The sequence below is a fragment of the Lupinus angustifolius genome, chromosome LG09 (assembly GCF_001865875.1).
Source record: "Lupinus angustifolius cultivar Tanjil chromosome LG09, LupAngTanjil_v1.0, whole genome shotgun sequence".
NCBI classification, from domain to species: Eukaryota; Viridiplantae; Streptophyta; class Magnoliopsida; order Fabales; family Fabaceae; genus Lupinus; species Lupinus angustifolius.
In genome coordinates, this window is record NC_032017.1 from 5,433,531 (window position 1) to 5,505,395 (window position 71,865).

The 71,865-nt window shown below is 31.0% G+C and overlaps 7 protein-coding genes and 1 pseudogene across 10 annotated transcripts in view; 5 read left to right on the forward strand and 3 right to left on the reverse strand.

Annotated features, from left to right (window-relative positions):
- Positions 1-9,824, reverse strand: part of LOC109356556 (trafficking protein particle complex subunit 8-like) — a 21,096-nt gene extending 11,272 nt beyond the window's left edge. For both annotated transcript variants that reach the window (XM_019599935.1, XM_019599934.1), the window contains exons 1-17: positions 9,523-9,824; positions 9,331-9,425; positions 9,141-9,246; positions 7,415-7,519; positions 6,960-7,122; positions 4,853-4,973; positions 4,604-4,666; positions 4,437-4,517; positions 4,216-4,310; positions 3,936-4,086; positions 3,453-3,539; positions 3,212-3,331; positions 3,003-3,131; positions 2,809-2,906; positions 2,578-2,701; positions 2,291-2,398; positions 873-1,014 (exon numbers count right to left, since the gene is read on the reverse strand). In XM_019599935.1, coding sequence (XP_019455480.1) covers positions 873-1,014; positions 2,291-2,398; positions 2,578-2,701; positions 2,809-2,906; positions 3,003-3,131; positions 3,212-3,331; positions 3,453-3,539; positions 3,936-4,086; positions 4,216-4,310; positions 4,437-4,517; positions 4,604-4,666; positions 4,853-4,973; positions 6,960-7,122; positions 7,415-7,519; positions 9,141-9,246; positions 9,331-9,425; positions 9,523-9,691 — 1,957 coding nt within the window. In that variant the 5' untranslated portion in view covers positions 9,692-9,824. The remainder of the gene's footprint in view (positions 1-872; positions 1,015-2,290; positions 2,399-2,577; positions 2,702-2,808; positions 2,907-3,002; positions 3,132-3,211; positions 3,332-3,452; positions 3,540-3,935; positions 4,087-4,215; positions 4,311-4,436; positions 4,518-4,603; positions 4,667-4,852; positions 4,974-6,959; positions 7,123-7,414; positions 7,520-9,140; positions 9,247-9,330; positions 9,426-9,522) is intronic.
- LOC109356559 (E3 ubiquitin-protein ligase PUB22-like) lies at positions 12,801-14,677 on the reverse strand. Its single transcript, XM_019599939.1, has one exon. It carries the CDS (start codon positions 14,413-14,415, stop codon positions 13,180-13,182), a length of 1,236 nt encoding a protein of 411 aa, XP_019455484.1. The 5' UTR covers positions 14,416-14,677; the 3' UTR covers positions 12,801-13,179.
- LOC109356557 (BTB/POZ domain-containing protein At3g05675) lies at positions 20,812-23,337 on the forward strand. Of its 3 annotated transcripts, XM_019599937.1 has the most exons (4): positions 20,847-20,976; positions 21,226-21,295; positions 21,853-23,185; positions 23,219-23,337. In XM_019599937.1, the coding sequence occupies exons 2-3, from the start codon at positions 21,293-21,295 to the stop codon at positions 23,161-23,163; spliced, it is 1,314 nt and encodes a 437-aa protein (XP_019455482.1). In that variant the 5' UTR covers positions 20,847-20,976; positions 21,226-21,292; the 3' UTR covers positions 23,164-23,185; positions 23,219-23,337. The 3 variants fall into 3 exon arrangements, with proteins under 3 accessions (XP_019455483.1, XP_019455482.1, XP_019455481.1); XM_019599938.1 differs by having other exon boundaries at positions 20,812-20,942; positions 21,853-23,337; XM_019599936.1 differs by having other exon boundaries at positions 21,853-23,337.
- LOC109356476 lies at positions 24,114-24,818 on the reverse strand (annotated as a pseudogene).
- On the forward strand, positions 27,951-29,139 carry LOC109355965. Its single transcript, XM_019599270.1, has one exon. It carries the CDS (start codon positions 28,134-28,136, stop codon positions 28,824-28,826), a length of 693 nt encoding a protein of 230 aa, XP_019454815.1. The 5' UTR covers positions 27,951-28,133; the 3' UTR covers positions 28,827-29,139.
- LOC109356173 lies at positions 33,737-34,525 on the forward strand. Its single transcript, XM_019599510.1, has one exon. It carries the CDS (start codon positions 33,737-33,739, stop codon positions 34,523-34,525), a length of 789 nt encoding a protein of 262 aa, XP_019455055.1.
- Positions 37,438-38,226, forward strand: LOC109356174. The gene has a single exon (XM_019599511.1). It carries the CDS (start codon positions 37,438-37,440, stop codon positions 38,224-38,226), a length of 789 nt encoding a protein of 262 aa, XP_019455056.1.
- On the forward strand, positions 50,683-51,712 carry LOC109355939 (NDR1/HIN1-like protein 12). Its single transcript, XM_019599230.1, has one exon. The coding sequence runs from the start codon at positions 50,857-50,859 to the stop codon at positions 51,484-51,486; it is 630 nt and encodes a 209-aa protein (XP_019454775.1). The 5' UTR covers positions 50,683-50,856; the 3' UTR covers positions 51,487-51,712.

A 71,865-nucleotide genomic window follows, 5' to 3' on the forward strand; every position in this document is an offset into this window, starting at 1 on the left:
GGGAGTTAAGCCTCTTACCAATTTTGTGCACCAATTTATTTTGAAATTGAAAATTAATATTACAATGAATCCAATCCTGGCAAGGTGAAAATTTTAATATTTTACAAACACAACATCAACAGAATTTGCACAAGACAGTCAAAAAGTATCAAATTTCTAATGTCATTAATTTCAACTTAAAATCTGTCCTAAATGAATTCCATCAATGATTCGGCTCAAATCCATCCCTCTTCAACCATGCTTGGAGCTCAGTCATAGGATAGTAAAATATGTGAACTATTTTTAACACACTAACATCCCAAAAGTTCTAAATATATTTCCACTGGTTAAATTAGGAAGAGAGAAAATGTTAGAGATGACTCTCTTGTTCCACTCCAGAAGTACACTCATGGTGGTCTAATGCTGATCACAAGATTTCTAAAAATTACCATGTGTCTACATCATAACAGGATAAAATCCTGGGATATGCATTCCTTATCAGTGGAACTCACTGAATGCCTACCCATAAATCTGTCAAGAATGCAGAGAGAATAGATACTTTTGAGCACAAAAGAAAATCAAATATAAGACACTCGCTTCTTCAAATGGATAATGGTTGCTTATTCAAACAACACGATTAGATGATAGCTCAGTCTGTATAAGAGTTAAACAATGGTCAGACATATTTCTTGATAAGAAAACAGAAACACGATAAGTTTCGCAGTAACTCATCACATCTACAGTCTCTAGTCTCTACACATAAATTTACAAATTATTAGCATTCTTCAGAAAACCAACTTTCAACAATTTTACTCTCAAGTCTTTTGTAAGAAAATATGTAATCTATCTGTTTCAGTACAATTATCAATTTCAGATGACATTGTAACACATACCCCCTGCAACACAAACATTTGATTGACTGTGCTTCCTTGAGACAAGCTTTGATTGCAACTCCAACCAGTTTGTCTTGGCAGCAGAGAATGATTGAATCATTTCTTCCTCCAAAGAACGCCACAAGCCTTCACTAGTATTAGCCTGAAAAGTTAGTCACTGGTGACATGTCAAGCTATCAAACAACATCTGTAAATTTAGTTGTAATTTATGTGCAACAAAATCCATGAAACAGGTGCTTCCCTCAAAAATATGAAAGTACTAACAGATATTAAGATAAAAACCCATGATATAAGGGTTATAGCAAAATATGTGTGGATAACAAAAAGAAGAAACATCCCACAAGTTCCCTCACAAATAAGGATAAGCATAATTTCTATTGTTTTCTAGTAATGAGCTTGCCAAGGGTTCACAAACAAAAACTAATCACCATCTCCTCTGAATGAATTGATGTGTGCCACAAGCGGGTGCTCTAACTGTCCACATTGTATTAAATTGTATTGTCTGGGTAACATTGATGTTATTAATTTTTTAATGATCAATTATATTTTACCCAATCAGTAGTTTAGACTACTGGTTCAAAGCAAACCTGAGCTCACCTCACAGTGAAACGAACGAAAGCCATAATAAGCAGCAAAGGTTGCCAAGAGACCTAGGAGACAGTTTAATAGATGATTCTTTCCGCAAGGGACTAAAAACCAAGTGACTCAGTTCCTAATAATCAGCTAAAGTCCCTTAAAATAAAAATCAGCAAGAGGGAGATTAACCTGTCCACACTTTCAAGCACAATGGGCTTGAATCTAAAGGGACATGTTAAACAATCAAAACACGTACTTTGACCTTCATGCTACAGCTTAAGCGTTCAAGTTGAGTTGCTTTGTGGTTCTTAAACACAGAAATATATACAAATAAGCAACTGACTACATGGAACACAACTTGCACTTAACAGGGGAAATAAAAAAGTATGTCACTCAGGACAAGGAACACAGGATTCACAATATCTGAAAAATAAACAGAATGTACAAAATGAGGAATTCTTGGCATAAATTTCCCACTAAAGTGCCTAATTATATGAACAAATGGTTACTCATCAACAACTTTCGGAACATCGTTAACTAGTTGAGTGGGTGATAGCTCCTAAACTGGAAATGATTTTATGAAGAATTTATTTCTTGTAACAAATCCTAATGACATTTTATAAAGAATTACTGTGATTGCCAGAGGGGGGAAATCTTATTAACTGATAGATAATACAACAAATATATACCCATTTATCATAAAAGCATAATCCCCATATTCTAGCAAATACCCAGTCTGCTAAAGAGTAACAATTGCTACTTAAATAGCAGCGGGCTACCTGAGAATTAAAATCTCACAAGACCCAGAAGAAAGGAAGAGCAGGGAATTTGATTGAACTTACAGACGAAGGGGATCCAAAAGTCCGGTAATCTTCAAAGATGACCTTGAGTGAAGGGATGTTGATCACAGGCAATTGAAGCTTTGTTACCTCAAATGTCTGTCCTGTTTTCTATGGTATACAAGAAAAATTGAGACAACTGTTAGATTATTTAGTTTCTCCTACTCAGCCTCAACAAACATATTACACACAAATTACACCATCATGCAATGTACACTATTTAAGGAATTACAATATATCAAATTAAATCCTAAACATGACATCTGGAAAGGAAGTAGAAGCACTCTCACCTCAACAATTTGAAGAAAGTCACCCAGGAATAATTCCTGAGTTGACTTGGACTGGTGACTACAGGCCAAGATCTCCATCATATGCTTGACAGCCACATCATACATCCCAAGAGAAGCATACCACCTAAAACAATCATCTCAATTAAGAAAGTTCAAAGAATGTACATGTACATATTATACATTGTGGTTAAAAAACTGCAAAATACTATCTTGAAACAAAGACTAACTTACTGTCCTATATGGAAATGAACATGATCACCAATATAACTCCAAGTAGTTTCTTTAAAAATAGAAAGAGCACTTCTGTATGTTCGAATTGCATGTTTGACCTAAACATGACATGGAAAAGGACAGAAAATAGTCAGAAAAAGGCAGCACATTATTAAATAGGAGGAAAAACCTGCATATTGCTGACAGCCAAATACCTGATCACACTTTTTATACTGCTCGCCAGAGAGCACTAGATGAAATCCATATTTGCGCAACATGGAGGGTTTAGATAGCAAGTAGCAGTATGATGCTTGTTCAAGCATAACAGCAGAATGTAAAATATCCTAAGATGAAAATAATGTCAACAGCAGAAAACGTACCTAAATTACTTCCTCTAATTTTATTTAAGAAAAAAAAGTACTACCTCACCACAAATACGAAAATAAACAGTAGCTGCCTCTTTATATTGATCTCGTGCCTTCAACATTTCTATCCACCATAAACCACATCGTGTTGCATTTTGCTGACCCAGAGATCCTAGTTTCTGGATGCATTAAATTTATTAATAAAAAAGAGAAAGTAAAAGAAACATAGCAATAATAGAGCAGCGTCTAGAAAAACATATTACTTAATCTTTCTCATACTAAAAGTTAAATCATACATACTAAGTATGTGTTAAAAGCATGTTCCATGCAATACTCAGCTTCCTTTCTTGATTGATCCGACATGAAGTACGTAAGTCCCATCATTTCCTGAAAAATAAAGTAGGCAAACCAATAGTGATGCATCTTGAGAATATCTTACAAGCAGATAACATATAATGTGAGCCTTGGAAAATACAAAAGAACTACACCACTGTGAAAAAGAACACTCCAGACAAAATGGGTCGCTCAGATGACAAGCAGAGAGCTATGTAAAGAATCTCATACATTAAGAAAATAAATGGGTCACTCAGTAAAGAAGGGGCAACAGAGATTCCACTGGTGTGGAAATGAATGATAGACTTAAATTCTTCTGAAATAGCTCAATGTTATCAGGGAAGTTATTCCTTATTTTGGCAAAAGAAATTGAATTGGATGTTTAACTTTAAATCTTAATCTAGCTTAAACATGTAACAACCATGTAATATCTGAAGGCCCCTTCCATACCTGTACACCAGCATAACGTTTCCAGGCTTTATCAATCTTGTAATCTGTGGAAATTAGGCGATAATTTGACAAGGCAAGTTCATAATCTCGTAGCATGAAAGCATAATCACCCAAAACTCTAATCTGGGATTCAATGGAGTTATAGTTGTACCTTTCATAACAGAAACAAAAAACCATATTAGAAAGTTGCAAGATATTGAATGATATGTGGATAGAATACATGAATATTCTATTATAAGACAAATGAATATTCTTATACAGACACACACAGCATACATACATAGGACCATTGAGAGAATCTGCACCATCCTCTTTTCCTTTTCTCCACCATAAGTTTTTTATTTGGTTTCTAAAACCTTTTCGTGTTGCAGAAACCTAAACGAAGGATATTTCCGAAACAAGGACAAGGACAATCAGAATATGGGTTAAAATAAGAAATATTGGGTCTGGCATAACAAATTCAAAGCACCAAATTAAAAGAAAGGGTTAAACATAAATGACCTGTTGATTGAGCACACGTATCTTTTGCTCCATGTTTGGAATGATATGCTTAGATGATAAATTTTGCATTAGATCTTTGATCTGTATTCAGCACATAAAAATGAGTAGCAAAATACAATCATATATAGTGAATCAAAGAACTGTTGGTGGTGGCAAAAGTGAAATACCTCATTGATATCATCAATGTTAAGAAGGCAACCATGATCTTGACTAGGTGAGGCATCAGATATCTATCACAAATTTCAGGAATAGACTAAATTGCATATTTTCACTTTATTGAAACCAAAATTTTGTATTACTTTTTACATAGGTTCCAAAAGACAAGAAAAAAGAAATGCATGCAGCTAAGAAGATGAAGTACTTAATAAAAAAAACTAAAAACAAAAGGAAGCCACTAGTCAACCAAACAAACTTACATATGAAGCCCAAGGATTTTCTTCATGTTTGATTGGAGCATCTGGTGAAGAATTAATGCAAAGCAACAAACAGTTACTTGTACCAAATGCACTCCTCATTTCTGTCAATATTCTACTTGCTCTGTTAAAAAAGAAGAGAAAGGAACTCAAACAAGTCTAATGCTGCATATAACTAATAATCTATCAGCACATAAAATAACGAGTTGTGAGTACCTACAGGTGCATTATTAGATTCCAGAAAACAACTATCAAGTGTCAAATCTTCATTCTTATTTTTCTAGAAGACAAAAATCACATTCAACCTTCAATCTCAGAGAGTTAAGACTGGTTTTCAAGTTTGAAATTATTTTCTTTTGAAGTATACATCATTTTAAGATTCCCAAAAGGATGAAATGCCAGTAGCATTAGACAACAAACCAAACCTCTAAATCTGCAGTAGTGAGGTAAGTAGACAGTGAGGGGTCGACAAAGACATGGGCGATCAAGGAAAAGAAACATGGACTTGGAGTAAGAAAGGGGCAGCAGTTTACACTGGCGATGGGTAGGCTGATGTAACAAGGGAATTTTCTAGTATTATTTATGTTTCAGGGGAATTATTAAAAACAATTTATTTTTCATTTTTCATTTTACACTGATTTGTTTTATTTCTGCCTCCCTTGTATTTATTCTTCGTTCTTAATACAAAAATCTCCCTAAGAAACTTGAAAAATGCACCTCTAATTTTTATATGAATTTTCACAAACCTCCATCCTCAAAGGATGATATGTAGACCTTCAAAATAGAATGTTAAGGACAAAATAGAGTAAAAGTAAGAATATTTAATTAATCGCACAAAACCACTCTTCCGTGTTCAACAAAACATATTGCCTGATCCATTGATCTATTTTGGATCAAATGAAATCAGGAAACAGTCAAACCAACTGCATCCTTCATACCGTAGAAAAAACAAAAAACAAACTAACAGTTTTAGTTTTCCATGTCAATGTGGAGTTCTTTTTTATCAGAAATGCAGCAAAGCTGCCATATAAACAAGTCTGAAATGTCAACTCCTTCCAAGTAACCAGTGGCATACAGCAAAGGTAAGCCATATACATACTCCTAATACATAGTAGCAAGGCTCTCACACGTATTACACTCGAACTAAATAGGAAATACACTACAGAACCGTAAAATTTGTACAATGCTAGTATGCTACAAATCTTTTCCATCCTTACTGCCAAAAGCTTAAAACCTTTAAATATAAGAAGCAGAAAATATTTTAAAGTGGGACACACCCACTTTCTCCGAGAACACCACAATCAAATTGTTCGTTTAAAATTAAAAATTGGCTGCCTTGCAGGGCAATAACAAGTGCCCAATTGACTCTGGGCTAGAACATCACAGAACACACATATCGAGGGCAGAACAGTTTGAAGCCTGTGAACTTGCAACTTGTATTAATCTATTAACTATTAATACTAATTCCCAGACAAAAAATTGACTTTAGAGGGCACTAGGAGCCTAGCATTTCCAAATCTATTTATCTAAACAACTCTACCATGATTATGAGAATGAGTAAGGATATAGATGAAATATTTCCACAAGTAACTTCGCATAGTATCTAAATTCCAAACTTCAGTATTCAAATACTCATCTACACAGACACCAAAGAATGCTCCAAGTGCTCCTATTGAGATATGCCCACCCGTTTCCAAATAAATGGTCTTTTCCAAAAGCATGCTATAAGCCATCTTCACCAAAACATCTCCCACCGCAACATGTATGACATACATCTCAAAGAATGGTAAAAAAGGTGGCACGGCACACGAGACTCATACCTAGTGGAGTCTGGGGAGAGTAGATGTATGCAGTCTTACCCTCACAAGGGAGGAGGTTGTTTCTAGGATTTGAATTCATGACCTCCATGTCACAAGGCAAGCAATCTTACTGTTACACCAAGGCTCACGCTCTATCTCAAATAATGGTATAACCAAAAAAGTAATAACATCCAAAATATTTCTTGAGTTATAAAGGAAGAAGTTGAACTTCCATCTTCCGTGTGCAAACATTCATGGCAAATCTAATTATACCTAGCTTCTCAAACACAAGAGCAAAGGAACATCCATACCTGTCTACAGACCCATCTTGATTATCATGCACTAACAAGTAAAGCTTCAAAATCTTTGGATCCATTGCACCATCATTAAGAAGGGAAGGAAGATTGTTGCTATTAAAAAGATCAACAAATCTGTTAATAGGCTTTTCATCCTTTGAAGAGACAGCTAGAAGACCTGCAAGTTATTTTTAGGAAGAAAGACAATTAAATCCAATAAGACACTGGAGAAGGAAAGTAGACAACAGCAACAACCAATCCTTAATCCCATTAGGTGGGGTTGGCTACATGGATCGAACAACGTCATAATGCTCTCATAAATCATGTTCATTGGCAATTCATTGATCTCTAAATCTTTCATAATCGTTTTGCCTATGATTTTTCTTGGTATGGATACTACTGCGTGTAATAGAAAATCAAAAGTAAAGGAAAGACAAAAAAGAAGAACAAAATTTCTAACTACATCTTACATGCCACAGGATGGTCAAAAGCTTCATGGTCTGAAAAGGAAGCCACACGGACAAGCTCTTTATTGAGAAATTGAAACCATGATGGTGTATTTATGTATTCAGAACCTAGAAAAGCAATTGTTAATCAAACCAAGTCTTAGACAATGAGAGAATTTCAAAACCCTTTACATCATACTAACAAAAAATGAACAAATCATCCAAGTGTTGTAAACAAGTGGAGTCTAGCAAAGCAAGAGTATGCTGAAGCTTGTTCAATTAAAATACACCAAGCTCGAGGTTTAATCAAACTAAAAATTTGTGCTCAAGGGCAGCTCAATTACAGGGCTGAGAAATTCACAAAAAGTATATTATATATATAATGTACAGTCATACATGCATATAAAAATTAATGCAACATCACAAACTATTTCACAAGAAAGGCATGCCTATGGTTTTTAACAAAAAAACATATATTACAATCCTAAATTACTCACAAACTATTTCAAAAGAAACGCATGCCTATGGTTTTTAACAAAACACATATATTACAATCCTAAATTACTCACAAACTACATTATATTTTCACTCATCTTTGACTTCGGATTAAAAAGAATGATAACCAAATCTTTTCCTACCAGGTCAGTTCGGCTACATGAATCAAATAAAATTATAATGTCCTATCATAAAGTAGATATATAGACAAACCATTTACCTCTAAAACCTTCCTCATAGTTTTTCTATAGTGTTTCTTTGTTACCAAGTCCACCTTCCTCAGGCAATTGGCTTATTCGACATTTGATCTACTCTCCTTAGTGAAGCTTCTATAGGTCTTCCCTGCACATGTGGAGCTGCCTAAGACGAGATTCTTCTATCTTTCTTACGATAGGTGTTACCTCAATTTTATCTTTTATACATTCGTTTTTAATCCTATCTTATCTAATGTGTCCACTCATCCAACACAACATTCTCATCTTTGCTACATTCGGTTTATTATCTAGTTGGCCTCCCAATATTCAGTCTCATACAACATCACAAGTCTTATAGTTGTTCTATAGAATTTTCCCTTGAACAACATTTTTTATCACATATAAGTATATAACACATGAAACAATCCTCCATTTCATCGGTCCCGCTTGAATCCTTTAATTTACAGCTCCCTTTATTTCCTCATTATTTTATATGGTGGACTCGGGATACTTGAACTGTATGATTTATGATATGACATAGTCTACAATTTTTACCTCTAATAGAGAACTAGTGTGTCTCTCATGTTTGAGTAAATAAAGGAAGGTCTAATGCATGATGCTCACACTTAGTGGGGTCTGGGGAGAGTAGATATATGTAACTTTATCCCTGGAATTGGAGAAGTAGTTTCCAGGATTTGAACTTCAGGTCTCATGAATCATGATCACTAAGCAAAAACCTTAATGTTGCATCAAACTCACTATCTTCATGTTTTACTGCTTGAATAAATAACTAAATCAAATACGTTTTTTTAAATAAGCTAAAAATAGCTTATTCTGTGAGCCAAGAGCTTATTCAAATAGTCTAAAAAGAACTTGCAGAAGGTCATTAGCTAAGCGTATTTTCACAAATTATTCTCCTAAGTCCAAATATCTACAAATTCTTCAAAAATACCACCTAAATCTTTTTTTGATTGCAGATATAACTATATCAAAATAAACACAAAAAAATCCAACACAAACAACTGTAAAAAAAACATAATGCAACAGTGAATTTGACTCACTGTCAAGTTTCTGATGTTGATCAATTTCTGGTGCATCTGAAGTGACCTCAGTGAACACTTTCTCCCCCGCTTCCGTAATAACTCGTTCCAAACGCTCTTTAGCTACCTAATAAACACAACCAGAAAACGATAACAAACAAAAGCAAAAACAGATTCATTAATTTTGAGATTCAATTAATCATCGAAATACCTTCAAATCAGGGTTCCTAACATCAGAACCATAAAATAACCGCAATTTGAACTTGTGAATCCGGTAAGGTTGATCACTAGCGGTTCTAACAGGAACTGCAACACACACACACACACAAAAATCGAAGTAAGAAAATGAGAGAATTGAAAAATGAGAGAATTGAAAAATGAGAAAGATATTTGATATAATAACCGTCGATGTTATTGAAGGAAGAGAAAGGAGATAGCATTTGAAGAAAGGTGAGGTTGTTTTTGAGGGAGGAATCTTCTACGGCGGGAGTAGAAAGGAGCATGATAACCGGAGAGATTTCGTCCAATAGCATTTGGCCAAGTGGCGTTCTAGAAGGATCCATCGTCGTCATGTTCTTCAAGGTTTGAGTTAGTGAAATGAATGGAAATTTGTTTCAGATCGGATCTCTGCCGTCAAAGTATGATTTTTATGATTTGGGAACCACAGTGTAGATACCAGTCGCCAGAAAGAGGGAACGTGTCACGACGTCGTTTCGGCTCCAAAATCAAGATTATAGGGGAATTTAATATAATCACAATTACACCAAAAATGTAAACTTTGAAGACAATTTGTAGTACATTTGGTATATTTCAACCATTTAAGGAAAAAAATGTATTATTATTATGGTGACTTTGTTTTGTCTATAGGAATAAAACATTTTTGACAACATTGTTAATTACATGATTGAGGTATAAGAAATATACATTAATATATCTATATCTATACTTCTATACTATATATAAAGCCAAAATATGGTGTAACCACCACCATGGCATAATTTATATATTCCTATTTTACCCTTCAAAAATTTAATTTAAAAAATCATATAATCCTATATAACCACCTCAAATACATTAACTATAAGTTGCATATCTATACTACTTAATAAAGGAAAAATCTAACCTAATTTTCATGAAGTTATTTTGGGTTTTCCTATTTCATATTTTCTAACTTCTAATTTTATTGTATAAGTTATACTTTCATCTTTATATATACTTATACTACTAAACATTTATTTCATATTTTATAACTTCTAATTTTATTTTATAACTTCTAATTTCATCTTTATATATTCTTATATTAATAAACATTTATTTCATATTTTATAACTTTCTAATTTTATTTTATAACTTCTAATTTCATCTTTATTTATACTTATACCAATAAACATTTATTTCATATTTTATAACTTCTAATTTTATCTTTACTAGCATGTTGAGAGACACTACCGTGCCTATCAACCCGCTTTCCTATTGTTTGTAACGTGTATTCTACATATTAAGTTGTATTATATATTGTAATTGGGTCTGTCAACCCAATTTCCTATCGTTTGTAATGTGTATTCTTCATATAAAAGTGAATTTTTATCTAATTAATTAAAATCTATTGAATAAATCTATTGCATTGGTCACAATGTATATCCATTAAATTAAAAAATAGGAATGCATGAAATATATTGCATTGGTCATAATGTATGCAATTGAGTAAAGAGTATGTGAATATTTGACATTTAGAACATCCAGACTACACGTTACAAACAATATGAAAGCGGTTGACGGACAAAGTAGTACATGTCAACACGCTAGAAAATAAAATTAAGTGAAGATATCAAGACTCTATTCTTGATGAACACAATTGTATATGCGTCATTTCTTTAAGATTGAACAATTACCTCAAACGAATATATATTCAACTGCAAATTACAATAATTAATACAACTTAATATGTAGAATACACATTACAAACAATAGGAAAACGGGTTGACAGGCACACGCTAGTATGTATAAGATTTATACACAGTCAATATATTACTTATTGTTCATTTACATTACTTCTATTTAAAAAATTAATGATAATTAAATTTTGAAGTAAATGATACAATAATATTATAAAAAAGTTTTACATTTTCATTGTATATTTTCCCCCAAGGAAATAAAGATTAATATGCAACAAAAACATTCTTATCATTATACCCGTCATTGCTATAATTGTTTTAAGTAAGTTTTTGAGTTGAAGTGTTTTGAATATAAAATGTGCATTCTTTTAAAATTTATTCTATTAAATTTTGGATAAGAACGAATGAAAATGGAAGGTTTGAAATACATATTTCAAAGCCTTTCATTTCATTTTTTTTTCCTCTAAAATTTAACTCAGAAAAAAATTTAATCTACCTACAAGTAAGGATAATTTACACCTATCTATGGTGATGAAAAACTATTGTGCAATGATTAAGATGGATTCACCAAAAACAAATAATTTTAGAATGTACATTATATGTGATAAATCATACATACATGTTGTAAACTAAGGTATTTATCAAAGGAAAGACTAACGATATATATATTTACACCTAATTAATTATTTCATATTAGGGTTGAGTCTAGTTGGGTGAGGTGTGTCTCTTACCCTCAACCTTAAATATTGGTCGAATTATTATTTTTAAACTCGAACTCGACTCTATATTTGAAGCTAACCCGATCATAAATATCGATTAGATCAACCTTTGAACTTGAACACAACCTTAAATATTGACTAAATCAACCTTTAAACCTGATCTCGACTCCTAAACTCAACAAACTATCATCTTTAGTATCGCCAATGAAAAAGAGTCATATCCGATACTAGAGAAACGAATTATTAGTTTTGCATTTGAACTTAAAAATAAAATACCTTAAAAATAAAAGTGTTAGATCACATTATTTTTCTGTATTATTTTAGTTTTACTAGTACTTGTGTGAAAGAGTTGTAACACATCCCCACCTCTAACCCCCACAACTTTGTTATCGGTACCACCACCATTGTTGTAGTCATTCCTTCTTCTATTATCAAACCATGTGATCGTTGTCATCATTACTACAACTATTTTCACTCATTATTATTGTCACCACAAATCATCTCCACCTTGCCACAACCATTATTGTTGCAAATACTAGGAATATTGATTTTTGTATTATAATTTTATGTAATGTATAATTGTTTTTATAAGCCAAATATATAATTTTAAACTAATTATAGTTCAAGCATAATTCAAATTAAAATTCTGAACTATAATTCCAACTCCATGTTGCAAATAGAACCTTAAATCTATTAGGATTAACTATTTCCAAAGGGGAAGTAATTGTTGAAAAAATAGAGGTTGCATTGATAATTTTGTTGTGAGTATACCAAAGGATGTTTTTGAACTAGAAACTAAACACTAAACTTTTTTTAAATATTGAGATCATTGAAATGAGTTTTTCCTAATGTAGCAATCATCTTTCATTCTGAATAAAGATGGAACATCTAACATCTCCACTATGGATATAAGAGATATCTCAAATTCTCAATAATAATTTTCATTTTTCATTTGGCAATTCCAATTCAAGTTAGGCCTCTAATAAAGCAATTGAATGTTAAATGAAAAGATAAAAAAAGAATAAAAATGAGAAAATAAGGAACAAAAGTAGTACGATTTATGGGTCACTAGTCAATTACAAAGAGAGTACTAAATTGTCACCAAACTCATATCAAAACCAAATTTGTTACCCAACCTATACCTTTTGTGGGCAATGGTTGATACTCATATCTAAATACCTATTCCCTAACTGTAATTTCCAAAATAATATACACTAATAAGTTAATTTGTCCAAAAGAATAATGTTTATCATTAATTAAAATATACAACAAGACGTTGGTTTAATGGTGTAAGACCTCATTAGATCCACAGAATTATCAAAAGGTCAGCGGTTGATTCCTAAGAACGAGACTTGTTAGGAGGGGCAATCATACACCCCGAAAGAGATTAGTTCGTTAACCAAAATATGAGGATATCGTTGATAGTACCAAAAAAAAATCATTAATTCAAACATAAGCTGGATATGAAGAAATCAAATTGTTGGGTATGCAAGGAGAATCCCTCCATACTCTACCATGAAGTTTGAGTATCTCCATTGCTTTCTCCTTGGCCTTGTTTCCACTATCCACTTGAAGCATCAAACAAAGTTTAGTCACTACACCTATTTTCAACATTTCTTGAACAACACTTGGAGTTGCAGAGAATCTAGAAACAGATAATAAAATCCTCACAGCCCTATCATTTGACATTGTAGAAACCCTAAGAATCTTTTTGGACACTATAGCTAACCCAGCACCATGGCTTAAAAGTTCAGCTCTTCCCTCAGCACATTGGCATAGCAACTCCAACAACACAAGCATCATTTCACAAGGCTTTCTTTCTTTGCAATCAAGAAGAAGCTCTATGAGAATAGAAACAGCACCTGATTCCACAGCTTTGATCCTGCTTCTACCCCAAGGACACAGTTCTATTAGTGTCTGAAGTGTTGCCTTTGAAACCTTATGTGAAATTTGATCTTTTAAGATATGTGCTAACTCCATGAATAACTCGGTTCTTATATGGAACAAGTGCACTGGTTCAGCTACTTCAGACATTGATTTCAGCAAGAACAATGCATAAACTCTTGACTCATAGATACTCTTTTGCATCACCCTTGTTAAGGATTCAATAAACTCACCGTTTTTGAACCCTAGCAGAATCTTCAAACCAGCTTCTGATACATGAAGATCATGGAGGATACTTAAAGCTTCATCTTCAGCACTTGTTGCAGAATCATTGTTGTGTATGTTGCTTATTACAACTGATGCTAAGAACTCAACAACACCTGCAGCTTCCATGCAACGTTTATTCGCTTCGCTACCAGAAGCGATGGATTTGAGCCTACTCAGAGATTTGATCAGCAAAAGAGGTGAATGATAAGCATCTTTGAGGATCTTTGTTATTTGTATTTTGTTGACTTGAGGTTTTGGAGTTGGAATTCTTTCTATGCCATGAGAAGCATTCATAGTACACCAAGTTTGTATAAGTCTTCTAAGGGTATGGTTTGGAGTGAGATCAATGGAATCTGAGAAGGGTTGTTTTGTTATAGGACATGTCTTGTTTTTTTCAGTGAAAAGCCATTTCTCAATGCTCTCTCGGTCATAGGTGATGCCTGTGGAGATAGTAACTGGGTCCTTCATGATTTCTAATGAGATAGGGCAAAGAAAGAAGGGTGGAACATCAATTTCATCACTCATGTTCATATCTAATGATGAAGATAATAGATTTTTTTGGTACTACCAAGGTCCTCCTTTTTGGATAAGTAACTAATCTCTTTAAACGTTCGTGGCTACCTCTCCCAACAATTGTTGCTCTTAGAAATCGAATCGTCGATCTTGAGATCTAGTAGGACCTTATATCACTAGGCCAACGCTTTATTAGTGAATATAATAACTTAAGGCTATGAGAAGAAGAGAGTGAGAAAGGTTAAGAATATTGAAGGAGGTTGTGTGATGATTTGATAATGTTTTCGGTAGTGTGATGAGAGTTGAAAGGAGAGGGTGCTTATTATATATATGCATATGCGTGTTCTAAATGTGGGAAAGTCAATAATAACATGCAGAAGTTTCGAGCCTCATTCAGAGACACAAGGTGATGACTTTTCTAAACACTATAGGGTTCACTACCTACTTGTCCAGACCAAGACAAAATAAGGAACATAATCGGATGTAATGGCACAAGTGAGATTTGTTTTTGCTATTATCTATGTATTTTCTCACTCTATTAGTAAGGAACTAATCTATTTGCGGTGCATGACTTCCTTCCAACAAGTATCGATTGGAGGAATCCAACTCGTGACCTTTAGCTCTTTTTGGGGTTTTAGCAAAGTCTTACACTATAAGACCAACGCCTCGAGGTCTTTTTGGAGATTTTCTTGGTACTATCAAGCACATCACTCATCTATTGTGTTAGGAACTAATGTCTTTCAGAGTGTGCGGTTGTCCTCTCAATAAGTGTCGCTCCTAACATCGAACTTTTAATCTTTTATTAGTATTTTTGGAATTTAGTAAAGCCTTACACTACTAAACTAAGATATGTTTCAGGAAAGTGGGACATCATGTGTGGCAGTCATGTTGCATGTAGTGCTAATCCTTAAAGCTCCATCACACTCTTCTACACCCTTCCACTTATTAGCTGTTACTGTCATTTGACCAAGTAACAATTTCTTCAATCAATTAACATGACCAAAACGAGTGCAAAAAAAAAACAGTGAAATATGAAAGGAGAAGAAAAGTAAGTATATAATATAAAAAAGAAAAGAGGGTACGTTGATGATGATGTAACCGATAATTATTGTCGGCTATGAAATGTGTATCTCACGTGTTGATGACCCTATTCAGTGAAGGTGCATTTAATTAATAGGACAGAAATATATATATATATATATATATATATATATATAAAAGTATATAGTTGATAATTAATTTAGTGGTATAAGTTCTTATTAGATTTTTTAATATAACAAAAAAATAGTTGATTCTAGTTGTGACACTTGTTGTAAAGTACTACTATGCCTTCTATAAATATTAGTTACTTACCTAAAAATGTGTGAGAATACCATTTATACTATCATAACAAAAAAGTTATTAGCATGTGGCCATTGTTCAAAGCCAAACGTAAACATCCACAGTGTGGTGCAAGAGCAACAATCACCTTCTAGGAAGTCAGACATTTTTTTAGCAGTAAGACCAAAAATACTGCAATTTATCATTTATTATTCATCTCCAAAGACTAATGTATAAAACTTGAGTCAAATGTTATAAGGTTTAATCGGTTTAAGTGATTAAACTGTCTGGTCGGGTGGAATGATTTCATATAATTAATAATTTTTATTAATAAATATATAATTATATTAAAATAACACCTCTCAATATTTTTATGGATTGGAGTAAAATAAAATATTAGAGTATTGTTTCGTTCTTTTTTAATTTAAGTAAAATATCAAGATTATTTTCCGGGTTGTTCCAGTTTAACCGAGTTTAACACTGTCAGACCAGAATTTTTTTGGTTCAAAGCGATCCAATTCTCATTCAATTAAGACTGCAAACTATAGTCGTTTTCAAGTCTGGTCAGTGACCAAATCGGTCAAACCACCTAGTATGGTCCAGTTCTCACAAGACTACCTTTCTGTAAATGAACATGAATGATAGAGTGTTCTTGTATAAAAAAATTATTTTAAACCCAAAATACTAATAAGATTAGATTTGTCATAATTGATATATGATTAAATTCGTTAAATATAATGTAAGAGGTTTGATATTTGTAGTGTATATAAAAATGGTTCTTTTTGTTTGATAGAGTTAAAAATTACTTTGATTATTACTATACCTCAAAAATATTATTAATTTTCAAAAATTGATTGAGTGATACTTCAATAGTTCAATGTAAAAAAAAAAGACAAACATTTATATGATTGCCAAAAAAGCCTCATCATACAAATATAAATATACAATACATAATGACAAATAATAAATATGATTAACTTTTTAATATTTATTTATATCTAATTATTTAATTTAAAGATTAGTTTCTGCAAAAAAACTTATTTAATCTATGTTAAGGTCAAAATATTGAATTAACCATAGCACGTGTGAAATGGGAATTTTAAAAACATTAATTTATTTAAAAAAATAATAATCACAATTTTGAAAATAAATAAACACATTTTTAAAATTCTTATAACTAAAATTTATGCATGGCTACCAAAAAACATGTAGTTGTGAGTTATTCAAGCTTAATTAGAGGCGTCAAATTAAAATCCCTAAACACACCTATAATGACTATAACTTGTTTGTATCCGATTGGTGGAGGATACATGTGGTTTCGATAAAAATAATTATGGATAAGTCAGAGTTGATTCAATATAATTACATCCGAATAAGGTTTTTCTTTGAATAAAATAAAAAGCAATATGTAAACACTCCTAATTGATCTATCATGCTTTTATGAAATAGAAGAGAAAATATATAATAACTTAGTTAAGAGAATAAATAGAGAATATCACTATCTATTAGAAAACCTGTATATTGCCCAATGTGTCCACAATAATGGGCTGTATATAAAATTCTTTATAGTGTTTATTGTAAAGCAATATTAATATTGATAAAGTTTTGGTATCCTTTTTATATCAGATATTTTTATGTAATATTTTATGTTTTTTTCTTATTTACTTTTTTCTTAAATACTCTTATTTAATTCGATTTAAAAATATTATTAGAAGAATAGGAGAGTATATTATATTTATATATTGTTGTATAAGTAAATTGTATCGACGCTCCTTAAGTGTACATGAATGTATATAAAGTATATATAATTCATGTAGGTGTAAAAAATAGGGTATTATATGTAATTTGATTAAAATTCGTCGAATGTTATTGTATTTTAGTCTAATATTTTTTGACAATAATATATATTAGGAGGTTTGATATAAGAGTAAATAATGATGTTGTATTATGCTTAAAGTTGTCAAACTCGCTAGTTTACCTAAACTTGTGCATTACGACTGATGATTTTGTTTAATTTGCAAATAAGTGGATGATGAAGATGAAAAAGGGGTTATCTAGATGGATTTGGGCTAGTTTACATTGGGTTTAAGCTAAACTAGGTCAGGCTAAAAGCCTGGATACAATTTATACATATCAATTTGTAGCCCAAGTCCGCCCTAAGCGGGTTGTGGGGGTCCGCCCGTATAAACTAAAAAATATTTTTTTGAAGTTTTTAACATATTTAATCTATTTAAAAATATATATATTATTTGATGTTAACATATAACTTTTTTAACACAATTGTTATGCCAAAAAATGCAACCAAACTTACAAATCTAATGCACTGTGTTTGAGTCAAGACGTGATGTTAAGTCCAAGTGTATTAATTTTAACATAACTCTTTTATTAAATCTCTCATTTCTATTGGACTCTCACTCTCTAACACAATATAATTTGTAACTTCACTTTAATATATAAACCTTTGGATACTATAAAAAATATTATATTTTGTATGTTCTTTATCAACACTTTCACCGTGAACTATTATATTGAATTTGGTTGTGTGTAATTCTTTATAGTAAACAATTATGTTGATTTTAGTTTTGTTGTAAACATTATTTTCTTTGTTAAATAAACAATAACATAATATTTATTATCTATTTTTTATTATAAGTTGTTTTGTAAATTTTTACCTAATGCTTATTACCAAGCCAAAAGTCTCAAAAAGTTAAAACAAATAAGTAAAATGGGTAGTCCGAATTCGCCTGGGTAAGCCCAGCCCGAGCCCGAATTTAAGATAGCTCAGTAAGGTTGGGCTAAACAGCCTTAATTCTATAAAAAAAAATACTCAATATGATACTCATGTCCTACAAATTTTTGGGCTTTGGCGAGCCAGGCCCGCCCGTTTTGACAGCTCTAGTGGTGACCACGTCGGCTTCGACTTTAAGGTTATGATGTGGGTGTAGTAGGTTAAGAATGGTAAGGTAAATTGAACTCTGAGTATCTGTCTGAATCCAACCCAAATTTAAGAGGGAGATACGAGGTGATTAGGTTCAGGTTTTACCCAAATTCAATTTTGGGGTTCGAGTTTGGTAGAGTTGATACCCTACCTCGAATCGGCCCAACCCAATTAATATATGTAAAAATTACAAAATTAAATATAAATACATATATATATATATATATATATAAATTGGACATAGATTTATAACCTATATATGTAAATATATGTTTCGGGTGGATTCACGTGGGGTTGGGTTACCCGAAATTCGACAGGTTCGAAGATTGTAGCATTTTTTCAACCCCAATTAATTTGTATTCGAATTTTGAATTTTGAGTTTATGATTGAGTAAGTATAAATCAGACCTGATCCGCCATGTTGCCATTTCGTGGCTTAAAACTCTTGTATTTGATCCAGCTACTAAATACATCATTTTTCATATTAAAAAATAAGATCGACAATTAAATAGGATACATAGGCTTTCTAAGAACATCCATAGTGGTTGTTCTTAACAGAATAAGAACATTCTTATTTTGTTCTCCACTGCGTTGTTCTTATTCCTTGTGTTTTGTTTTTAAATAAGAACTAAAATGACTAAATAAGAATATTCATTGTTAGGAGAGAATGACAATGAAAATACATAATCTATGAATAAATACAAGCACAAACATATCCAAAAACATCAAAATATCTAGAATCCTTACAAAAAATTAAATTTTGCAGAAACGAAAATTAAAAAAAAAATCGAAGAACCCAATTTGTCTTCCTTGAATGAAAATTCAACCGATTGCATATATATCAACAACAAAATTATATTTTATTTATAATTGATTTCTAATATTTATAACAAATTATAACAATTTTTAATTTATTAATAAATAAGTAATTATTCTTAATATTTTGCTATATTTATTGTGACATATAAAAGTTTAGGATAAGTTGTGGGATCCAAATAAGAATAAGAATAATGTTTTTCGTTAAGTGGAAAAAGTAGACGTTATTCTTATTTTATGGGAGTTGTAATAAATTATAAAATATTATATAAGACCCAAATAAGAATGAAAATATTATTCTCCATTGTAGATGCTCTTAAGTGTCACATAAAGTTGAATCAAAAAATGGTTGATGATACAAATGGGCCATTTTATCCAACGTCTATGAATATAATGAACTAATTTGAAAGTTTATTTTTCATAGACTAAAAATGACTCCCCAAAATATTCACAAAAGTTAAGCTACTTAGAACCTACAATGGTAATAAAAATCTGTTCACAGTTAAATAAGCATGTTCTTTGTCCAAGTTCACCGTTGGAGAGGAATTGTTCTTGTTCTTATTTTGCAATTGTAAGCTAAATAATCATCTTTCTTAAAGTTATAAGTCAACATTAAAAATGGAAAAAAATTGTTAGAAGAGAGAAATATAAATGTGAGATAGGTTTACGATGCTCATTTAAGAACATAAATAAAGTTCATTATTAAAAGTAATTTTGACTTGAGTTACTTAAGTTATTGGAAAGTGTAAACAAATATAAAATAATCAACGAGTCTTATTTAATTAAGAAAAAGATATTGCATTATGGTGGATGCTCTTACTCAATAACATGAATAATAGACATTATGGAAGAAACAATTACATAATTTGATAATTCCAAAAATACTAAAGTGAAATTAACATGTGAATTCAATACCAAAAAAGTGAAAGTAATAGTTAAGTGGGGCAAATTTTCTATCCAAAAAATGTGTCACATATATGTGATATTGGTTCACGAATTATAAGTAGTGACACATGAAGTAACACAACTTTTTAAGATTATGGACGATGATCATTTGTTTTTAAACGATGTCTCATTCTCTATTCCAAACCAGTTATATATTGACACATGAATAAAAAAAATATTTTTAAAAATAATAAATAATAAAAAATAAAATTTTGATTAACTTCAAGCAATGAATGAAACACAATTTAAGACAAATAATCTGTTGAGTTAACTACCTACACATAATAAGTATCCATGACAAGTTGGCAAGTTGTTGGGAGAGAAAGAAAACACTATTGCAACGATGCGTTTCAACTCTATAACCATAGCCAATAGGATATTACATTCATATGAATGTGTCACTTCACTTTCCTTCATCTTTGTTCTTCACCTCACCCTCAAGTTTTCACCTTTCTACACTCATAACCCTCTATCTATAAGAATTAACACACCACATTGAAACGGTGCCGTTTTAAGGATCCAAAGTGGTATCTTTAATTTCTCCGAACTTTTTTTGTTTTGGTACTATGTTTTTGTTCTTTTTGCTTCTACCCATTTACTTAAATGCTGTCTATTGTTTCAAAGTTTTGTTTTTTTATCATGGGTTCTTCCTCAAATCTACTTCTCATATATGGAATATGAAATTGACCATTTGCTTAATGTTTATTGTTAACTATTCCTGTGTTCTTTATAATTGCTGCAAGATCCAATTTCTGATTTGGGTTTAAGCTACTTTGGACCAAACTCTAATTGTTGTTTTTATAATTGCAGATACTATTATGTGTACAAATTTTGCTACTTTGTGATAGTGGTTTTGGTTTCAGTGGAGGCTCAGGTTATGGTAAGTTTGTTTTTCATCATTTTCCAAACCTTCTCTTTTACCTTGTCAATCAAATTTCAATTATATGATCTTATAAAGTTTTTATTAGCTTCTATATGCTTTTGTTACATTATTTATGTACAATGGCAGCAATGAGGTTTGAAACTATGATACCTCTCATCACTAGTCCAGGCTACTGTCTCATAGTAGTTTATGCTTTACTTTAGGGGCAAGTCTAGAAAATGTCGGGAGGAACGAAAATCTGTCTGAGAATTCATTGCTTCGACTCAGCGAATACATTGCCGACCCTAACTAGTGGGGTTAAGGCTTGGTTGTTGTTATTGTTTTTCTGAAATAATAATAGTTTACTCCAACTTCGGAAATCACTTGAATGTCATTAAGTTTCTTATATGACTACAAACCTATAAGTAAATGATTGTGATGCTAAACTATTTCAAGCTGGAGACAGAGTAGATTGCACGACACGGCAAGATTAATAATAGCAGACTTCAGCTCTTCCATATTTCAATTATTGAATCTTGAATGTGTGGTGTCTGAGCCTCTCCTTTTTCTTTCAGAATAAAGAAGAAAATACTACATGCGTGATTGGTGACCGATCGACTAGTGATGTTGTCGTCAGGCTACGCACACAGGAAGGTCGAGATGATTGGCTATACTGTCATTCAGAGATTTTGGTAAAAAAGTGCAAGTACTTTGCTGACAGGCTGTCTGAGAACTGGCCGACATGTCAAATCCTTGATTCGCGCAACTGTGTTGATGTTTATTGCCAAGAATTGGATTTTGATTACCATGTAAACCTTATACGCCTTCTCTACGTTGTCATAGATGGTTCAGTTGATGATTTGTGGCATGGTGTCAGGAATGCTCTTGGCATTCTCCAAGTGGCGGTTGAGCTAGGATGCCCACAAATTATTACTGCATGTGTGAACTACTTGGAAGCGGCCACATGGGAAGAGGCGGAGGAGGAGGAGATATTGAAAATTGTACCTCGGTTGGGATTACAAGCCGAGCCTGTCCTTGCTAGACTTCAACCAGTTAACCAGTCAGCTATCGTAAACATCTTTGTCTCGGCCATCCGGTTTGCTACATCATCCCCTCCAGCATCGATGAGTGATCTTAAGTCTTCGACACAGGAGCAACTTGAGTACATGATAACCGAAGATGATGATGCCCCTTTATTGACAGCCGATGACAACATAAAGCACGAGGTTAAAGAATGTGTGAACAGACTATTTTCCAGGTTTAACAACTCGTTAATAGTTTTGTCCTGTGATTCGACAGAACCACTTTCCGATGCTGAGAATATTCAGTTGTTTCGATCCTATTTGACTGACGTGTCATGGATTTGTCAGATATTGAGCAAGTTAGAAATAATGAGAGAACTTGTCGAGTACTGGTTCGATGCATCGGAAAAAATTGTCAAGGTGCTTGAGCAAGGAAGTTCTACAATTGAAGTCATTGAGATAAAGTTGCGAGCCATCGAGGTGTTCTCAAAGGTTTTAGAAGCAATTGGGTATGGTACTGTTATACTGCCAACCGCAAATCGGCTTCAGATTATGAAAGTGTGGCTTCCATTTGTGAGGGTTACAAAACCTTTGATTGATTCCGCTACATTCAACTCCGAGAATGCTATGACGCTTAAAATCGATGGCGAATTATGGCAATCCCTAGAGTCGAGTTTTGTTTCGATCATTCTTGCATTGCCATCTGGGGATCAGGCCGAGGTTTTAACTGAATGGTTAGGAAATGAGTATATTAAGTATCCAGACTTAACTGAAGCATTTGAAGTATGGTGTTATAGGTCTAAGGTTGCTAGAAGAAGATTATCATTGATAGAAGATGAACATGCTATGACAAACTCAATTTGATGCTTTCACAAATTCAGTTTCTCTCTATAAGATTGCTAATCCAAGATTCATATCCTAGTTAAGGCTGTTAGAAGAAAACAACTTCTCTCTTTTTTGCATGAAAATGGAAATTTTTGTAGCAGGGAACTAAATTTAATGATATCCATTCTCATCCATTTAGTGTAAATTGTGTTATAGAGATTGTAAAACATTGTATTTCTAACTTTAAACTGCAGAGAATGTAGTTTTGAAATGACTGATTTCAGAGTTAGCAAAATGGTGAATGATGATGCATAATTGATGTTATATATTAATGGTTTGTTTGCGAGTTGATTTTTAAAGGATAATGAAATAATTGGAAAGAATTGAGAATCGTGAAATATAGTTATGAAATGACTTTGACTTATTTCCTTTTGCTTGGTATTACTGATTATATATTGATTTAGCTGTTTGCCAATATGATTGAACAAAGCTACATATATATATATATATAGTTATTTTATAGTGAAATTTATTTCACAATTTGAAATAGATATAGATAGTGTTATACTAAATAAACATGCTAAAAGTACTAACTCTATAATCTTACACTACTTGGTATATGCATGCAAATACAAATATTCTATAACATCAAATAAGATGATTTATCTGATATTGGTATCTTATACCAAATTAAACTTTGACATTAACCCATGTATCCCACCTTCAGAATTTGCAAAAATAATATACAAGCTCAACCATATACTCTCAAATCCCCTAAGCTTTCTATCTAGGAACACAAATGGTTCCATGCATGGTATAAACACAAAAGTAAAATCCATTCTTTCTATACACTACATTTTCCATTACTCCCCAAAAAGTGTGTGCTAGTGTGCGGTTTGTTACAACATTTGAGAACATAGATCTGTTGTCTTGTGTTCTGGTTCATATATTAGTTCGCTCAATAATAATAAAGCAAAAACAACAGTATATGGGACAAGATCCGGGATAGCAGATCTGTGTTCCACCTTTCCCCACCCTACAATGTCTTATTTAGGCCACAAAATCTGGTAACAATTGTGCTGCAAACCTCTTTGGGTTTTAATGTTGATACTCTCATGAGAATGGGAAGTGTTTATGACACCAAACTCATTTTCTTCACTAATATCGATGCTTCTTCCAAGTTGAATGTTTTGGTTTTGGAGAAATGTTTGATATGTTCCTGGTATTGAGTCAAGACCAAGAAGTGAAACACCATTACTTTGAAACCTTGGTGTGAATTGTTCTTCATCAAACCTACCAATATCACCAATAGGGTATTCTCCAAAACCACCATTGTAGTTTGTTTTGTTTCTCATAAAAGAGTACTCATCACCAAATTTCATTGAGAGTTTTTCATTGGGCTTGATATCCATGTTTATAGAAGGAACATTATTTGGTGCATGCATAATTTCATGGTTGTTCCTTGGTTTCTTAGGACTTCCTTGTTGTTTAAGATTGAAGCTTTTAGGTTCAGTTTTAGTTGCATGACCTTTGTCTTGTAGGACTATCTTTTTCATATAAGGATCATCTTCATTGTTCTTGCTTGATTTGTCCTTAGAATCATTATGTTCATCTCTTTCATCTCTTCTATGTACATTTCTTCCACCATTGGCTTCCAAAGCCTAACTCTACCATTTATAAACCAATTTGAGACCTGTCACAATTTGGTAGAGAATTGGTTTAAATAAATAAGAGGATTACTTTATAACTAGTAAATACAAACATCCATAAACTATTTTCTCTTAAACAAATATGAATTAGTTGGAGAATTAAAGGGATATGACACACTACTTGAAACAAAAAAAATGGTGATTGTGGACCGGCTCTAATATCTTGTTATACATTTTTTTTTGTACTGTCAAGGATATCCCCTCACTTTTGAATAAAGAATTAATCCATTTCGGAGTACATGGTTGCTTTTCCTAAGTATCGCTATCATGAATCGAACATTTCATCTTTCAGTCATTCTGGGGATCGAGTGGTACCTTACATCATTAAACCAACGCTTTGTTGGTATCTCTTGTCACATGTGTCATAAGATAAAGATATCATTAGAAGCGGCACAAGTGCCCTCTCGTTACAAAGTGGCACCAAAACAGTAACCATTACAAAACCTAGTATAAAATGTCACTAGATCGATAGGATAATCAAAAGGTAAATTGTTTAATTTCTGTGAGTAATATTTGTTGAGAAACGCAGTCATACAACCCAAAAAAGGATTAACTCCTTGTCCATAGGATAAAGGGATACCCTTAGTAATATACAAAAAAAATCAACTCACTATATATGTTTCAAATAAATAAGATAGGTTGACTAACTCAAGTATAAGTTCGTTAGGAGATATTACTATATAGGCAAAGTCATTATAAGTGATGAGATAATAAGAAATTATAACAAAAGATAAAATAATAAGATAAACATAAATGAAGATAAATTCAAGTTCAATTATATGTAGAAATATAAAAATATCTTAATATGTTATGTTTTCTATGGTTTTTATAATACTTGCTTTAATAGAGAAAATCTCAACCCGTATAAATTATATCTTAAAGTTTATAATAATAACATAATGCTCAAACAAATTTAGCATAGTTAGATACTTATCTAAACTCAACCTCAATTTAGGAGTAAAGATTAGCTCCTATAGTATAGACCAAATAGCCGCAAACAAAATTCCACAGCATCACAAACAATTGTAGTGGCTCTTCTTGCACGGAAACATTAAAGTTTATTTTGACCCAACTAGTATAGGAGTTACCAATTTCTCTTTATTACCGGATAGGGAAGTGCATAAAAATAGAGGGGGAAAATTCTATGATGATGTAATATGATGATGTTTTTAATCTTAAATATAAAATCAAAATCAATAACTTGTTTCTCTATTATTGGAGAATATTATTTTCCTAGTTTATGAAGTCTACTTTGTCCACATCCCCAATAATTTTAGTGGTGAATTGAGTCACAATGAAATCACCCATTTGCATGATTGTTTAGAGCATTAGTAATGGTCTATTCCACAAATGAACATTCTGAAAACAAGGTACTATTAGGAGCTTCACCTTCTCCTTTCCACTCCCCTAATCCCAAAACAACTTCAAACTCAACCTTGAACCTCCTTCCCCTCTCTTATTCAATATCTATGCGTGATGATAAAAGATTTTTTACACTATAATAAGATTATGCTAGAATATACTATCATAATATTAATTTAAATATAATTATATAATACTAATATATAATTATTAGTATATTATATATAAATATTAAATTATTAATACATTTTAATGTATGTAACTATCAAGACTAAAACAGAACATATTTAAAAAGTTAATATTTATACAAGACAATATAAGAGTTTTGTAATTTTTTTGGTACTACCAATAATATTTTCTTATTTTTTGGTAAGAACTTAATATCTTTTGGGATTCGTGACTTTCTTTCACAAGAATCAAATCATTGACATTTTGATTGTTATATGATCTTAGTGTACCTTTCACCACTAGATCAACGTCTTATTCAATAATAGTTTCTTAATTATCAATACATCATTAATTAGTTTATCAACGACTTAGATAAAAGTAAACAAATAAATGATATAATCACATTGTAAAAAACATTTCATAAATATTAATTTTTTTAATATATGACGTTTTATTGTTTTAGTGTTGACATATAAATACATTATATATATATATATATTATAAATTAATATTATATAATTATATTTAAAATATCTAAATTGATATTATAGTAATATATTAAAGCATAATTTCATTATTATTAATGACGTTCATGAGCAATTGGTATTAGTGTGATGGTTAAGGGTGAGATTGATGGATCTATGCTTACTTCCTAATATTTTCATAAAGATATTCACCTTCAAATCTCAATTCTTAACACACCGACCAATACCGAAATTAAATCCAAAGGTATTATGTGTACATTTCTTGTGAACTATTTGGTGTTAGTGAGGAAAATGTTCAAGAGGTGATTATATGGAGTAAACATTGTTTTAGTTAGTTCATCAAATTGTAAGCACATAATATGTTGCTGACCTCTTCATTTTATTATGTTTGTTCTTGAGAATTATAAGTTCATTCCATTGGTGTTTTAAATTGCACTACCCAATTATGATTGTGGTCGGTAGCAATATTGCAGTTTTGGATTGTGGCCACAATTATTATTATATTGGCCGCATTTTCCTGTAAATGCAAAAATGCATCTTAAATGTAGCTGTGAGCACAATTTAAAATGTTGATGCTATTAACCGTTATTCAAGTGTGTTAGATAAGACAATTGTAACTTATAAGTTAATCAATTAATTTGTTTGATTAAAAATAAAATACATGTTGGTATATTGGTGTTTCGTCAATATTTTCGAGGGTATCTTGAAATATATTTTATTATTTTGAGTTAATATAACAAACCATTATTTTAAATTCAATTTTTATGATTAAATAAGAGCAAAATAGATCAGTCAATTAGGTTAGGTAAAGTTAAGTCTATTTTATTTTCTATTATATATATATATATATATTATATAATAGGTTGAATAATTTCTCTATAATTTACTTCGTATAATTCATTAAATGATTCATTCAATTAATAAATACATATTTCTTTTCTTACTCTTTGATTTAGAATAATATAACACATACTTGCTATGTTTCCTTTTAAGGAAAATAAAAGTATATGTCATAAAAAGGTCTCTACTCTACTCTTTTTAATTTTGTTATTATTATTAACACTAGCCTTCTCTTTCATGTTCCAAAACGACATTAACATGACTCGTTTGGCATACTTGAGTCCCAAGTGAACAAACTGATCCAGTTTCCATTAATACCCCTACCGCCTCATTCTAATTACCAAACTACCCCTAACACATCAATTCTTTATCTATATTTATTTACCAATTCATCCATAAAACCCTCTGTTCCTAATTCCCTAACTGATCTTCTCATCGGAGCAAAATGGTTGACGGCGGAGGCGCTACCTTCTCCGTCGTCTATTTCGACGGCGAAACGGAAACTAACGTCGGTGATATCACCGTCGATTCCTCCTTCAATTTCAACAATTTTCTTTCCTTCTTGAGCCACAAGATCGGTATCTCACCGCATCAGTTCTCTGTTTACTTAGCCTCCTTCGGTTCCAACCGGAAAATTCCAATCACCGCAAAAGTCAACTTCGCCGCCATAGTCCGCAACACCGCCGGCGCCACCGCCTCATCGTTCTTCTTCGTCAAGCGATCCAAACGCCCCAAGAGGAACAAGATTCGCAGCAACAAAGCTTCAACGAAACACGATAACATCAACAACCTCCACCCGCCGTCTAACGTCGTGCTACTGCGGCGGAACTCCGCCGTGCCTTTTGCAATGTCTCCGCTTCTGAGTCGCGCCGAGTACGAGAATCGCATGATGGATTTACATATGCAAACGGAACGGTACCTAACGACTATGCGAATCGGCAATTTACGCTTCGAAAGAGAAACACCGTACGCCGCCGCCGCCGCAGCCTCCGGCGAAGGCAGAGTTGTGACCTGCGAAGAGTGTTCAACGGCAACCGACGGTGGTTTTCATCAGTGCGTGTTTGACACGGTGACGTTTAATTTCAGGTCACCGGCTGGACCGGTAGCCCGTCCCGTCAAAGGAACCGGGTATGAGTAACGTTTTAAATTTTATCGGTTATCTTTGAAGGCTTTTCTAGAAACTGAAAAGGAAAATTGATTCGGTGTGGTGTGGTATACGATAACAATAGTATGGTATATCAAGTAATTTACCAATACCACTTTTTTGACATTAATAATTAATTCATTATTATTAGGTAACTATAGGGTATAGGTTATACATATTGCATAGTAATGGTGTTAAGACCATTTTGCCCCCTTTGGGGAATGGGGGTAGTTTAGGAAGTTTCTTTTTGTTGGAAAACTTGGTGGTGATTTTATTGTAGTTGAAAACAGAAAAGAAGGGTTTGTTTTATGAGGGATGTGAATAGAATTATAGGAGTGATGTTGAAAGTTGAAACTGTTTTGCTATCCAATAGTGCACTGTTTTTTTTATACAGTTTTTTCGGTCCACACTTCTTTGCACGTTTCATTGATTTTATTTTCTTGTTGAACTAGTCATGAATGCAATAAATTGTTATTTTTGTTAGTCTAATTCCTGTAATTCTGTATTGAATGAATGTCCAATGGTGACAAATGTCTAATTACATTATAAGCTACTTGTGCCAGACTCTGATATATATATAATGAGTATGGGTAAAAGTTTTTTACATTATTAGTGTATATCATTCATCATTCATATATATTTTGTGTTTATTCTTCTATAACCACTTAAAATCTGTCTTTCTCTATGTTTATGCATACATATTATTTTTATAAATAATATTGAATAGTAAAAAAATTGTTTTATATTACAGCTTACTTGAAGAAGTTTACCTACTCTAGTGGTAGTTTTATAGGTTTATAAGTTGGTAGTTTTAAAAAGTACATAGCTAGTAAGTTTAGAATCACGGAACTTTAGGAAAATTTATGATTTATTTTTATGTAGATTGATTATAGTTTAAATAATGTAATTAGAATTAAAAATTAGTTAGTTTAGTGTTAATTAGAATTTCTCTAAGTTAGAGAAATTAGTCTTATCCGGTGAGGATGTAGCACTTTGACTAGAGCTCATAAACCAGGTGACTTGTAGAAGTCTAAGATATATATTTTAGTACTTTGGGGAGTTATTTTCTTAGTTGGTACTTCTCATTAATAAGGGACAAAAAAAGATTCTATAGTCAGTTTGTTAGCTACATTACTTACAAGTCAATTGTTTGAGTGTTTAGATTATAATCTATGAATCAAGATCGTCTGTCTCATTTTATGTTCACATTTGTATTCTTATCCAATTAGAAATTGACACTTGATTAAAAAGAAAAGTTAAAAATACGTAAATTAATATTTTTATATTACTTGTTAGTATTTGATTAGTTAGGGACATGAATAGATGATTTTTCAGGGACATTAGATCTTTGATCATCATTTACACTCCCCAGTCCTCTATGTGTAGTGCATATTCGGATATCTTGCCAGGCAAGAAACCTATCCATGCACCATTCAAAAGCATGGAAGGTCAACACATATGTACATTGTAGTCTTCATCTAAAGTGCCTTTAGTCCTAAATTATCATTTGATATTGTAGTATGTTAATGAGTGAGTAGTGACAGAGAATGTTATGTGAGTAATTGAATCGTAATATCAAGATAAAAGACTTACTTTACTAGTTCAATTCTATTAGATTTCAACGAGTTTAGTTGATTTTTCTAAACCAGTGTCATTTATGAAAAAAATTAAAATTATAGCTTTTGAGGAGACTTTCATGATGATGGATTTGAGTAAATTTCCCTTTTCCTTGAATTTGTGTACCTTTTGGTTCATAATTTTACTATAGATTTGAATCTTTTTCTAAAGATAAACTTTCAGATAAAACATGATTTTGATAAAATGTCAAGACATAGAAATAATTATGTATTAGGCATCCCTATAGTTTCTAAAGTTCTAAAGATTGGGCATTTTGGAAACGCAAGAAATTGAATGTCACTAACTCAAGTGTCGATGAGTGCCAAGAGTTAAGCTTAGTTGATTGGCTTCGGTCCTGCTTACCCTTTTCACAAGTTTGTATGTCAATGTGAAGGATAGAAGTGAAACATGGAGATTATGATGTTGTTTTATGTTGAAATTATCTGATTCTTCACTTGGTTGGGAGAACATTATGGTTAAAGATGAAGTAGTTCTCCATGTCAATTGGAACTCTGTGTTAAACTGGGGTGATCTATGACGGGAGTACATTTGTTGTCCTAAATTATCATATCTGATTGTTTGAAAAAATTATTGAAGTTAAAATTCCAATTATTAAATATTTTTCTGATCAATCGTATCTCTTAGTACATGCAGAGCCATAAAACAGTTGGATAGTAGATATAGACCCATCTATGACACCCCTTGAAAATATCATGATTGGTGAGGGGATCATAACTAATCATAGAGATTGGAATTATTTGATAACGCGTGATGCCTAACATTTATTTGGAGAAAAGGCTTCTCACCCAACTATATGGTGGCCAACGTGAAAATAATTCAAATTAGGAAGTGTTAATTATTTAAAAATTAATATTGTACTTGTATCTATTCATTAAAGTTTTTATGAAATTAGAATATGTTCTAAAAACTAAGGTGACCTTACCCTTATAAAATAATTCAACTCATATTATATATTTTTGCTAATGAACTCTTATATTAAAAGAATTCAAGGAATCTCTCTTCCAATAGTTGTGAGCATGTAATGTCTCTAAAAAAAAAGTAAAATTTTATTTATAAGACAATAAGAAATTCTTTCAATGATATTAAATTGTTAAGTTTTTTTATAATAAATTGTATGATCTTTATATATATATATATTTAAGTTTAACGATCCTTTGAAATTAGTGATATTTTATAAAAACTTACAAAAATATTGAAAAATATAAACTAGCAACATGTCACAAGGAAAGCCGATACAAATTTTGGTAGGTCCAATTAGAGTATTTAGCAATAGTCATGAAAATTATTTCAAGCTTAAACTCTACGTAAGACTCATAGTCACATTACATTTAAGATCGAAGCTACGGATACCCTAATACCCCAAGTAAGCCCATATTCATTGCTATTCATTTCTTGGAAATACATGATAGATGTAGATGGTTAAACCGTATCTTGGGAGAGGAAACTCTACCAATTGGAAACTCTAATTTTCATTCAACTCAATATTACAATGACAAGATACATATCCTACTAAATAGAAAACATGTTCACTAAAATATTAAGTTTTGTTTGGGATTTGTGAGAAGAAAAAAAAAGGTATCAAAGGATCATGAATGGGAAGGAAGAGAAGAGGAAAGGAAGTCGAGAGTATGAAATTTAGATAATAAAGGTAAATTAATGATAATGTTAGAATGTTTTTTATTTTCTTTTAAAATGCTTAACAATGAGAAATAAATAATATATAATTATATAATATTACTAGAAATATTTAGGTATTTTACATCTTATCTATAAATAACCTAAAATTGAGGGACTATAAAAATAGATACATGACGGGATCGAAGGGTTGAGAAATCCTCCAAAACTTTTCCTTTTCTATTATCCAACTCCCAAATAAAAAGGTGGTTTTTCAAAGTCATCAATTCTTTTCTTCGTAAAACAAAGCCTAATATACTCTAGACTTTTTTTTCTACATATTCTTCAATCTGGATAAACTTCGTTAACTCGAATCTTGCTTTTTAATTTCTTTAGTCCACCAAATCTTAGCAATGTTTATTGGTTATGGGATCTCTTCTTAGAATCGATTCTCATCATGGAGTCTTGCCCCAAGCTTGGGGATGGAATCGTTCAAGTCCATGGATAGAATCATTGGAAGTTTATCTGTATAGAAGAAGTTTTTTCCTAGTGGTAAATTAGGACATAGAGTTAGAGCTAAGCTATCACAATATAGAATCACTATGGTGTTAAATTATTGAATATGCAACTTACAGCATTTTGTGACTGTTTCTATGAGAAAAATGATGAATTGCTTCTTTGTGTGTGTTGCTTGAGCGGGACCAATTTGTTCTTAAGTTTTGTTAAGGTGAATATGATTAGATTCGTGAAATTTTATGATTTTTTGATAATTAATAATCAATTAGAGACATATATCATTGTTATGTATAGTGTTGAATTTGTATCTTTAGATTGAATGAATAATCTTTTATAAAAATAGGCTGAAAGTGAGAAATACATTGTTTATCTATTAATTTATATTCTTTTAAAGTTAACGTAGTTTTTATTTATTCCCACAACAATTATAAAATGTGTTTTTTTGATATGAAGATTGTAAAAAATAGGGTATATAATCAAATGAGATACGCATGAATGGATGACAGCTTAATAACTTATATTGATATGGAAATGTTCAATAATATTGAAAATGAGTTTATTAGTCATGAATTTTAAAAGATGAACCTATATACTGTAAGTGAGTTATGAGTTATGAGTTTTGTATAGTTAAATTTTATGATTTTAACATATATATTTTCATATTTTTATATGACAAAATTTATTATTTTAATTTATAATTTATATTGCTCCTCATTCTCGGGTCTAGATTCGTCATATATCAAACATTCACTCTAATTTTTATAATTAGATACCAAGTCATAGTTTGAAAAGGAAATAGAAACATCACACCAGGATCATAATCTGTTCTCAAACAAACTGAAAAAGATTGTCAAAGAAATCCAATTCATTTCACTTTGACGTTCTTCATTTGTGTTGATTCAGTTAATTTGTTGTGGTAACAGAAAATACTTACATGTTTCCCTATTATCATGTAATTGTGTTTGTATCACCTACGATCTTCACGCATTGTTTCCCTATTATTATGTAATTGTGTTTGTATTTCATTGATCTCATCTATTAAAAAGGTCATCACATAATCAATTATTTTTCTCTTCTAAGAAATTAAGAATCTTGGAAGTAACCCTAATGTGGAAATAGACAAGAAATTAATCATCATGGATGCATCCTGCGACGAAAGTAGACAATCAAATTGGGATGTTCCCCCACCACGACAACCACCGCAGGCAGCGGGTTACCACCATCAAGGTTATCAAACAAAACCAGTACACGTCACTGCATTCTCGAACAAACATCACGAGGCTCTCGAATTCGATTATGTTTATCACGCTGCGATCCCTGAGAAGAGAAAAATCAACTTCATCATGAAGGTTTTGTATGTAGTTTCTGTTGGCTTCATCATTTTGTTTGTTATAGCAGCAATGACACTAAATCCCAAAACCCCTATTTATCACGTTAATGACCTTAGGGTTATGAACTTCAGCCTAAACCCAACCCTAAAAGGAAACTGGTACACCAATATCACAGTTTACAACCCTAACCCTGGAAGATTTGGTCATTTTCATGATTTCAAGCTTGATATAATGCACAATGATGAGGTAATAGCAGGGGTTTCTTCAGAAGGTTTTGAAGTTGAAAAGAATAAACATCAATTGCTTGAGGTGAACTTCACAACAGAAAGTGAAATTGTGAAAGCATTGAAGAACCCTAAGATGAAATTGGATGAACTAAAGAAAGAACATGAGAGTTTACATGTAATGGTGGATATAAAGATAACTCCTGTACCTGTGTTCATGTCTAACATGAAGACATATATAGAAGGTTTGGCAGTAGCTTATTGCCCAGGTTTGAGGATTGTGTTTCAAAAAAACAATATTAGTGAAGGTCATTTGAACATTGATTGCCAACCTAACTTTTGCAGAATAATGATTCTTAAACAAGAATAGTGTTGTTTACACTTTACACACTAATATTTTAGGTTAATTTATAGTTGCCAACACCTTTTATGTTAACCTTTCATAAAGGTTATATTTGGGTATATATTGCTGTCCCACAAATTGTGTTAATGCATATATTATCAATTATATATAATTGATTAAAAAATAATTAATTATTAATTTTTTTAATTTAAATATTTTTTTAACCAATCATGACGACTAGTATATATAATGGTACAACTTGTGGAAAAGTATATGTACTTCCCTATTTAGGTGCCGTAGCTTCTTTCCAATTTGTGTAATTTATTTAATTTAAATTCAATTTTCATTGTTTTGTAATATTTTAAATATTTTTATTACAATCATTTATTTAAATAGTTTTCAAGTAAATTCTCACTCTTAATAAGAAATAATTTGGCCTTATACAAAGCTGTTCCAAAACTGATAGTAGGATAAAGATGATCGGCCCAAATGATATCTTATTTCATATCTCGAACTAATTAGATTTTGACAAGTAATATAAAAATGTTAGATTTTGTTTTTAAAAGTTATCTATTTATTTATATAATAACATCTAATTGATTTAGGACAAGAAATAAGACACTCTTATGAATAATTGATTTCTATCCCTAATAGTGAGGACTAAGATCGTTACTAAAATTGGTTTTATTTTTTCCAACAAAGTTTTCTTCTAATACACACAAAAAATAGGGAACTTGTGACATAATGTTTAAGGAATCTTTTAATCTATTAAACGCTGATCGTGTACTCGGAATAATAAGAATTTGGTAAAGTATACAATCGGCTACTGTACATAACATATGCATAATTAATTATTTAGTTTCTAAGTATGGGAGATAGACGACCCACAAATCTAAAAGGGATTAGTTCATTGAATATATTGACCCGACCTTCTAATAGGTTTATTTATGATGTTGTTTGGCTCATACAGAAGAAACTAAGAATGCCTTATTGGAATCTAGATAATTTCTAACTTTTGTGGGAGTTTCATAAGAGAGAATGGAGTAGATAAAGAAAATATAAATGAATAAGCTCATAAACATAATATTATGATTCTACTTTTGACTTATTGGTTATAGATGGATACCCAAATGTGCTTCATCATGATACTTAGAAAGTAATGGAGACAATTTGTTATACAAATAATTTTTTTTTATTTCCCATAAGTATTCTTGTATTGGAGGCAATCACGTCATGTCTGAGACAGGAATATCTATAGGTATGTGGAGTTAACTCTCGCAGTGAATATTTTTTCTATCTACAAGACTCAAATCCAAGACTTTGCTTAAGGGGAATCAACCATGTACCACTAAACCAACACACGTTGGTGTTATAAAGATAACTGAATCCCAATGTCAAATTAATTACATTTAAATATGTTTTTGATTCTGAAAAATTACTAATTAATAATTTCCTATTTTTATGGTTTGGACGTTTATAACCTAAAATTTTGCCTTTAGTCTTAGTGATGATTGTTAAAGTCGTTAGCTGATTTCAGTTTGTTAGTTGTTAATATTGTTTTCGTTAATCGATTAAGAGTTTAATTAATAGATTAACTAGTTAGTTATCAATTATGCATTGGCGTATATAAATGGTGATTCCCTTATTCCTTGTGACCAAAATCTTGCTTTTTAATTTCTTTAGTCCACCAAATCTTAGCAATGTTTATTGGTTATGGGATCTCTTCTTAGAATCGATTCTCATCATGGAGTCTTGCCCCAAGCTTGGGGATGGAATCGTTCAAGTCCATGGATAGAATCATTGGAAGTTTATCTGTATAGAAGAAGTTTTTTCCTAGTGGTAAATTAGGACATAGAGTTAGAGCTAAGCTATCACAATATAGAATCACTATGGTGTTAAATTATTGAATATGCAACTTACAGCATTTTGTGACTGTTTCTATGAGAAAAATGATGAATTGCTTCTTTGTGTGTGTTGCTTGAGCGGGACCAATTTGTTCTTAAGTTTTGTTAAGGTGAATATGATTAGATTCGTGAAATTTTATGATTTTTTGATAATTAATAATCAATTAGAGACATATATCATTGTTATGTATAGTGTTGAATTTGTATCTTTAGATTGAATGAATAATCTTTTATAAAAATAGGCTGAAAGTGAGAAATACATTGTTTATCTATTAATTTATATTCTTTTAAAGTTAACGTAGTTTTTATTTATTCCCACAACAATTATAAAATGTGTTTTTTTGATATGAAGATTGTAAAAAATAGGGTATATAATCAAATGAGATACGCATGAATGGATGACAGCTTAATAACTTATATTGATATGGAAATGTTCAATAATATTGAAAATGAGTTTATTAGTCATGAATTTTAAAAGATGAACCTATATACTGTAAGTGAGTTATGAGTTATGAGTTTTGTATAGTTAAATTTTATGATTTTAACATATATATTTTCATATTTTTATATGACAAAATTTATTATTTTAATTTATAATTTATATTGCTCCTCATTCTCGGGTCTAGATTCGTCATATATCAAACATTCACTCTAATTTTTATAATTAGATACCAAGTCATAGTTTGAAAAGGAAATAGAAACATCACACCAGGATCATAATCTGTTCTCAAACAAACTGAAAAAGATTGTCAAAGAAATCCAATTCATTTCACTTTGACGTTCTTCATTTGTGTTGATTCAGTTAATTTGTTGTGGTAACAGAAAATACTTACATGTTTCCCTATTATCATGTAATTGTGTTTGTATCACCTACGATCTTCACGCATTGTTTCCCTATTATTATGTAATTGTGTTTGTATTTCATTGATCTCATCTATTAAAAAGGTCATCACATAATCAATTATTTTTCTCTTCTAAGAAATTAAGAATCTTGGAAGTAACCCTAATGTGGAAATAGACAAGAAATTAATCATCATGGATGCATCCTGCGACGAAAGTAGACAATCAAATTGGGATGTTCCCCCACCACGACAACCACCGCAGGCAGCGGGTTACCACCATCAAGGTTATCAAACAAAACCAGTACACGTCACTGCATTCTCGAACAAACATCACGAGGCTCTCGAATTCGATTATGTTTATCACGCTGCGATCCCTGAGAAGAGAAAAATCAACTTCATCATGAAGGTTTTGTATGTAGTTTCTGTTGGCTTCATCATTTTGTTTGTTATAGCAGCAATGACACTAAATCCCAAAACCCCTATTTATCACGTTAATGACCTTAGGGTTATGAACTTCAGCCTAAACCCAACCCTAAAAGGAAACTGGTACACCAATATCACAGTTTACAACCCTAACCCTGGAAGATTTGGTCATTTTCATGATTTCAAGCTTGATATAATGCACAATGATGAGGTAATAGCAGGGGTTTCTTCAGAAGGTTTTGAAGTTGAAAAGAATAAACATCAATTGCTTGAGGTGAACTTCACAACAGAAAGTGAAATTGTGAAAGCATTGAAGAACCCTAAGATGAAATTGGATGAACTAAAGAAAGAACATGAGAGTTTACATGTAATGGTGGATATAAAGATAACTCCTGTACCTGTGTTCATGTCTAACATGAAGACATATATAGAAGGTTTGGCAGTAGCTTATTGCCCAGGTTTGAGGATTGTGTTTCAAAAAAACAATATTAGTGAAGGTCATTTGAACATTGATTGCCAACCTAACTTTTGCAGAATAATGATTCTTAAACAAGAATAGTGTTGTTTACACTTTACACACTAATATTTTAGGTTAATTTATAGTTGCCAACACCTTTTATGTTAACCTTTCATAAAGGTTATATTTGGGTATATATTGCTGTCCCACAAATTGTGTTAATGCATATATTATCAATTATATATAATTGATTAAAAAATAATTAATTATTAATTTTTTTAATTTAAATATTTTTTTAACCAATCATGACGACTAGTATATATAATGGTACAACTTGTGGAAAAGTATATGTACTTCCCTATTTAGGTGCCGTAGCTTCTTTCCAATTTGTGTAATTTATTTAATTTAAATTCAATTTTCATTGTTTTGTAATATTTTAAATATTTTTATTACAATCATTTATTTAAATAGTTTTCAAGTAAATTCTCACTCTTAATAAGAAATAATTTGGCCTTATACAAAGCTGTTCCAAAACTGATAGTAGGATAAAGATGATCGGCCCAAATGATATCTTATTTCATATCTCGAACTAATTAGATTTTGACAAGTAATATAAAAATGTTAGATTTTGTTTTTAAAAGTTATCTATTTATTTATATAATAACATCTAATTGATTTAGGACAAGAAATAAGACACTCTTATGAATAATTGATTTCTATCCCTAATAGTGAGGACTAAGATCGTTACTAAAATTGGTTTTATTTTTTCCAACAAAGTTTTCTTCTAATACACACAAAAAATAGGGAACTTGTGACATAATGTTTAAGGAATCTTTTAATCTATTAAACGCTGATCGTGTACTCGGAATAATAAGAATTTGGTAAAGTATACAATCGGCTACTGTACATAACATATGCATAATTAATTATTTAGTTTCTAAGTATGGGAGATAGACGACCCACAAATCTAAAAGGGATTAGTTCATTGAATATATTGACCCGACCTTCTAATAGGTTTATTTATGATGTTGTTTGGCTCATACAGAAGAAACTAAGAATGCCTTATTGGAATCTAGATAATTTCTAACTTTTGTGGGAGTTTCATAAGAGAGAATGGAGTAGATAAAGAAAATATAAATGAATAAGCTCATAAACATAATATTATGATTCTACTTTTGACTTATTGGTTATAGATGGATACCCAAATGTGCTTCATCATGATACTTAGAAAGTAATGGAGACAATTTGTTATACAAATAATTTTTTTTTATTTCCCATAAGTATTCTTGTATTGGAGGCAATCACGTCATGTCTGAGACAGGAATATCTATAGGTATGTGGAGTTAACTCTCGCAGTGAATATTTTTTCTATCTACAAGACTCAAATCCAAGACTTTGCTTAAGGGGAATCAACCATGTACCACTAAACCAACACACGTTGGTGTTATAAAGATAACTGAATCCCAATGTCAAATTAATTACATTTAAATATGTTTTTGATTCTGAAAAATTACTAATTAATAATTTCCTATTTTTATGGTTTGGACGTTTATAACCTAAAATTTTGCCTTTAGTCTTAGTGATGATTGTTAAAGTCGTTAGCTGATTTCAGTTTGTTAGTTGTTAATATTGTTTTCGTTAATCGATTAAGAGTTTAATTAATAGATTAACTAGTTAGTTATCAATTATGCATTGGCGTATATAAATGGTGATTCCCTTATTCCTTGTGACCAAAATTCAATATAGAAAGTTTCTATTTTCTCATTTATGATTTTCTCTCATACTTCTTGATTCACCAAGAAGGCTTTTTCATATCTCCTGCTATTTTGAAGGCTTCAGCATATGTTTCTATTCATCTATTTTATCCATTAGTCAAAACTACTACACAAAATCTTCTTGCATCTCCGAGAGCTTGGAAGCAATCTTGCCAACCTTGATTGTGGTCATCATAAGAATGCAACTAATGGAATTTCCAAGAAGAATGCAACTAATGGAATTTCCAAGAAGAATGCAACTGCAATAGCAATATATGGAAATAATTAACAAACTCTATGGTGGTGTCCTAGAATTAAATTTACCTACATGCACTATTAGGAAGGCTTGTATGCTAAGAAATTTTCTAGCCCCAAAAGGAAGGGAACAATGCAAATCATCATGCATGCGCTGCTTGTAGGCATCAAAGGAGAAAGTGGAAAGAAGATTGTGTTCTTGCTCCTTATTTACCCATGGAAAAGACCCAATAGTGCCTTGCAGTGCACAAGGCTTTTGGGTTCAACAACATGACCAAGAATCCGAGATGCTTAGCAATCTTATTGAGCAAAAAGAAATGAAGCAGTTGAATCTTTCAAATGGGAAGCTATGATGTGGCAAGACTATCTTGATATCTTTGATTGATGATTATTCTTGAAGGAAATATGGACAGAACCCTATTAAACGTTCACCTCATCCAAGGGGTTACTACAAGTGCAATAGTGTTAAGGGTGTCCAGCACGAAAACATGTTCTACAATAAGCTGGCAAGATGCTTTCTTTTCTTATTCTTTATTATTTACCCTAAATTATTTCTCATTTTTTTATTACTATAGTTTATTTACCCCTCTCATTCATTAAACACACAACATAACATTATAGTGTGTAATTTTTCCTCATTGAAGCAACATATAAGGATCAAGATTAAGGATCATCTCATTTCTCTATTTCATCTGTTATGATTGGTGTGCTTCTGTCAAAAATATGAATAAGCTTTGGATGAAATTATTTTTGCCTATGGTGGTTAAGCGTCGTTGTTGCTTCTCATTATGATTTCAAGATTGGGAGATAAAGATCCCCTTACCAGCAAGAGGAGAGGAGGTAGTAGAGTATATCGTTGTATTCAACACAATCATTTCCAAGCTTGGACACATTCCAACTTGCGGGGTTGTTAAAACATTGTCGAGATAGTTAGTTGTTAGATAGTTGGTTGTTAGTTTTTCTGGTTTCATTATATAAATCATTGTATCCTTTTCTAATTTAATGAATGAGAAAGATTATACAAAAAATTTGATTCTCATTCTTTATTTTTCTCCTTCTTTCTCATTCATGCATTACTCTGCTATTTTAACAACGGTGCTACTAACACTCATATATGTGATCAGTATCGTATTAATTGATGATGTTGCCAATTTAAGACTGAAATTAAAATGATCAACTAAAGTTGAAACTAAAAACTAAGAGAATAAATAAGGGACTAAAATAAAAATTCCCAATAATTTTATTCAGGAAAATGAACTAATAATACGTGGATCATTCTAGCTTCTCTTTCATCTACGTTTTATCAAATATATATAATTCTATTGTTGAGGGAAAATAACAAAAGGAAACAACTAATAAAACAAATGCTCTTGAAACAAAAGTACTTTTCTTGTTGGTGCATATGTTCTAATTCTTTTTTTCAAATTGTAGATAAATATAAGTATTTATCTTCTATCAAGCTGGCCTCATCATTTTTTGTCTTCACTTAGAAGGTGTAGATGCTCTCAATGGATTGTTTACTAAGCATAATTTTCTCAAACTAAAAATCATTGGTTTTTGGACCCCAAAAAAATAAAATATTATTGTCCTTTTGACGAATTGAAAAGGTAATGTAAAAGCAAACGAAAGAAATCACGAGCTATTCATTTCATTATCCACTATTAGTTTCTTCCATTTTCTTTAGTTTGGAGTTTTCTCCCATTCAATGTTTTTTGCATATTACTCAACCTTCAAATTCAATACGTTACTCAATGCTTTTCTTTCTATTTTCTTATTTTCGTGTCTATTTTCACTTGGCATTAGATGCCAAGAAAAGTGAAGGTTAAAGGAAACCAATATATGAATATAACAAATTAGAAGGAAAAACTTGGGTACGTGACCTTTATGGGCAACTGGCAAATTCACTAATATGGTGCACGAAAATTTACGGTTTTAGTGTACATTTTTGAAAAATTATAAAACTAGTGTAATTTTTTTGAAATCGGTAATGATATTGCCGATTTCTATAATTTTTTTCTCTCACTCCCCCAAAAATCGGCACTAGGGGGAGTTTTATTAAAAAAAATTTTTTACATTCTCCCCCCTAAATCGTCAATGAGGAGATTTATATAAAATTTTTTTTGCTCCTCCCCCTCAACCGGCAATGGGGGGAGTATTTATTTTTTTTGTTTTTTATTTATTTATTTTCTCCTATCCCCTAAATTGACAATGGGGGAGTTTTTAATTTTTGCAACACTAATATTTTCAATTAAAATTTTAATGAAGAGCAAAAATATAATAATTTTTGCAACACTAACACTATTAAAATTTTAATTATTTAAAAATTTTAGTTGACAATATTAGTGTTGCAAAAATATTTCATTATTGTGTTCTGTTGTTAGAGTTAGGGTTGATAAAAATTATTATGTTGTGTGTTGTTAGGGTTAGTGTTTGAAAAAATAAACCCTACAACTAATAATACAACTCCCACAAATTAAAAAAAATCAAAAACTCCGCCATTGCTAATTTAGGGGATAGGAGAAAAAAAAAACAAAAACTCCCCCCTCATTGCCGATTTAGGGGGAGGAGCAAAAAAAAAATATATTATATAAATCCCCCCTTGACGCTTTAGGGGGGAGAATGTAAAAATAAATATTTTAATAAAATTCCTCCTAGTGCCGATTTTGGGGGGAGTGAGAGAAAAAAAAAGTATATAAATCGGCAATACCATTACTGATTTCAGAAAAATTACACTAGTTTTGTAATTTTTCAAAAAGGTGCACTAAAACCGTAAATTTTCGGTCAAAGTGTACCATATTGGTGAATTTGCCGGCAACAACTAGATAGGTGAGTTTTACCCGTTAATACATGCATATTATTATTCATTAAGATTATGTTTTCTAGTTGATTTTAGAATTTAATTGATAAAAAAGAAAGGCTAAGAACTATCAAGTGTACTTCTAAGATACTTTAAAAAATTTCAATTTTTCTTAATTTTTTTTGTGTTCAAAACTCAACTCATAAACATATCCTAAATAAGAAAAAAGAAAAAACTTTAGGATGTTGAGTTAAGTTAAAAACTTGCATCATTTCCGTAAAGATCTTTTAGGGCTATTTTTAAGTTCAAACTATCACCTAAACTAAATCTTCCTTTGGATTGAGAGAATATAGAGAGAAAGAAGATGAAGAGAGAGAATTATGAGAGAAAGTGGGGTTCCACAAAATTTATTTCTCTCCAAAGATGAAGAGAAAGATGAGAGAAAAATGTTATATTTTGTAAAATACCATAAAAAACCTTAACCTAAATTACTTGTCATACCTTATCATTGGTGGCAGTTTTTTCTTCTTCTCCTCCTCAGTGTTATCTCATTTATATTTCTGGATTTGGTACGTGGGATGCATAACTTTATTTCTTTCTTTCTTTGTTTGTGGATTTTCTTCTTCATTGTTATATATTACTGGATTTGCTACCTGATTATTTTTTCTTCTACATGGTAGTTGTTACTCATTATTATTTTTGTTGTGATATACTCACATTACAGAATGTATAATATTAATACATTACAACAATGAGTTAGTGGTTGGAGTACATTTTGGATCCACTTATGAAGACATTGTAGGTATTATATTATATACTACATTTTCTATATAAACTTGTAAAATGACTTTCTATGATATCATGAGAAGACTAAAAAATTATTAGCGGAGCAAAAATAATTTAATTATATATATATATATATATAATATGTTAAATAATTTTTAAATACAATTAAAGAAGTTTGAAAAATTATTAATGAAATCTAAAATAAATTTTGTATTATAATAGATACACTGGATTTTAGAATAATTAAAAATATAATAATATTTTTCCATTATTTTTTACTAAAGGGTACTTTTGTCTTTTACAACATAACACTATTTCTTATTCTCTTCTCTTTCTCTTTAATTTCTCTTCTACTAAACAATATGAAAATTCGCTCATTTTCTCATCTCTCTCTCTCTATTTTCACTCTCACATGTTTCTTTCTTCTCATTTTCTCTCCTAAACCAAACAAAGCATAAGAGTTCAAACCTAGGGTTGAGAACCAAATCCTGAATTTCAGTGCAAGTAGTACATGAATGCACACTTTTATGTTTTAAGATCACTACATCTCCTTTGACTATTATTTGTGGCCAATGGTTCTTTGTCCTGAAAAATATTGTCTTCCTATATCAAGCCAATCAAACTTCATAGAAAATAAACAATATTAATTTCTGTTATTATAATTTTTTTTTTACTTATTAAATGAAATCTTCTAATCAGGTGGGAACTCAAGTGAGATAGGAATGAGGATAAGTGATCCTCATCCTTATTCCCGACATTTTCTCTATTTCCCCTTTCAACTACATCTTCCATGATGGCATGTGATATGTACAAAGTAGAATCGTTATATATATATATCTACACCAGTAATGTAGATAAGTTGTTCCCAACAGTAAAAATAATTAGCATAACCTTGTTTTCTATTTCCCATTTCAACTACATCTTAATTCTGGTATAAGTAGCATAACCTTGTTAAAAAATGTTGGGTATTATTCTGAGTGTGAATAAAGAAATCTCACCTTAAGCAAAAATGGATGAGTTAAAGAGTATATAAGTAGATTAACTCATAGACCTAATGCCTTAAGGTTTTGGGTCAAGATATGGTGTCAAGTCCACTTCTATGCTTCTTTCACTTAGCCCATGGAGGAATGCTGTAACCCATGAATGAAGATCTCCCAACAAGTGGTATCAGAGCCGATGGTTCGACGGCTCAACGGAGTATTGAAGCGTAAGTGGTCGGTAGATCCATGAGGGATCCTTGTGTCGAAAGTCTTCCTGACGAGAGGTCAAAACGGCATGTTCTGTTGATGAAAGGATAAGCCAACAATGGTGCAAGTAAATAGAGAGCTGAGCTCTGGTGTATCTAATACTCGAAGAAGAACTCACACTTGAGGGGGAGATGTTGGGCATTCCAAGTGTGAATGAAGAAGTCCCACATTGAGCAAAAATGGATGAGTTAAAAAGCATATAAGTGGATGAACCCATAGACCTAATACCTTAAGGTTTTGGGTCAAGATGTGGTGTCAAGTCCACTTCTATGTTTCTTTCACTTAGCCCGTGGAGGAATATTGTAACCCATGGATGAAGATCTCCCAACAAGTGGTATCAGAGTCGATGGTTCGACGGCTCAATAGAGCATTGAAGCGTAAGTGGTCAGTAGATCCATTAGGGATCCTTGTGTCGAAAGTCATCCTGACGAGAGGTCAAAGCGGTGTGTTCCGTTGATGAAAGGATAAGCCAACGACAGGTAAATAGAGAGTTGAAGGAGAACTCACATTGAGTTGAATGAAGAAGTCTATACTTCTTTCACTTAGCCCATAAAAAAATATTGTAACTCATGGATAAGATCTCCTAACAAAAAAATTAGTAATAATCAAGTATTATGAACATTTTAAGTGGTTTCACGCGCACCCACCATGAAAAGGCTAATAAAAGTAAGATTGTGAGGCTTTTTTTGTTAATATGTGGTGACTAATAAATAACAAAATAAATAGTGAAAAATAATGTTACCTGAAAAGTAAAAACGAATGCAAAATTAAATTGAAAAGCTCACAGGTTTATAATTGAAATTCCGGGAGAAGATCTTTAATCTAGATTTAGGAGAAGAAGTGGTTGATACTGAAATTAATCACGGTGTCTAGTTTTTACACCAACCACATAGATTAATAATATAATATCAACCACATTTAACAAACATAAGTGTAAAAACTAAAACATCATCACAATTGGGTTTTGAGAAGCCCTTATGTAGTCACCTCAAAATGTTTTAATGCATTGATATCTATCTATCATCAAGATATAAAATTGACCGGGAAGAAGAGAGTACGTAAATTTTAGAGTTATAAACTAAGTGATTAATACAATAATATTGATATATGCACAAAAATAAAATAATAATGATCTCATATTCGATATTAACTAAATGCATGAACTTTAACTTTTCATTACTATTGATCTACCATTATCTTTATGCAATGGTCAATTTTACTAATATAAAATTGAAGGGTAATTGTAAAAAAAATACATGGTAATTACTTGTAAAAACATAAAATATAAAAAGTTTCCATGTACTTTCCCTTTTTTTATTTAGAAATCTTTCATCCATATCATCTTATCTATGCCAGTCGTTACACTTAATTATATGTAGTATACTCAATTATTTATGAGGAAAAATCTTTATACTTATAATGTATGAGTTTATATACTGTAACTATAATATATATATATATATTTAATTATTATTAATTTTTTTTAAAATAATCTAAATGAATAGTGATTAATATAGTAAGTGTTATAAATCTTTATATTAGTAATGTTTTGTATTGACATGTTATCAAATTACTAGTAATGTTTAATAATTGAAACAAAGTATTATATGCAACAAAATTAAACCTTGACTTAAAATGCTCACATCTACTCCTATATGTCTCTTTGTAATTATGATTTATGATTAATTTAGGAATATAACGCTACCTTTTGTTGACGTAACAATCATAAAAGTTAATGAAATGAATGTCATTATTAAAATAGTGTAATATTTATGTATTAATCTATATTATTTATTATTCATTTATATTATTTTTAACTAAAAAATTAATAATGATTAAAAATGAACAATAAAATATGTGGTATATAAAATTCTTATATCATCAGATACATTTAATCCAACTGGGACATGTACATTATTTTTAGGGATGACAACGGGCACGGGCAGACACGGGTAGTAGCTACCCGCTACCCATTTTAAAATAGAAGAGTAATACTCATACCTGCTCGTACCCGTACGTGTACCCGTGTGCGTGTATTCGCGGATATTTCTGGGTACTCTCGACTACAATGGATACCCACGGGTTTCCTCTATTATAAATAAATTTTTAGGGAATGCTGTAACCCATGAATGAAGATCTCCCAACAAGTGGTATCAGAGCCGATGGTTCGACGGCTCAACGGAGTATTGAAGCGTAAGTGGTCGGTAGATCCATGAGGGATCCTTGTGTCGAAAGTCTTCCTGACGAGAGGTCAAAACGGCATGTTCTGTTGATGAAAGGATAAGCCAACAATGGTGCAAGTAAATAGAGAGCTGAGCTCTGGTGTATCTAATACTCGAAGAAGAACTCACACTTGAGGGGGAGATGTTGGGCATTCCAAGTGTGAATGAAGAAGTCCCACATTGAGCAAAAATGGATGAGTTAAAAAGCATATAAGTGGATGAACCCATAGACCTAATACCTTAAGGTTTTGGGTCAAGATGTGGTGTCAAGTCCACTTCTATGTTTCTTTCACTTAGCCCGTGGAGGAATATTGTAACCCATGGATGAAGATCTCCCAACAAGTGGTATCAGAGTCGATGGTTCGACGGCTCAATAGAGCATTGAAGCGTAAGTGGTCAGTAGATCCATTAGGGATCCTTGTGTCGAAAGTCATCCTGACGAGAGGTCAAAGCGGTGTGTTCCGTTGATGAAAGGATAAGCCAACGACAGGTAAATAGAGAGTTGAAGGAGAACTCACATTGAGTTGAATGAAGAAGTCTATACTTCTTTCACTTAGCCCATAAAAAAATATTGTAACTCATGGATAAGATCTCCTAACAAAAAAATTAGTAATAATCAAGTATTATGAACATTTTAAGTGGTTTCACGCGCACCCACCATGAAAAGGCTAATAAAAGTAAGATTGTGAGGCTTTTTTTGTTAATATGTGGTGACTAATAAATAACAAAATAAATAGTGAAAAATAATGTTACCTGAAAAGTAAAAACGAATGCAAAATTAAATTGAAAAGCTCACAGGTTTATAATTGAAATTCCGGGAGAAGATCTTTAATCTAGATTTAGGAGAAGAAGTGGTTGATACTGAAATTAATCACGGTGTCTAGTTTTTACACCAACCACATAGATTAATAATATAATATCAACCACATTTAACAAACATAAGTGTAAAAACTAAAACATCATCACAATTGGGTTTTGAGAAGCCCTTATGTAGTCACCTCAAAATGTTTTAATGCATTGATATCTATCTATCATCAAGATATAAAATTGACCGGGAAGAAGAGAGTACGTAAATTTTAGAGTTATAAACTAAGTGATTAATACAATAATATTGATATATGCACAAAAATAAAATAATAATGATCTCATATTCGATATTAACTAAATGCATGAACTTTAACTTTTCATTACTATTGATCTACCATTATCTTTATGCAATGGTCAATTTTACTAATATAAAATTGAAGGGTAATTGTAAAAAAAATACATGGTAATTACTTGTAAAAACATAAAATATAAAAAGTTTCCATGTACTTTCCCTTTTTTTATTTAGAAATCTTTCATCCATATCATCTTATCTATGCCAGTCGTTACACTTAATTATATGTAGTATACTCAATTATTTATGAGGAAAAATCTTTATACTTATAATGTATGAGTTTATATACTGTAACTATAATATATATATATATATTTAATTATTATTAATTTTTTTTAAAATAATCTAAATGAATAGTGATTAATATAGTAAGTGTTATAAATCTTTATATTAGTAATGTTTTGTATTGACATGTTATCAAATTACTAGTAATGTTTAATAATTGAAACAAAGTATTATATGCAACAAAATTAAACCTTGACTTAAAATGCTCACATCTACTCCTATATGTCTCTTTGTAATTATGATTTATGATTAATTTAGGAATATAACGCTACCTTTTGTTGACGTAACAATCATAAAAGTTAATGAAATGAATGTCATTATTAAAATAGTGTAATATTTATGTATTAATCTATATTATTTATTATTCATTTATATTATTTTTAACTAAAAAATTAATAATGATTAAAAATGAACAATAAAATATGTGGTATATAAAATTCTTATATCATCAGATACATTTAATCCAACTGGGACATGTACATTATTTTTAGGGATGACAACGGGCACGGGCAGACACGGGTAGTAGCTACCCGCTACCCATTTTAAAATAGAAGAGTAATACTCATACCTGCTCGTACCCGTACGTGTACCCGTGTGCGTGTATTCGCGGATATTTCTGGGTACTCTCGACTACAATGGATACCCACGGGTTTCCTCTATTATAAATAAATTTTTAGATTTTTACTTCTATTGTGTTTCAAATAAGATGAAACTTAATTATTTTTGTACATTTTGATTGAATATTTGGCAAAAATGCTAAATTTATTAGTGTTTTCTATTTGTGTGATTTTTTGTTCTCATTTCTTTAACAAAAAGTATATATTTTCTTTGTAAAACATATGTGTTTCTACACATGTAATAATATTTGTAGAGTGTTTCACCACCAAACTCATTAAAATATGTAAACAAAGTAAAGGAAAAAATATACAGTGTAATAAATATTAGAATAATGTATTTTTATTTTAATTAAATATAATATATTAATCATATAAATAACGGGTACATGCAGGTACGTATACTATAATACTCGTACCCGCCCGTATGTACTATATGTATTTTTAAAAACTCGTTTATAATACTCGCGTGTACTCGTTTGTGACTCATACCCGTACCCGTACGAATTTTACCTACAAGTACGGATTTTTTTGCCATCCTTAATTATTCCCTACTTAACGAATTTGAGATAATGATTAACCAAATGACTTGTTTAAATATTCATCTCCACAACCAAATGATCACTCCTAGTTGATTATGGATAACATGTCTTGAATAATGTTATATTTCGAATCCCAAATCCATCAAAATATTATATTATATTTTTAAAAAAATTCTTTTATTTATATATTAATATGTGCTTAACTCGACACTAGCAATAAGATTCTATTGGGATAGGAGATCAACTGATTACATACAAATAATTAGCCTCCACCGTTTGTATTCTACGGATATAATATTATATTCCACTAAGTTATGTAACATGATCGTATCATTATAGAATCATTATACTAAATCTTATCTTATACGTTGTCTCATAGCAATAAAAATACATCATATCAACTAAAAAAATTAAATATTCATTTATTATTGTTTTTGTCTTATCATCACTAGTGTGTTGACAGCCACTATCGTGTCTGTCAACCTGTTTTCCTATCATTTATAATGTATAGTTTGTATGTCATAAATATCAAACATAATATTTTGTGTTAAATATTTGTAATCTGCAGTTGAATTTATTTGATTGGTGTAACGTTCTATATTAAAGACTGATAGTCATAATGTAAGAATAAAAAATAATTAACCAAATAATATGAGCATATATTAGGTGGAGAGAAACATTAGGTTATATATAATTTTGTTTGTAAAAATTAGAAATTAGTGAGGGCAAAATAGGGAGAATCACAAATTATATCATGGTGAATAATTATTTTGGGTTTTCCCTTTATAAGTAGTATAGATTAACAATTTCTTGAAAGTAATATAAGAATTTTTTTCATCTTATCATATCTTTTCCAACAAGCAACAACTTTAACAATTTATAAATTTTAAAGTGATCAATAAATAAAACACACAAGTGACACAACACAAACCAGTGTTCATATTTCCCACTTTTACTTTCTCACTTCCATTCTTAAACTCCATTCTTTCAAGACACACAAACCATCACTCTTCAACCAAAAAATACTATTACTACCATCATCACCACCACCACTACCTCCATCGCGCCACGATGTCGGTAAAGGAGTGTAACCACCACAAGGACGAGAAGAAGAAAATATTCCGGCGCATATTCTGGGGAATAGTAATATTCTTATTCATCTTTCTCCTCACTATCCTCATAGTTTGGGCCATCCTACGTCCCACAAAACCAACTTTCATTCTCCAAGACGTCACAGTTTACGCATTCAACGCTACCATACCGAACTTCCTCACCTCGAATTTCCAAGTCACACTCTCCTCCCGAAACCCTAACAATAAAATTGGCGTATACTACGACCGCCTCGACACCTACGTTGTCTACCGGAGCCAGCAAATTACCCTCCGGACCGCCATCCCTCCGTCCTACCAAGGCCACAAAGAGGTTGACGTTTGGTCGCCGTTTGTTTACGGAACTAACGTCCCTGTTGCTCCTTACAATTTTGTTGGGCTTAGTCAAGACCAAAGTAACGGTAACGTCCTTGTTGTCGTTAATATTGACGGTAGAGTTCGTTGGAAAGTTGGTACATTCATTTCAGGACGTTACCATATTTATATACGCTGCCCTGCTTATATCAACTTTGGTGTCCAAAGTAATGGAATTTCCGAAGGGAATAACGCCGTTAAGTATCAATTGGTCCAGCAATGCACTGTTAGTGTTTGATTCAAACGTTTTCTCTAGTTAACGCCGTTAAGTACCATGGTCTGGTTTATATTTAAAGTTTATTTATATTTTACTCTCTTTTTTTAGTTTCGTTTTTGTATACTTATACTTGCTCTTCTATTGTTTTATGTAAATCTGATTCTGCGTTCTCTATGAGGGTATTTGGAATTGTACATTTTGCTATAGAATAAAGATGCACGTGAGGAGGATGTGATAATGATTTGATTAATGTATTAAATGGAGTATAAGGAGTGTTTATCCAGGGTTGGTAGTTATTGCATACGAAACTCGAACTCTCGTAATCTTCTTCCCTCTGTTCATTCTCCCTAACCATAAAACTACATTATAATTTCTTTTTTATTTTACAAAAACTCAAATCCAGAATCTCATTCACTTCATTCTTTAAACCATTTATCTTAATTATTAAACCACTTATGATTCTCGATTAGTAATTTTTTAATAAGATTTGAGGTTCACAAAGATAAAGAAGTTGAAGTTACATATCTAGAAAACCAAATCTATGATTTAGTCGATGTCAAATCTATTAACAACACATAAGTCACTTATTTCTCTATAAAAATAGTTTTATTCATCATAATTTATATTGACCCCACCAGAACTAAGCTATGACAAAATTACAATTTGTACTAATTGGTGTTTGAAGTTAACTTTTGAAATTAAAGTATCCACAACAATATTATCACAATTCCCAACCTCAATTATAATTTAAAATTGATTTAATATGTATACATTGAAAGTGTAAATGTCTTTTACACTATCAGTCAATCATCCACCAATGATTTATTAACTATCATTATCTCTCAAACAAAAATAATACAAATTGATGGTGGATGATGTACTAACAATATAAAAAACTTTACACAATGAGTGCACAAATTTTAAACTCATTTAAAATACTACTCACTACTAATAACAAGCCAATACATTGAGTTAAATTAAAAGGGTAATAAATATATTGTTTCAATACGGGTAAGAAGATGGGTGGATCTTGAAGCTTCTGGTGTGGTGTTGCTTTCATCTATCTCCTTTTGGTTTCTTGGTTTCCTAAAAATTGCGATTTGTATATTCCCTTATCTGTATTCTCTGAAGCCTGTATATTATTATATTCTTGGACCACATTTTTCCTTACCTTTTTTTCATTCAGTGAACCCCCAGATTCACTCTATATGTATATCCCTTTAAAGTTAATTGATCTTAGTTTCTCTAATTTTTATTTTGGTTCTAAATTTTTAAACTTTATATATTCTAGCAATTTGATTTTAGTTTTTAATGCTAACATAATTAATACCTATATGTGACACATATCATATTAACTATTGATATCATTAATTATTGTGTTAAAATATCATGAACATTCACTAGAATCAAAATTTTCAAATATATAACTAGTAAAATGCGGAAAAAATTCTATGGACCAAAAATATATTTAAAGCTAATAAAAATACAAAAATAAACCATAAAAAATATGTATTTGATGGATTATTTAGAGTTTATTAATTGGACATGGCATGGGGTTAGTTGTGGAAGTCGTTTTCACTTTTCAGTCCCCCTCATTCAACTTGGAGGTTAATAATATGATGAAAGAAAGGGCTTTCATTACGTCATTCCTACAAATATGCCGTTAATCCATTATCCATATATATATCAAATCAAAGCATAGACAACCCAACAAAGCAAATGCATGTAATCCTAGGGGTTGCATAATATTTTATCAGAGAAAAAGATGAATCTATACAGGATGTAAGAATTTTTTAATTATTATTGTATCATTTATTGTTCACTTTCAATTGTTATTGACTCGTAATTAAAAGAAATACAAATAAATAATATATGATATACTAATTATTGATAAATCTTTATATTGTTAATGTGTAGATGTTATATTCATATTCTATTTTACAATAACATCGTGACAATTTTAAGATTTTTTTAGATGAGATTTTGAGATGCATTTAGAAATAAAAATATGAAAGCTAAGAAATATATATAAAGATAGTTTGATTTATTATAAGTGAAATTGTTAAATTTAATTTTTTGTGGTAGTATCAAGGGTATTCTTTCATTTTTTGGATAATGAATCAATTCCTTTTAGAGTATGTGGTTGTTTCTCCCAATAAATATCGCTCCTAAAAATCAAATTTTAGACATTTTAGTCATATTAGGAGTTAATATGATCTTACACGACTAGAGTAACATATTAGTAATTGTTTAATTTAAATTATTCAAATAATAATATTATCAAATTTAGGTGCAAGTTAAAGGAATCTTGTTTGATTTCTCAATTCTCAAAATAGGCCACACCATGCATATGTGCATGTGGTAGCATGTCACTTTCATGATGACTCAATATGCTTAATATGTATGAGATCATCTCAGCTTCATTATCTCCAATTTTGTCCATATATCTTATCTAAGGGTCATTATTATTATTTTTAAATTAATTCATTGTTTAATATTGGAATAAATTATTCAAGACTAAGGTTAAGTAAATGGATTAAGAAATTTGCATGTGTAGTGCATTTGTAATGATTAAGATATATGAAGGAAAAGTTCTATTCATTTTGTCAAATTATTATGACACTAGACCCAACTTCCTAATCTTTCTTGTTGTGTATTATTAGTTGTTAGGAATCATCATCAATGACAAACACCGTTACTTCCACTTTATCAATGATAAACCTCAAGTGATGTGAAAGTTTTTTAGCAAATTGAAAGACATAAGAAATAGGATTTAATAGGTGTACACTGATAATGTATGTAAGTTTTTTTATACTATCAGCAAATTATCTATTATTCATATATTAATTATTATTGACTCTCAAACAAAAGTAATATAAATTAATGATAAACAACATACTAACAGTATAAAAAACTTTAGATCAATAATGCATAGATTTTAAACTCTAAAAATATAGCTTTTCAAGACTTACAATATCCTTAGGGTAAAATCCGTAAGACTGAGATTGCAACTAAAAGAGAGGTGAATTAGTCGACTTAAAAATTATGACCATTTTTTCTGCAATATTAAGAGTTAAGAGCAGCGGAAATAGTTTGCAGAAAATAACAAGTAAATAATTGAAGAGATAAAGAGTGAAGAGAGTACACCAGAATTTTATACTTGTTCACCTTCTTGTCCACCGAAGGCTACGTCGAGTACTCTTGTAACATAAGAGATTTTCCACTAAATATTATGAGTTGTAATTACAATATTTCACCCCGATACTTCTATGTACATTACACACCCACTAATACTTATCACATTGGAAAACACCTTTCCAAGTAACTTTATTCCCTTTCTTATCACACCTCGTGAAAGAAAGTGTTTACCATGAATGAAGAATTACAACAGTGGCTTGGATTGTCTTTACAAGTATGAAATGTAATATCACTTGCAATCCAGTGACTCTCTTGTATACTAAGTAATATTGCTCAATAGGCTTATAAAACTTTGAAACAATTACTTCAAATATCTCAGAAAAAATCTCTTTTGAAAGTTTAAGAAGTGAGTGCAAAAGTGCAGAAAAATAGTGAGAGAATTTTTAAGAATTGTGTGAGAGTTGTATGAAAGTTGTGTGTTATGATTATGAGTTTCAGTGCCTTTATATAGGCTTTCCAACCAGCCAAAATGCATATTTGAAAAGGTAGAAATTGATTGGAATGAAACCATGTTTTTTGGGTTGAAACACATTCACTTTGAATTTGAAAATCTCATGCAACAACTCTGAGTAATCGGTTACAACATTGAGTAATCGGTTAGCCAAATGTTTTGTCCAACAGCGAATTTAAAATTCACTTAGAGTAATCGGTTACTCAAGAACGTTGAAGCTTGAGTAATCTGTTACCCAAAGTTCAATAATGGATTACTCAGTTCAGTTTTTGTTGGATAACTGGTTTCTCACTCATGTAACATATTACTCAGATTTCAGTAACTTGTTACATAGTATTTTGAAATTTGTTTTATTTAAACTTGAAGTGTTTCAATTTTCTTTGAAAATATTTTAAGCAATACTACTATTTTATATTCAAGAGTATATGATAGAAGTATCTATTTAGACTTAGGCTAAAAGTCTTGAATATCTTGAAGTTTGAATTTTCATTATCTTCATAAGTATTCTTCTTTTTCTTCTTTCTTTTTGGTGATGTTAGTGTTTTCATCAAAACCGTGTCAAAGTCAGGAACAAAGATCTTCTTCACAAAAGCTAAAAATATAGATTAGAATTATTATTGCCAAAGGTTTCCAAAAAAATGTATATTCCACCTCCTACAAATTCTCATAAATCATAAGGAAAGAATATGTTTAGGAAATTGACGATTTATTTATTAATGATTGACTTACTAGTAATATATCTCATAATATAAAATGATTTTCTAAGATTGTAAATTTGTGATATAAAATATGAGATTTTAAAGCACTCAACAAACTAGCAATCTTTTTAATTTATAGTAAATACTTATTTTAGTCTCTTAAAATTGTCATGTATACATCCCTAAAAAATTAAAAATTCAATATAGTCTCCAAATATATTAGATATGGGTTAAATTAATCATTTTTAGCATATTTTATTACAATTGATATGAACTATTTTGACTTACATTCATGATTGTTGAATATTAATTTAATTTTTTTGATCAAATTGGAACACACAAATTTTTTAAAAACTAAAGTGTGTATTTACTCTTTAATTTAACCAATTCTATAAAATATATGTCACATGACAGAAGGATTTTCATTTCCAATGAACAAACAAGTATGTTATATATAATAATGGGAAGTAAAATCTACTTACTCCAAGAATAAGTTTTTAAACTTACTTTACATCTTAGTCATTAATTTTAGGGAAATCCAATGCTTTGAATTAATGAGTAAATCTAAATCATTAAATATCTTTAGAATTGATGGTTAGGATAGGAGTAAAGAGTAACTAAATCTCTCCTCAATAATAAATGATCTGAAAGAGTTAATTAAATGCTCTTACAAAGAATACATGATAAAGTGCTAAGCATCGAAATTTTTTGGACTAATCATTCCATGATCATGATTCATGATGATAGGCAAATGATTCAATAATACTTCCTTTTTATATAACAAGTTAATTTGTTAGTATTAATAAATTAGTCAACAATTAGATATAGTTTTCCAACAATTTCTTTTATTAATGAGATCGGTTTATTTTCTCTTCTCACTCCATTAATTAATAATTTTCTCTTAATATAAAAGTATTATGGTAATAAAAGCAATTAGTATACATAAAATATTGAATATTTTCATGTAAAAATGACCAAAAGTAAAACCTAACAAGAATCTTATAAAAAAAAGATGAAATAGTTGTTATGAACTAATATTGGTTGAAGTATTTGGTCGCAATTGCTTAGCTAAGACACATCATATGAGAAAATGTAGTTGGAGGAGCGTTGGATAAACCAAGTTAGCCAATGTTATTGATTATGTTTTGAGTAAAACGAAGCCCAACACTTATAAGTACTTTAAGTTTGCCCATTTACCAAGCTATGAGCCATGATTGTTGGATATCAACAATGCTAGCCCAAGAGTAGAGTAGTTGAACAATTAGTAAGCAAACCAAGCTTTTTGGGAAGCCCCATAAATTACATTTTTTATAACTGAATGTAATAGAAAAGGACACAAGGGGTCAACCCAATTACAACTTTCAAAGAAGATCTATACAAGTATAAGGATCAATACATCATTTGACAAAAGTGTACAAACTAGATCTCATATTTTTTGAAACCCACAACCAAGATCTAATCTGAATCGAATCAATAATCTGAATAAAACTAATATTCTCCCCCTTAAAAATGATACCATTTCTCAACTTTCAAATATACTAAATAATAATAAATCACAACATTCTCCGCAAAGATTTCTCTTTACCAACTTTACAAAGGGAATCATGAGTCTTGAGCGATTCCACTATCGAATAAGGTATAATAATATGAATTTGAAGCCAAAAATAGAACTATTTCCACACATTAGAGACAAAAGGATAATAAAGGAAAAGATGCTCTAAATATTCATCATGCATCATACATAAATATACTTGAAGTCATTTACCCCATAATATTTCTCTTATGAAACTCTACTGTTGTTGCTACCCAAAATTATTGATCTTTGTAAATTGGTGTAATGATCCAAAAATTTGTATTTATTTAGGTTTTATACATATTAAGTTTTGATTTTTCTTTTGTATTGAGTTAGCATCCCCGTGGTAATTTAATACAATTTGCTTATATAAAAAAAGTAAGCAAATCAAGCTCTAATAAATAAACTAAAAGCATAGCTTTGTTACATGAATTCCTACAAGTTTAATAATTGAAGAGACAAAGTGTATGATGAGGTGAACTAGTTTGTGAGTCTCTTACAATAAATATATTTTATTTCTAAATCATATTTATTTTTTATTAATATACATATCCCAAAACTACCTCAAAAAAAATCAAAGTACTATAGACGCGTAGTACAATTTTAAAGTACATCCAAAAGAGGTTGAGAAAGATGACATAGCAATGCCTTAGAATGCAATAGTCAATGTCTTTGTAAGTTGGAACTATGAAGTTTCCACGAACTAGAACAAATTTAGATACATACACACAAACAACACTTAACATGTGTCAACTAATTAAAAAAATAGTAGAAATAGTAAATTATTTTTTATATTAATTGATGGAATATAATTTATTTAAGATATAGAGATATAAATTTATTGGGATATGTGATCATTGTTCAGAAAAACAAGCATGTTTTCTAATCAAGCTACTACACCAAGTACCAATTATTCTATACTAGTAGTCTAACAAGTATACATGCAATTAATTAGGTGCTACTCACATAAGAGAAAAAATATATATACTAATCATATAAATATTTTTTTATATTGTTATTCTATCATTTATTATTTATTTTTAATCATTATTGACTTTTCAAAAATAGTAATCTAATTAAATGAAGGATAAATGATACATTAACTATGTATAAATCTTTACACTGTTGGTTTATACACATTACACTCTTCTATTAAACTTATATGTATATATATTAAACCTAGATGTGTTAAACCTATATTAATTGGACAACACAATAATTCCTTCTACACCAACGTTTTAGTTCAATAATAGCAACTCCACAACCTTTCAAACTCCTTTCTTAAATTTTACCTCATTCTAATATTTCCTGGGCGGTATAATTTTGTGATTTTTCTTAGATTAGACGCCCTTTTCTAATTATGCTGGAGCACATTGACTCTAAATATTTAGAAAAATAATATATTCTCTTATAAATCATCTTACAAAAAAAGAAGTAATATATATACATTACAAAGTAATACTTTATTTTATTAATCATTGTTTTTATATATCATTAGTCTAATACTAATTATAAGAAAAAGAGATCTTTGATAAAGAAAAGAACAAGAATCCAGAATGATTCTTGCAACAGAAAAATGATGAAGTGAAATGAATGAGAAAGGATGGAAGTTATGATAAAAGAACTTGAGTTGACTATGAATATTATTGAATGAATAATAAATGAATACAATACTTGAAACCAATGAATCCAGAGAGTTTTATACTCCTCTAATCTAAACAGAATAACAACTTAACTAATCTAACTAACAAAAGGTAAAAAATACATGTGATTAAATACAATAGCACATGTGATTAAATATAAGCAAATCGAGAATGAGTAAAGGGTTCTTTGTAACTGCACAAGTTGTTGTTGCTGAAAGTATTTGACTTAGAATTGTCAAGTAATGCATCCTGCCCAGAACTGATCTGGCCTTGCTGCCTGACATTTATTCCCTCAATTAGGGTAGCCTTATCCTTATCCTTAGACTTGTCCTTGCTTTCTTGGTTAGGATTCTGCTCATTGCTTAATACCCCCCTACAAGCTGGGGTGCAGATATTTAGTAGCCCAAGCTTGGAGTGGATAGACAAGTAATCCTTTGGTCCTAAAGCCTTAGTTAGAGCATATGCAAAATGCAAATGTGTAGGAACAGACATTAGTTTGATCTTGCCAACAACATATTGCTCTCTAATTATGTGGCAATCAATTTCCATGTGTTTAGTTCTCTCATGAAACACAGGGTTAGAGGCAATATGAAGAACAGACTGATTATCACAAAATAACAATGTAATTTTAGAGTAAGAATGTTGAAGATCTTCTAGAAGATGAGTGAGCCAAGTGATCTCACAAGAGGTCAAGGCCATAGCCATGTATTCAGCTTCACAACTACTTCTGGGAACCGTTTTCTGCTTCTTGGAATTCCAAGAGATCAAGGATTTGCCAAGATAAATACAATATCCAGAAATTGACTTCTTTGTGTCTAGACAAGAGGACCAATCACTACCACTATAGGCATGCAGTTGGACTTTATTACCAGTAGGGAAAAAAGGCCTAAAGCATGAGAATTTTTTATATATCTTAGTATCTTGATGGTTGTATGCTTATGTAAATTGCTAGGCTTAGCCATGAATTGAGCCAGTTGGTGAATAGAAAATGCAAGATCAGACCTAGTATTTGTCAAGTAAATAAGTCTACCAACTAATCTTCTTTAAGCATGAGGGTAAGGACAATCTCCACTAATGTCTTGATGTAAGTGAGTGCCTTGTGCCATAGGAGTACTTGAAGGTTTGCACCCAAGTAGCCTTATATCAGAGAGGATTTCTAAAACATACTTCCTCTAGTTCATTGTAATGCCATTGTGATTTCGAGATATTTCCAAACCAAGGAAGCATTTGAGGTCTCCTAGGTCTTTAATCTTAAAACTAAGATCTAGAAAATGTTTGAGATGGTTTACATCACTAATGTTGTTACCTGAGAGGATTATATCATCTACATAAACAAGGACAATAGTGACATAAATATTAGATTCCCAATGAACAAATAAAGAGTGATCTCCCTTGCATTTAGTATATCCATGTTTGATCAGAAAATTAGATAGTTTAGAGAACCATTGCCTACTTGCTTGCTTGAGACCATACAAGAATTTCTCAAGTTTACATACAAGTTTAGGATCAGGGGCGTGAAGACCAGGAGGAGGTGTCATGAATACCATTTCATTAAGGTTTCCATGTAGAAAAGCATTATTTACATCTAATTGTTTAAGATGCCATTTGTGAATAGATGCTAAGGCAAGTAAAAGCCTGACTGTGCTAATCTTAGCAACAGGAGAAAAGGTTTCCATGTAATCAATTCCTTGAGTTTGGGTATACCCTTTTGCTAAAAGCCTAGCTTTGCACCTCTCCACACTTCTATTTGCCTTATATTTAATCTTAAAGACCCATTTACATCCTATAGCAAGCTTGTCATCATGTAAGGCAGTAAGGGTCCAAGTGTTGTTGAGTTGTAAGGCTTTCAACTCAATAGTGATAGCATCGTTTCAATGAGGATACAAAATGGCCTGACTATAGCTTTTAGGTTCAGTGTGAGTGCTAATAGAAAGTATTCTAGTCTTGTGAGCATGGGTTAACTTGTCATAGGATAGGTAAGATGAAGTAGGATACTTAGAAGAACTATAAGGCTTAGTTTTATTGATAAGAGCACAATGGTAATCATGTAAGTATGAGGGAGGCCTAGACACTCTATTACTTCTTCTATTGTGATCAGGGGTGGAATTGTTGTCTTGTGAGGTAGTTGTATGAGGTGTGTCACTTATAAGAGTATTAGGATCTTTGTCTTCAGGATCATTAGTATTCTGAATTTCACGTTCAGGACTTAATTGAGGAATATGAAACATATCTTCATAATGAGCCACAAGTAAGGGGATTTTTATGTTATTTCCCTTATTGCTAATATTGTTCTGCTTTTATAGGGAAAAATCAGCTCATGGAACATACTATTCCTAGTGATTTGTAGGGCTCTAGTGGACAGGTTGAGAACAATAAACCTTTTTGTCGCATTATTATAGCCTAAGAAAATACATTTGGATGATCTAGGATCAAACTTGGATCTAGAAGTACTTATTATGCTAGCATAACAAAGACACCCAAACACTTTGAGATGTTGATCAGAAAGTTTTCCATAAAGGTTTTCAAAAGGAGATTTTCCAAGTAATACATGTGTAGGCAAAAAATTAATAATGTGCACAAATATAAAATAGCATATGACCAATATACCTTTGGTATCTGACTTTGAATCAGTAGAGCTCTTGCTACATTCAATAGGTGTTGATGTTTTCTTTTCACTAATCCATTATGTTGTGGAGTATAGGCACAACTAGTTTGATGGATAATCCCTTTGTTGGAATAATAGGATTCCATCAAGAATTCCTTGCCATTATATGTTCTTATGACCTTGATTCTTTTGGAAAATTGATTCTCAATTAAAGTAACAAAATTTTGTAAAACATATGATGCTTCAAACTTATTCTTTAATAAGAAAATCCAAGTGAACCTTATACAATCATCTACTATAATTAAGAATTACTTATGGCCATGTATAGAAGTTATAGCAAAAGGATCCTAAATATCAGCATGCACAATATCAAAACTTTGCAAAGAGACAGTTTTACTAATTGGAAATGAAAGTTTCTTTTGTTTTGCTTCAAAGCATACATCATAGATATAGTTCTTATTGAAAGTAATGAAAGAAAACTGTTTCTTAAGAGCATTCATACATTGTTCAGAAGTATGGGCTAGCCTAAAATGTCATAGTTCAGTGTTATTGATGTTATTTTGTTCTATGCAAGAAGAATTTGCTTTGTGATGAAAAGCAGCAACCTTTAGTATATATAATTCATTGATGATCCTAGTTGTACCAATCATCTTCAAAGTATTCTTGTCATGAATTTCACAACAGGATTCATTAAAACAGAATGTACATGACATATCCATGGCTAGCTTAGGAATAGATAGGAGGTTATATGAAAACAATGGTAGATATAGAACATTATGCATGACTAAATCTTGTAATACAGGTATAATGCCAGATATATCAGTTACTACCTGATTTCCATTGGGTAGTCTTACCGTTACTGGTCTAATTTTGTAATGTGTTGAGTATAAGGATAAGGTGGAGCATATGTGATCAGTTGCTCCACTATCCAAAACAAATTATGTATTCTTAGGCAAAGTTCTAGGATTACTTGCATTTTCTTCTTCATGATGTGTTGTGGTTGCAGAAAGGATGTTGCTTACATTTGCAATGTTGTGATCTTCCCGTTTTGGTATGCTTCCCATGGAATTGTTCTGTTGAAGCATGCTTACCAATCCATGGTACTATTGTTGTTGCTTATCTGTTGCTCTTCCTTATGAGCTTCTTGATTGATTGAGTTGGTTGAGACTGAGTTAACTTACTCATTTTTTGTAAACTGAAAATTTGTTGGAAAGCCATGAAGTCTATAGCATGTTTCCATTGTATGTCCATTCTTTTTACAATGAGTGTAGCGTTTGATTCCATTGGTGCCTCTTCCCCATGATCCTCTTCCAAAAGAGTTGGGAGGTCTTCTTCCAAGACTTGATCATCTACTTGATAATCCTCCCCTTTTCCAATTTCCTACAACTGTCATAGCTTTGACCTCTAAATCTTGCCTATACAATTGTGTTTCTTGTTGAATGACTAATGAAAATACTTTGCTAATATTTGGCAGAGGTTCAATGAGCATAATTTAGGATCTAACTCCAGAGTATACATCCTTTAAACCCTTTAAGAATCTAATTACTTTGTCCTCATCACTATGCTTTCTTGAGCCAATTTCAGTTGTGCGTATAGTTGGATATGCACAATTGCATATGGGCAATGGCCTAAGGTTGTCTAGTTCATCCCACAAAGTTTTTATTTCTGTGAAGTAATTGCTGATGCTTAATTCAACTTGTTTGAAATTTGCTAATGATTCTTGAAGTTCAGCAATTCGAAAGAGGTTTCCTTGTGAGAACCTTTCCTTTAATTCATCCCAAACTTCCTATGCCTTCTTTATCCAAATGATGCTTTATGATATAGTTGGTGATACTGATCTATTTATCCAAGATATGATAATATTGTTTGCTCTTTCCCAGGCTGGATAGATAGGATCTATCTTAATAGGCATTTTGATGGTTCCATCTAAAAAGGGAAACTTTTGCTTGGTGCTAAGTCTAACCTCCATTGCTCTTGCCCATTGATGATAGTTTTGTCCATTCAATAGAGGAGATACTAGGGCTATTGTTGGGTTGTTTGATGGATGGACATAGTATGAAGAGTTGGCGTCTTGTACAGATGACACCATTTGGCTTGGTGCACCATTTGAAGGTAATAAGGATGTCATTAAATGTAGCAGAACTCTTTTGTATAAAAGAGCTCTTATACTATATAAGAAAAAGAGATCTTTGATGAAGAAAAGAACAAGAATCCAGAATGATTCTTGCAATAGAAAAATTATGAAGTGAAATGAATGAGAAAGAATGGAAGATATGATAAAAGAACTTGAGTTAACTATGAATATTATCGAATGAATAATGAATGAATACAATACTTGAAACCAATAATCCAGGGAGATTTATACTCCTCTAATCCAAAAAAGAATAACAACTTAACTAATAATCTAACTAACAAAAGGTAAAAGACACATGTGATTAAATACAATAGCACATGTGATTAAATACAAGCAAATCAAGAATGAGTAAAGGGTTCTTTCTTACTACACAAGTTGTTGTTGCTGAAAGTTTTGACTTAGAATTGTCAAGCAATGCATCCTGCCCATAACTGATCTGGCTTTGCTGCCTGACATTTATTCCCTCAGTCAGGGTAGCCTTATCCTTGCTAGCCTTAGCTTTGTCCTTAGCCTTGTCCTTGCTTTCTTGGTTAGGATTCTCCGCATTGCTTAATACTAATTATATATTCTCTTCCCTCCTACACTTCATTATAAAACCACACTAAAGTTGGAGTGTTTCATTCCATCTCTCATTTACATACTTTCTTCCCATTGTTTCACTCATTTTTTCTTCACTACCCTTTTATTTTTTTTGCCTAGCTCTCACATCAGCCATGTCTAACTTAAACGGAACATATCATGGCCCTGCCATCCCGCCACCACCACTTGATTACGATTGCTGTTGCGGCTACATCTTTAACCTAATCTTCAAAGTCATCCTCGGCGTCATCGTCTTCCTCTTCTGGCTCATAGTCTGTCCTAACAAAGTCAAAGTGGCTGGGGTTACTGATGGATCATGTTCTTATTATTGTTTATTTTCTTGTTTTTTGGTTTTTTATTTGATATTTGTTCATAGCTAGGTTTTTAATATGATATTTGTTCATAGGGTTTTAATATAATATTTGTTATCTTATTATTGATATATATATGTTCTTAGTCACACTTCGTTGTATATTTTTATATATACCATTCGGTGGAATGGGTTTTTCGTTTATCTATTTCTTTTGGTACATGTTTTATATCCAAGCATTTGTGCATAAATAAATATGAGATTTTGAATTTTATGTTATACGTTACTTTTACTTTGGTGGAGTGGGTTTCTGGATTATTATTATTATTAAATTTATTTCATAAGTTGCATTCGATTGTGATGCACGTGATTTATGTTGCATTTGTAGACCTATAAATAACTTGATGAAATTAAATGGCTACAGAAGTTGGAAGTTAAAAAATTTAAATGGAAAAAATAATTTAAAAAGAGAAAAAGTAGTGAGTTGACCTTTATAATTGGTGCCAACATGATTCTCAATCATGCGTTGACGAATCTAACAGATAGATTTCAAATAAGAATATTATGGAAGGACTAGGATTCGGTTCCAATGGTGGTAGATTTGAAAGAGAAAGGAAGGTAGAGTTTGGTTTCAGTGGCATTGCACTGGATTTCAAAGTGATTTTAATGTTGGTGGGTTTGAAAGGGAAAGAAAATAGGGCAATGGAGAGTCATGAATGTTGAGTGTGTATGTGTGAGAGATTTGAGTAGATAACTATTTTAAATATAAAATTAATAAATATAATAGAGAGTAATTTTCTTATAATTGATAAGGTTATACTTCAAAAGTCGTGATTAAGTACAATCATAACCATGTCTATTATAATTTAATAGGCAATAAAACCATACTCCAAAAGTTAATCGATGTCTATTCCTTTTTAAGAATGGTTTAACGTTGTTGTATTACATAAATTGTGAAAAATAAACAAATAAGATAATACTATAGAAAACCATGGAATATTGTACAAAGTGTAGGTGTTGCAATAAGCCAAAATGTTTTAGTGTGTAATATTTATGTGTTATTAGTATAATGATTTATGCATAATTGATATATTATTTATCATTCATTTATATTATTTATATTTAAAAGTTAATAATAATTAAATATGAATAGTTAATTAGGTAAACTGATGAATTGCATCTCACACCCCAAAGAATAATGTTAACCAAGGAAATTCTGTCAAAACATAAGTAAGGAGCAAAAGTCTTTTAAATAGTTGTATCTATGTTGATTTGTGTTTCATAATTAATATTGGTTATATAATATATATATATATATATATATATATATATATATATATATATGACAAGATTTTGTTTAAAAAATTAAAAAAACAATCATGGTAATATTTATTTCCAATAGTCCAAGGTCTCGTAGAAGGGAATGAGAATTAGTTGGATTGGACACTAACAAAAACAATAGTACATTCTATCCTACAATTTTATCAATTGAAAGAAACTCTAAATACAAATCATGCTAATCTTTCCATAAACATAAGGAATAATGAGTTTATTGAGTTTATAGGATCAAATGATAAAATTGATAGGATAAATGAACTCTAAATACAAATCATACAAATTATGAATTTCTAAAAATGAACCCTAATTTTTAAATTTGGGGATTTTTATGTTTTCGCTATTGGTTATGAAAATTGGGTATTTAAGAATAATGATGTTAACTTTTATCTGCTTTTGCTTATTTGAATTATGGGTAATTTGTATTATGAATCTTTGCAACATGTCTCGAAGTATATATTCAGATTTATGCATGGACATTGCATTAACTATTTTTATGACTTTGTTATGCAATATGTATATTATATATGCACTAATGTCTTACTGTTGGATATTGACTTTTGTCACTTTACAATTTTGCAATTTGTTAAGTATATGTATAAGGTATATATGTGTTAAGATGTGTTTTTATTTTATACATATACAATGGAATTCATGACCTTGTATATATTGAGAATTAAAATATTCATATATACATATGTAATTGTTTCTAACTTGAGATTGATGTGATGTCTGGAATTACTGATTAAAGTTAATATATATATATATATATATATATAATGGTTATAGTTAATGCTTAAAATTATATATACATTTACTATGTTAATGTGTGAAAGTATATATCTATAGTGTTACATATATGTTTCAAGATATGCATGATTATATTCGATTTGGAATTTTTTATAATGATTTTGATATATTTTTTTAGGCTTTTCACTCTGGATCTACTTTGTATTTGATTAAGATAGAATTCATTTTTATGTGTTGACATATATAATATATCTTTTTTTATTTGGAATTATATTATGGATTAGATTTGTTAATCATAAAAGATATCAAATCTGAAGGTTTTAATTCCAAGATCATAACTTTTTTTTATAATGGACCCATATTGTTTCCCTTTTGTCTCGTAATTATTTTTGAATTAATTGATGCAATATGTTACCAAAGTAACCTCTATTGTGGAAATTAATTAAGATTACATAGATGAATATGAGATTATTTATGTGAATTGAGTTCGGCCCAAAGGAAGACATAATTTGGCCAAGTAATAACATACATTTGATGATAAATAAGTAACAATTATAAAGTTTTTTTCATGTGAATAATAGTCGTTCTAGAGAAAAGCTATTGTTTACAGAACTAATTGTTAATATTTGATCATTACATTGGTAGTACCACTTACAAATTAATTTCTATGTCCAAAGACTAGAAATTGATGTTATGCTGGATATCTTGTGATGAGTCTATTATGTGAACATGTCTTGTTTATATATTATTTGGTTTGTTTGTTTAAATGATTGCAACACTTATGGTTTGTTACATTGGTTGGTGGTTAATTGCATTATTAAGTGATTGATATTGTTGAAGCATTGTTTCTGTATCGATAACTTGTCGTGACATGTTTAATCATGTATAAAATAATAATATTTTTTATGTAAAATCCAAAAGGACCATTACTGGAATTCGAAATGTAATTCTTGTGATGAAAATGATGCAATGCTACCAATAGGGTATAATGTATATATGTATTTATATGTGGATATAAATAATATATGTTTTGGATTAAAGTTATGTTGAATCAAACTCAACTAAATGGTTTTTCTTTTGCAAAATAAAATTGTTTGACATTTTAAGTGAATCTATTAAATATGAAGTCGCCTTTTTTTAAATTGTTCATAATAAATATCAAATGCTAGTGCATATATGTATCAATGCGAGTATTAATGAGCACAAAGGAAGATTATTATTTGGCCAAATTATATACATACATGTGATGGTAAACTTATGATTATTATATGGTTACATATGTGAATGATAAATCAATCCAAAGAATAATTTATTATTTGACATGCATTATGATCAATATTTGACCATTACAAACAAGAGTATCATTAGTGGTTGATATGAAATATCAAGCCAATTGTATGTTTGCAGTTTATGCAAATAGTGATCGGCCTAAAGGAAGATTACAATTTGGCCCAAATTACAAGCATACTTGTAGCAATAAATATGTGATAATCATATGACATTTCATGTGAATAGTAAGTCGGTCCAAAGAAAGGCTTATTGTATGACAAAATTGATTATCAATATTTGATTACTGCATTGAGTGTACCACTTACAAGTTAATATTTTTGTCCAAAGACTGAATATTAATGTTGTGTTAGGCAATGATGTGAAAACTGGACCGTACCGGCCGGTTCAATCGGAAAACCGGTGAATCGGTATCCTAACCGGTACGGTCCAGATGTTGAATCGACCAAGTATCAAAATCGGTCAAAAACCGGTAAAAATCGGTGAACTGTCCGGTATTTCACTAAACCGGTCGGTTTATACATATATTTGTTTTTTGAAAAAAACATAAAAATCTCATTACAATGTGACTCATCTTTCCAACCCTTCTTCAACACTTCAAGACACATACTTCCAAGGCATACTTAGATTACACATTTTGGTTCCTAACATTCGTGTGTAATCTCAGTGACATTTGTGTAATCTTGGAGTTCTATCTGAAGATAGGATTTGGTGCAAAAATATAATAACGATATGAGACAACTTTGACTCCTTGGTGTTAAATGTTAAAACTCCAAATTTATTTGTTTTGTAGAGCGGGTTATGAACTTGTGTCTTAAGGATATAGGGAGAAGTATGATTAGTCATTCTTCCTTGTCAGAGTCTCTTTGGGGAAAGCTTTAAAAACCACAGTTTACATTCTTAATAAGGTGTCAAATAAAACATTTAACAAAACCCCATATAAACTTTGTAGTAATAAAATACCAAACTTAAAATACTTGCACATTTAAGGTTGTCCAGCTGAGGCGCGACCTTATAGGCCACATGAAAGGAATCTGGACTCAAGAACAGTTAGCTGCTATTTTGTTGGCTTTGCTGAACGCTCTCGGGACTATAAATTTTATGATCCCACTTCAAGACTTTTTTTTAGACGAGAAATGTCAGATTTCTTGAGGAAGTTGATTTTGGGAAGGAATAGAACATAAGGAATGTTGTCTTTGAGAAAGAACCTGTCACTAATGGTCAACAAGTTCTTCGCCTATTACCATTCAAGGAATAAATTCAGTAATATAAGATAATATTTAGATTATTGTTCCTGATAATATTCCATAAGAATACAACAATGAGGTTCTTCCTCAAGTACCAATAGTACAAATTCAATAATCTCAAGAAGTAGAAGAGTCATTAAAGAGATCCATTAGAGAGATGAGAAGTGCAATTCCTGATGATTATAGTGTATTTCTTCAAGAACATGAGGATGACATCAGATTAATAGAAGATGAGTACAAATTCAATAATCTCAAGAAGTAGAAGAGTCATTAAAGAGATCCATTAGAGAGATGAGAAGTGCAATTCCTGATGATTATAGTGTATTTCTTCAAGAACACGAGGATGACATCAGATTAATAGAAGATGATCTATTGATCTTCTGTCGAGCCATGAAAAGTTCTAACTCTCAAAAGTGGATCGATGCCATAAAGGATGAGATGAAGTCTATGCATGATAATGATGTTTGAGATCTTGTTGAATTACCTGAAGGTGCGAAACGTATTGGATGCAAATGGATATTTAAAATCAAGATGGATTCGAAGGATAATATTGACATATATAAAGATCGTCTAGTTTCTAAGGGCTTCACTCAGAAAGAATGCATTGATTATAAAGAAACATTCTCTCCAATATCTTCGAAGGATTCTTTTAGAATAATATTGGCACTAGTAGCTCATTTTGATTTAGAGCTACATGAGATGGATGTTAAGATTGGGTTTCTATATCGTGATATTAAAGAAACTATCTATATGGTGCAACCAGAAAACTATGTCAATTGGCTCAAAGTCTATGGTATGCAAATTAAATAAATCAATCTATGGCCTTAAACAAGCTTCTTGTCAATGAAATCACAAGTTTCATCAAGTTATTACCTTGTATGGTTTTGAGGCAAATAAAGTTGATGATTATGTATACCACAGGTTCAGTGGGAATAAATTTATATTCCTGGTATTATATGTCGTTGATATACTTCTTGCGAGGAGTGATATGAGACTATTGCATGAGACCAAGAGATTTCTAATGAAAAATTTCAAAATGAAAGATCTTTGGAAAGTTTTTTTTTGTATTAGGTGTTCAAATACTAAGAGATCGCTCTCAAGCTATCCTAAGGTTGTCACAAGAAAGCTATATAGATAAAGTCCTAGATAGATTTGCCTCGAAACCACACGAGGTAATAACTTCATGAAACTTGTGATTCAATTGACGAGAATCTTGTTTAAGGCCATAGATGAATTTCTTTAATTTACAATAACTTGTTCACCATTAGTGACAGGTTCTTCCTCTAAGACAATATTACTTATGTTCTCTTCCTCCCAAAATCAAATTCCTCAAGAAATCTTGCATTTCCCGTCTCAAAAAAAGTCTTGAAGTGGGATCATAAAATTTATAGTCTCAAGAGTGTTCATCATATCCAAAGAAACAACAGCTAACTGTTCTTAAGTCCAGTTTTTTTTCATCTAACCTATAAGGCTCTGCCTCAACTGAACAGTCTCAAATGTGCATGTGTTTTAAGCTTGGTTTTTATCAGTCCAAAGCTTATATGGGATTTTGTTAACTGTTTTACTTGGCATCCTATTAAGAATGTAAATTGCGGTCTTTAAAGTTTCCCCCAAAGAGACCCTAGCAAGGAAGAATGACTAGTTATACTTTTCACCATATCCTTAAGAGTTTGATTTAATCGCTCAACAACACCATTCATGTCAGGTTTGTCTCGTATAATGTATTGTAGAACAATTCCACATTCTCTGAGGAAAAACACAAATAGCCCTTTTGTAACGCCCCGAAAAATACTTCTCAAAAACATTGCGGAAAAATGGGTAAATTTTTTTTTGAATAAAGAGATGTATAAAATTGACTTCCTTTTAAAACCTTCCTTTTCCGGGACATCACTTTAAGTAACTCAAATGCGGAAAATCAACTTATCGTTATCGAATGATAACTTAACCTGATTTACAATTTCCTGAATAACCCAATGCATATAAACGGTTAAGTCATCTTTAGTTCATACAAACTAACTCAACAAAGGCGGACACTACATCGCCACTAACATATACAAAATCCAACAAGAAAGGGCGGAAATATTAATCATCGCCAAAAGACATTAAATGATAAACAACTCCTAGTGGCTCGCTCCAAGGCTAGGATACTTTATCTCCTCAATTCCTCATGCCCCCTCCTGGAACATCATGGACAAGTAGCTCCAAATCCGAGCAAAGCTGTCTACCTGACGAGCACACGTCCGAAAAGCAAGCAATAGAAAAAGAAGAGAAATAGAGCGAGTAAGACATCTAATGAACATAAATTCATTGACGGCGTGGACTTACTCAGAATATTACACTCAGATATGAAAAACAGTTCATATATATATATATATATATATATAACATATTTCATTATAACTCATCAGTTGTTCTCGTAAACAACTATCCAATTTACATGAGTAATATAACCAAACTCATCAATTGTTCTCATAAACAATTAACTAATCAACCTATGTAACGTAAATACACTTATTCCCAAACAATATCATATTTCCCATTTATCAATATATCATTTATCAACAAAATATCATGACTATAATTAATTAAC

Excerpts from the sequence above, each read along its gene's own strand:
- LOC109356559 (XM_019599939.1), bottom strand. The coding sequence starts at position 14,415 with ATGAACATGAGTGATGAAATTGATGTTCCACCCTTCTTTCTTTGCCCT.
- LOC109356173 (XM_019599510.1), top strand. The coding sequence starts at position 33,737 with ATGGATGCATCCTGCGACGAAAGTAGACAATCAAATTGGGATGTTCCC.
- LOC109355939 (XM_019599230.1), top strand. The coding sequence starts at position 50,857 with ATGTCGGTAAAGGAGTGTAACCACCACAAGGACGAGAAGAAGAAAATA.
- LOC109356174 (XM_019599511.1), top strand. The coding sequence starts at position 37,438 with ATGGATGCATCCTGCGACGAAAGTAGACAATCAAATTGGGATGTTCCC.
- LOC109355965 (XM_019599270.1), top strand. The coding sequence starts at position 28,134 with ATGGTTGACGGCGGAGGCGCTACCTTCTCCGTCGTCTATTTCGACGGC.